Source organism: Leucopleurus acutus (genome assembly GCF_964270905.1).
Source record: "Leucopleurus acutus genome assembly, chromosome: 10".
Classification (NCBI taxonomy): Eukaryota; Metazoa; Chordata; class Mammalia; order Artiodactyla; family Delphinidae; genus Leucopleurus; species Leucopleurus acutus.
In genome coordinates this window covers 16,213,384-16,285,472 of record NC_139153.1, presented here as the reverse complement: position 1 = coordinate 16,285,472, position 72,089 = coordinate 16,213,384, and positions in this window count along the sequence as shown.

Sequence of the window (72,089 nt, the reverse complement as noted above, 5' to 3'; positions counted from 1 at the left end):
TCTGTTTTACTTTATTTCTGTATTTTCTCTGCATATAGAATTCTAGGTTTGTAGTTACTTTTAGCACTTTAATGGCGTCATTCTTTGTCTTCTGGTTTCCAACTTTCTCCATTTCTTCTTCTCTTTTTCTGTTGAAAAATTAGCAGCCTTATTGTTGCCACTCTGAAAATACTGTCCTTTTTTTTTTTTTTTTTAACCCCCTCTGGCTTCATTTAAGATTTTTTTCTTTGTCTCTTGTCTTTTCAGCCATTAGGATGAGCGTGGGTGTGGATTTCTTTTATATATTCTATTGTGGTTTGTAGTGCTTCTTGATGTCTTTAGATTTGAAAAAGTCTTGGTCATTGTAGTTTGTTTCATTATCTCTTTTCCCTTAGATTGGATATTTTCAATGTCAGTTATACTTATGTATGTCACCTTTTATGTGTTTTTATGCTCCTTTCTGTATTTTTCCTTTTTTTTTTTTTTTAACTCTGTACTTCAGTCTGGAATATATTGGTGAAAGTCTGTGTCTTGTCATTTTGTTTTTTTCAGCATAATAATCAATTACTTTAAAATCCCTAACTTGTAATTCTAATATCTGGATAGTATATAATTTAGTTGATATTGTATAATTTTTTTGTTTTTTCTTGGTCTTTTTTCTTGGTTCAGTTAATCATTTTATTTAATGCCAGACCTGGTGAATGAAAAAATTTTAAAACTATGGCAGGCAGCCAGAGTAAGAGCAGATTACCTCAAATTCAATCAGGGTCTGAGGTGACTTGATGACCTGCAATCTTTGTCAGCTCTACAGAGTTACAGCTGAACACTTGAGGTGTTTACTAAAATATTACCTACTTGGTTGTCTATCTACAGCTATCAATAGATTTTCCTCACCACAATTATTTTAGATGTATACTGTCAGAGGAAGTTATTTCTTGTTCCCAGTAATATAATAGGAACATTGACCTAAAGAAACACCTTTCTGATTCAACATGTACATCAACAGTAACTTTAATACTGCAGTGAGAAAAATATATATTTAGAACTGTACAAATTTTGCAGGAGATTAATAAGTAACACTTAAAACTAATTTTCTTTCCTATAATGTCTATCACAGTAGCATCTAATAGAATTCCTCATTTAATGGTGAAGTGTGAAAATATTGCTATGCTCTATTTATGATAGTTTTTGACCTGCCCTATATAGACTCTGCATTTAAATTATATGCATAGATTTCTTTTTTAATATTCATTCATGTCTATATAAATATTGGTATCAAGGGCGTTATTGATTTTTGTTCCACCTTATGGTTGGGTCTTTAGCTTATTGACTTTAGCGTGACTTCCCAAGTAGACCACTACACGAATTCCCAGAGCCCTACACCTTTCTCCTGGATTTTCTAGTAATTTGGACATGGGGAGAGTTAATCAGAGCCCAAGCAAAGTCTGTGGCCAGTTAGGCATTCCTCTTACCAGTCAGTGAGGGAGACTCTAGCTGCGGATACAATAGTCTGCACAAGACACCCTGGGGAAATTTGGCTTATGCCCCAAAACAAGAGGTAGGAGTGTTACTGACCAGGGGTTTTGGCCTCCTTAATCAATAGAAATTGTTCAGAGGCCAGACAAGAAATTCAGGCAAGCCTTTATCGGGGCCTCTGCTGCAGCAGCGGGGAGTGGGAACAAACAGCAGGTTCCCTTGCTTGTTCGCTCGCCGGGGGGAGGCGGGGGCGGGGGGTGGTGAGCTTATTCCTTATATGGGGTGAGGGTAGGGGTGTGTCCAGGGGTCCAGCCAGAGGGGTGGCTTAGGTGGTTTGCCCATCCCTTAGCTGGTGGTGTGTGCCAGGCGCTTGTACAGTACCTGCTTTTGCTCCCTACCCCCTGCTTTTGCTCTGGGCTCTTCAAAAGTAGCAGTTGGATTTTCTTGGTCTTTGTATCTTTTGTCCAGAATTTGCCCTAACTGCATATGCATGCAGTTATTTTTAGCCCCATCTAGTTTCTTTGTATTTTGTTGCTCCAGGAGAGGTGTGTCCAGGTGCAAGCACTGTAGCACTGCAGCAAAGAGTCCCAGGTCTCAGCCCATCTCAGGAGGTGGACAGTCAGTGAGCAGAGGGGGTGGTTATGCAATGACTCAGCTCTCACAGGACTGTTGCACACACAGAACATTTTTTACAGGTCCCTTTGTCAGATTTCACACTCAGCTCTTTTAGGGCAGTGGACCCGCTTCCTTCTTTGGCAAACTCCTTACTAGACACTATCCATTTTATCCTTCTGTTTTTTAGTTTAAAAAAAAAAAAAAAAGATCCCAGCTTTATGTGGGTACAAGGCTGCCCACTGAAACTACATTTCCCAGCCTTCCTTGCAGTTGGATATGGCCATGTGACCAAATTTGGACCAATGGAATGTGAACAGAAGACATGAAGCAACTTGCTTCAAAGTCCTCTTCTAAATGAAGATGTTTGTCTCTGTCTTTCTCAGTTGTCAACTTCCTGAGGGCTGAGACATGGATGTGGCCGTGACCCAGGTTTGACCATAGAGATAAGAACAGCCCTCTAGGGGATGACAGAACGAAAAGATGCAATAGATCAACCTTACTAGCCTGGAAAACTCAACCCTGTAGTGATATGAGAAAGGCTGTGTGATTTAATTCACTGTATTTTGAGATCTCACAGCCTTAAGTAGCATGACTGGAGTGGGTTCCAGGACCCGGGGGTATCCTTCATCTAAGTTCTCTTCTGGATCCTCCCACTACTATTTTATTTTTAACTTTATAATTTTTTTCCATTTTTTAAAGATTTATTTTATAATTAATTTTTATTGGAGTACGGTTGCTTTACAATGTTGTGTTAGCCTCCACTGCACAACAAAATGAAATGAATCAGCTGTACACATACACTACTACTATTTGATTCTATTTCAATAACAAAGAGATTCTACTTCTTACTTTCTTCTCCTTTAGTCTCTTCTTTCCTTTTATGTTCTCACCACTCCCCAACAGTATTACCATTTTCGTTATAACATTTCAAATCCGATTCATACGATTTTTCTGTTTTCCTCTCAGGAAAATAAAAATTCTTTTTTTGTTCTTTCAAAATGAACTTTGATAACCTTTTAAACTGTGAATCAAATTTTTCAGTAACTCCAAAATTAGTTTCTATTTCTACTGAGGGCCAGGAGAGTTTAATTTTCAGATCATTTCAGATACTAAGGGGAGCTATTTGTAGTTTTTCTTCTGATATATGAAAGAAAAGAAAGATGCCAAACAGCACATTTCCATATTCAATCTATAATCCTCTGCATATCTAAAGAGCATATATTACTTACATAATTTATAAAATGCAATAGCATGAATCTTCCACCATTGACTGTAAGAGTGCCTTTTCTTTCACAAAACACTTCTTCTTCTAATTTCCACAGCGTATATAGATAGGTTTAATAAAATTCTAAAATATTAGTACAGAGAGAGATTTAATGGAGTATTTGTTTTGGTTTCTGTATTTCCAGGTAAGGACCTGAGAACAAGACTAGCTGGGCAGCTTACTCAAGCTGATAGGGTGGGGGCAAAGGGCAGGTGGGAAGTGAACCCCAGCTGGGTGGCTTTCATAAAATGCCTTCTACTTCTCTGCATGTTTATTGTTCTTGAAGGGTAAGCTTGTCATTGACTGTCAGTGTAAAAACAATAGTGTTATGATAGCAACTGACAGTTTTCTGAATTTTATAATAGCCAGTATATAAATTAACAGAGTTCAAAAGTTCCAGTTTAAAATCACTGAGGCGTTCAGCACTCTGGATCCTTCTCGTATCTCGTTAATACTGTACTTTGATACAAGCACAACAGTGATTCAGAGTGTTTTAATTAATGTGTTCTTCACAATTCACAACCTAACTTCTTTTCTCCTTTGCTTCTATCTGTCAGCAGAATACGTACTTGTTGGAAAAACTTCTTTTCCTTTATCTAAACTATGCACTGTATGCTTCTCATCCTTGTCACTTTCATTTTCTATAAAAAAATGGAGTACAGTTTCTTTTGATCTCCTTTTAAGAAACTTGTCAGTAAGGGTAGCATAGTAAATGTCCTGTGGGCTATGTGCTATGGATGCTTTTTTTGTTGTTTTATAGTTTAAGACTACTGATTGATGGCTTACATATTCAGTGCACTGACTCTTACATTCAGACAGCTGTTATCTGTAATAACCAGACCAGGGAGGCAGCTTGTTTGCCTCTCCACTCTCTAGTCTCAGCAACAGCAAACATCATTTTGCCAATTTTATTCCTTTCTTTCCATAGTAATTGCTTTCCTTTTATTTTCCAAGCCATTCATTTTACAGTACTCATAAGCCTCTCTAAATACCTCAAGATTGTCATGACTTTCCCTAAAGGTAACATGAGGGGCATGCATGTATAGACCTATGTATAGACGTCCTATGTATAGACGTCTCTGACTTGACGTCCTTTTACTCCCACAGGTAGGGTTTGATGCTGTCCTTTGTGTGATCCTGTGGCCTTTCTCTTTTCATTTCCTGGCTGCATCTCCAAAACTCTGAGAGCATTTTTTGGTACCCATGGTTTGTTTATCCTGTCTTTTAGAGGGGAGATATAAAAGACATAGGTAAATATATAATCTGAACAAGCAGTGCATACATTTCCATCACCAGTGCTATACTTCAATTTATGTTTTAAGTAAAGATGTTAAAATGCCATAAAGAAAATGAAGGTCTCTTTGACTACTTCCCAAATCTCATCACTTATACTCCTTCCCAGAGGCATCCTCTATCAAGGGGTCATTTAATATCATTCCATCCCATTTCTGTATTTTCAAACATAAATGCATTTGTATAAACCATATATATTGTATTGGTTTGTGAGGTTTCTATTTACACAAATGGTAGCATGGGGTAATTATCATCTTGCGATTTGTGTTTTTCTAATCATCATTATGTTTTTTAAGATCTATCTACTTCAAGATGTTAACTGTTATATATATCATTCTGTTGTATGATTATACCCAATTTTTATTTAGTCATTTTCATCTTGATATGCATTAATGCTGTTTCTAATTTTTACTATTACACCAAAGGCTGTAGTTGAGCACACTTAAGTATGTCACTTAAGTAATTCATATGTGTTTGTGTGTGTGTGTGTGTATATATATATATATATATATATATATATATATATAGAGAGAGAGAGAGAGAGAGAGAAATAAAATTGTAAAATGAATGTGTTAAAGGATGTGTGAATTTCCATTTACTTACTTACCACATATCTTTCCAAATAGGACAAGTAAATTTTAACTCTCAAGAGTAGCATATGAGGGGACTTCCCTGGTGGTCCAGTGGTAAAGTATCCGCCTTCCAATGCAGGGGACGCGGGTTCAATCCCTGGTCGGGGAACTAAGATCCCACATGCCAAGGGGCAACTATACCCGTGCACCACAACTACTGAGCTTGCGCCCCTCAACAAGAGAGCCCTTGTGCTGCAACTAAGACCCAACTCAGACAAAAAAAATAAAGAAAATAAAAATAATAAAATAAAATGAATAAATCTTAAAATAAAAGAGTAGTGTATGAGAATATCCATTTCTCCACATCCTTCCCAATAATGAATGTAGATAGACTTCTAAAAATGATATATCAATGCTATGGTTTTAACGTGCATTGTTCTTATTAGTTCCTATTAGGATTAGAAAATATTTTCTATTATTTTGAAATATTGTTAATAGATGAACAAATGAAATGGCAGACATAACCTTAATCTGAATCCTGAAATACCTCAATTTTCCCTTAAATGTAAGAAAGTCTCATTCATTCATTCATTCCTCTACTTCTGTTTATTGAATGCTTTCTAAGTTCCAGAGATTATACCAGTTTCTAGGGTTAGAATGTTGCACAATGGCCCTGTTCTCTGAAGGAATGTACAATCTAGGGGGAGAAACAGTTGTGTAAACACACAATCACAATAAAGTCAGATGAGTGCCATTTTAGAGGGAAGTTGTAAGTGATGCAGGAAAATGCCTAGGACTCCTAAAGGAAAGAGAAGGTCAGTGATGGTACATAGATAGGAATTAGTCATGAAAGATGTGGGGTGAAGGGAGGTGAGATTTACAAAGGCTAGATAAAAAGCAACTCATGCAAAAGAACAACATATGGACAGACTTGGAGACCAGGAAGCATAGCAGTTTCTCAGTTCTATCAAAGAAATATGCAGCCTATTTGGGAGCAAAGCTAGATATTATCTGGTATTGGACCATGGAGAGCCTTTAATACATTATACTTAAATAGCTTCGATTTTTTTCTTTCTATGGAATATAGGGAACTATCAAAAGACTTCAGATAGGGCTTCCCTGGTGGCGCAGTGGTTGAGAGTCTGCCTGCCGATGCAGGGGACGTGGGTTCGTGCCCTGGTCTGGGAAGATCCCACATGCCACGGAGCGGCTGGGCCCGTGAGCCATGGCCGCTGAGCCTGCGTGTCCGGATCCTGTGCTCCACAACGGGAGAGGCCACAACAGTGAGAGGCCCGCGTACCGCAAAAAAAAAAAAAAAAAAAAGTAAAATATCTAGGAATAAACCTACCTAAGGAGACAAAAGACCTGTATGGAGAAAATTATAAGACACTGATTAAAGAAATTAAGGATGATACAAATAGATGGAGAGATATACCATGTTCTTGGATTGGAAGACTCAACATTGTGAAAGTGACTCTACTACCCAAAGCAATCTACAGATTCAGTGCAATCCCTATCAAATTACCAATGGCATTTTTTTTCACAGAACTAGAACAAAAAAATTTCACAATTTGTATGGAAACATAAAAGACCCTGAATAGCCAAAGCAATCCTGAGAACAAAAAACGGAGCTGGAGGAATCAGGCTCCCTGACTTCAGACTATACTACAAAGCTACAGTAATCAAGACAGTATGGTACTGGCACAAAAACAGAAAGATAGATCAATGGAACAGGATAGAAAGCCCAGAGATAAACCCACGCACCTATGGTCACCTTATCTTTGATAAAAGAGGCAGGAATGTACAGTGGAGAAAGGACAGCCTCTTCAATAAGTGGTGCTGGGAAAACTGGACAGGTACATGTAAAAGTATGAGATTAGATCACTCCCTAACACCATACACAAAAATAAGCTCAAAATGGATTAAAGACCTAAATGTAAGGCCAGAAACTATCAAATTCTTAGAGGAATACATAGGCAGAACATTCTATGACATAAATCACCACAAGATCCTTTTTGACCCACCTCCTAGAGAAATGGAAATAAAAATAAACAAATGGGACCTAATGAAACTGCAAAGCTTTTGCACAGCAAAGGAAACCATAAACAAGACCAAAAGACAACCCTCAGAATGGGAGAAAATATTTGCAATGAAGCAACTGACAAAGGATTAATCTCCAAAATTTACAACCAGCTCATGCAGCTCAATGACAAAAAAACAAACAACCCAATCCAAAAATGGGCAGAAGACCTAGATAGACATTTCTCCAAAGAAGATATACAGACTGCCAACAAACACATGAAAGAATGCTCAACATCATTAATCATTAGAGAAATGCAAATCAAAACTACAATGAGATATCATCTCACACTGGTCAGAATGGCCATCATCAAAATATCTAGAAACAATAAATGCTGGAGAGGGTGTGGAGAAAAGGGAACACTCTTGCACTGCTGGTGTGAATGTGAATTTGTACAGCCACTATGGAGAACAGTATGGAGGTTCCTTAAAAACCTACAAGTAGAACTACCATATGACCCAGCAATCCCACTCTTGGGCATGTACCCTGAGAAAAGCATAATTCAAAAAGAGTCATGTACCAAAATATTCATTGCAGCTCTATTTACAATAGCCAGGAGATGGAAACAACCTAAGTGTCCATCATCGGATGAATGGATAAAGAAGATGTGGCACATATATACAATGGAATATTACTCAGCCAGAAAAAGAAACAAAATTGAGCTATTTGTATTGAGGTGGATGGACCTAGAGTCTGTCATACAGAGTGAAGTAAGTCAGAAAGAGAAAGACAAATACTGTATGCTAACACATATATATGGAATCTAAGGGGGAAAAAATGTCATGAAGAACCTAGATGTAAGAAAGAAATAAAGACACAGACCTACTAGAGAATGGACTTGAGGATATGGGGAGGGGGAAGGGTAAGCTGTGACAAAGTGAGAGAGTGGCATGGACATATATACACTACCAAACGTAAGATAGATAGCTAGTGGGAAGCAGCCGCATAGCACTGAGATCAGCTCAGTGCTTTGTGACCACCTAGAGGGGTGGGATAGGGAGGGTGGGAGGGAGGGAGACGCAAGAGGGAAGGGATATGGGAACATATGTATATGTATAACTGATTCACTTTGTTATAAAGCAGAAACTAACACATCATTATAAAGCAATTATACTCCAATAAAGATATTAAAAAAAAATTAGAGGGCATGGGGCACCACTTAGAGGCATGGTGCCTTATAATACATTTATCCATGTATTTCCTAGTGTGTTTCTTCCTAATGAGACATTGTGGTAACCAGGGTCCCAAGTCTAGGGAAGTTTAGACTGTTTATCTTCATTATCACAAGTCCTGGGGAACTTAATAAGCCTCAAGACAGATGCTGAATTGTTTCTGTCCTACATAATCGAGTGTGCTATACTTCCAACCAAGATAAAAAACCTCTGGATATATTTTTAAGATACCATACTTTCAGAGGGTTGATTAAGCTTGGTAATATCACTCTTCTCTGAAAATGTAACATCGTTTCTGATAAGAGTTCAGTTTGTCCAATCCAAAAAGGAAGAATCCATTTTATTTTTAATTGAGCAATGACTTATGAAATCATGTTTTACAAGCTGAAACTAAGTTCATTATTTTTATCTTAATAATCATGAGCTGTCCTTCTTTGAACTGTGAAGATGGTAAGACCAAGGTATGATCAGTCACTAGTACCATTTGAATGTGTTTTTCCTCTAATGATGGTGAGTTCATTGAGATCCACGCCTCAGTATTTGCTCGTTTCTTTTTGTGTACAACTGTACATGTGTTAGATTGCTGACTCTGGTGAAGTTGAAATCTGAGACTTGAACTGAAGTTAAATGAGCTTCAGCCTGTAACCCCTTCATGGTGGGTATCACAGACAGATGTTTGCCACATGCTAAAACCCATTTAGTAATTTCATTATTCATAAACATTCTTCTGAGGTGAGCAAAGAGGATGGGTTGACTGGTGCTACCAGTGAGTATGTCGATTTTGAGATGATCGTTGTGTCTCAGTATTCCAGGCTAAATAAAATTGTCAAGTTGTTGCTGATAAATGCTGTGGCAAAAATCCTTAAAAATGGGGGCATCTGCTTTTTTATCCATACATCCAAGACATCTCTCCATCCACCTACCTACACACCCACTCATCCATACATTCATTCATTAATAGAGCACACATGAATTGAGTCTTCATTGTTATGCCAACCATATGTCAAGCACAGGTTTAAGTACTGAGGCTAAAATAGCACATAAGCATAGGGCTCTTGCCTTCCTGGAACTTGCAGATTTGTGCGGGAGACAGATTGGTATATGTAAATAAGCAATTAAAATACATTATTGTATGCAGAGAGATAAAGGTAGTCAAAAGATGCTATGAGAGGACTTGTAGGGGCAAAAAACACAAATGTAAAAGGGAGGGAGATCAGATAACTTTCTGGAGAAGGTGGCATATGAGCTAAGATCTGAAGGGAGGGGAGGATAAAGAGAGTACCAGAGGAAATAGCTAATACAAAGGCCAGGACATGTGCAAAAGTAATACATTTTAAGGACCTGAAAGAAGTTTGGAAAAGGTGGGCTATGATGTGCAAACTAGGAACTATTGAAAGAGTAGGCATTATAAGGCTGTTTGGGGGTGAAATCATCTCCCAGGTGCATTGGGGTGCGGTCTGCTGGAAGTACTGATCAGAGAGTGTGGGTGATTACAACTGGCCTTCTGGTTTAGTTTTTGTGGTCACATTATTTTCAATTCATTATAAGAATATATTCTCTCTTTCTCCATTAATCAATGTGTTTAATTTGTATAATCTTCCTTTTTGCAAAAGGGATTTAGAGTAGTTTCTAAGCCTAGAAAATATAACAAAACTGAATGAATTTAAAGCAGAGTGCAAGGAGCCAAAGGAAAACCACAATTGGGATACATTAAATATTCCTACAGAGACATATTCTACTGATCTACAGTCAGCTCCATTGGAATAATGACGACAGTTGGAGTCAAGGATTTTGGATTTTTGTGATGTGGCAGGCAGTATCCTGAATGCATTGTACCTATTAACTCATTTAATCTTCTGAGACCTTGCTACTCAAAGTGTGGTCTGCAGAACAACAGCATCAGCATCACCTGGAGCTTGTGAGGAATGCAGAATCTCTGGCCTCATCCTAGATCAGCTGAATCAATCTATATTTTAACAAAGGCCCAGGTGATTCCTCAGTACATGAACGATTACCAAGAACTGGAGTAAGAGACATTTAGTGTTATTAGATGTTCATTCTACAGATCAGGAAACCAGGGTTCTGAGACAATAATTAACTTGCCCAAGACCAACACTTAGCAAATGCAGGGGAAGAATTTGACTATATTTGGAGACAGGGTCTTTAAGAAGGTTATTAAGGTTAAATGAGGTCATAATGATGGAACCCTAATCCAACAGGACTGGTTGCTTATAAGAGGAAGAGGTGTGTTTGCAGCGGAAGGGTCATGTAAGAACACAGTCAGAAGGTGGCATTTGCAAGACAAGGAGAGAGGCCTCAGAAGAAAGCAAACCTGCCAACACCTTGATCTTGGACTTCCAGCCTCCAGTGCTCTGAGACAGTACATTTCTGTGGTTTTAGCCACCCAGTCTGTGATCTTTTGTTATGGCAGCCCTAGCTGACTAATCCAAGATCTAATAGAGGAACTGGCAAGTGATTTAAGCAAGGGAGACAGGAATTAAATGTAAGTGCATGCAGTTGGGGAACAATGGAGACTGGGGGAGCCATTGTTGGTGTACAGAATTGTAGGAGCAGTGTTGCCCAACTTCCTAATCTTTAAAGAAAAAAAACAATGAGCTTTTAAGTAAGATCTGTTTTTTTTTTTTTAATATTTATTTATTTATTTGGCTGCACCAGGTCTAGTTGCGGCACGTGGGAACTTCGTTGCGGCATGTGGGATCTAGTTCCCTTACTAGGGATCGAACCTGGTCCCCCTGAATTAGGAGCACAGCGTCTTAACCACTGAACTGCCAGGGAAGTCCCAGATCTGTTCTTTTTAAAAATAATATTTGTATTTATTTTAAAATTCATAAGCATTTCATGGTCCATGCAAAACACATGTGGGGGTTAGATCTGGCCCATGTGGTCACCAGTTTGTCACCTCTTTGGCCAGGCTGTTAACAACTCTGTATAGTATACACAGGGAAAGAGCATTTGGCCAGAGAATCATCTTGCTTTTACAACACATCATCCAAGTGATGCAACTATAATATAAGCATTTTTACTCAGGTAAGCTCCATAGATACTATACTCAAGAAAACTGCCTTAAAATATGCAAGATATAATTGTAAGACCTTGACATTACATGTATAATATATTGAAGGAAGCCAGAATAGCTATTGCTAAAAATGCATTTCATTGACTATTCCATCTGCAAATGTTGTGCCATGATGATAATCAATCAGGATAAATCACACAGCTACTCAACTAATTAATCCATAAAGAAAAGTGGTAATTAGAGTATTGAAGTCAGCAAGGCTGAAATCAGTTGCCCACGGCATCTGTATTTGTGGGATATGAGGCCTTAATGGTAGTCCGGCAGAAATTTTAAAAACACCCAAATCAGCATTTTCCAGAACTATCCTTTTCAATAGCATTCTCCATGATCTCCAAGGTCATATGAGTAGTTAAGAATGTATTTCCTTATGCATTTATAAATTGTTGCAGCCTTCTGGAGGAAGTTTTAAATAACTACTTTGTTGCTACTTGCAATTCTGTAAACTTTAAACTTGAAATGCCAACTTGTTTGCTAGAAAGTAGTTTAATGTTGTTGCTGGTCAGTAAGATTTCCCTACTTGAATTTATTACTTGATTACATTTTACTAATCTATTACTTTTATCATTTTTGTTGCTTGGTTGCAGGACTCGCTCCATAAACCATCTTTGGTAAAAGCATTTACCTCTTACCATAGACGCTGTTCTTTCTTTTAATTTATTTTTTATTTTCTTTATTGAAATGTAATTGATTTACAATGTTGTGTTACTTTCTGATGTACAGCAGAGTGATTCATATATATACATGTATATATATATATCTCATATTCTTTTCCATTATGGTTTATTACACAATATTAAATATAGTTCCCTGTGCTATACAATATGACCTTGTTGTTTATCCATTCTATATATAATAGTTTACATCTGCTAGTCCCAAACTCCCAATCCAACCCTCCTCCGCCCACCCTGCCCTTGGCAACCACAAGTCTGTTCTCTACGTCTGTTCCTGTTTCGTAAATAAGTTCATTTGTGTCATATTTTAGATTCCACATATACGTGATATCATGTGGTATTTGTCTTTCTCTTTCTGACTTACTTTGCTTAGTATGATAATCTCTAGTCCATCCGTGTTGCTGCAAATGGCATTATTTCATTTTTTATCACTGAATAGCATTCCATTGTGTGTGTGTATATATATATATATATATATACCACACCTTCTTTATCCATTCATCAGTCGATGGACATTTTGGTCATTTCCCTATCTTGTCTATTGTAAATAGTGCTGCTCTTAACATAGGGGTGCATGTATCTTTTCAAATTATAGTTTTGTCCAGATATATGCCCGGGAGTGGGATTGCTGGATCATATGGCAACTCTATTTTTAGTTTTAAAATATTTATTTATTTTATTTAATTATTTTCTTTTTTTAAAATTTGACTGAGTCAGGTCTTAGTTGCAGCACGTGGGATCTTTGTTGAGGCACGCGGGCTTCTCTCAGGTTGTGTTGCGTGGGCTTCTCTCTAGTTGTGGCGCATGGTCTCCAGAGCTCATGGGCTCTGTAGCTTATGGCTCGCTGGCTCAGTAGTTGTGGTGCGTGGGCTTAGTTGCCCCCCGGCATGTGGGATCTTAGTTCTCCGACGAGGGATGGAACCCGTGTCCCCTACATTGGAAGGTGGATTCTTTACCACTGGACCACCAGGGAAGTCCCTATTTTCAGTTTTTTGAGGAACTTCCATGCTGTTGCCCATAGTGACTGCACCAATGTACATTTCCACCAACAGCCTAGGAGGGTTCCTTTTTCTCCACACCCTTTCCAGCATTTGTTATTTGTAGACTCTTTTTTTTTAACATCTTTATTGGGGTATAATTGCTTTACAATGGTGTGCTAGTTTCTGCTTTATAACAAAGTGGATCAGTTATACATATACATATGTTCCCATATCTCTTCCCTCTTGCGTCTCCCTCCCTCCCACCCTCCCTATCCCACTCCTCCAGGCAGTCACAAAGCACCGAGCCAATATCCCTGTGCCATGCGGCTGCTTCCCACTAGCTATCTACCTTACATTTGTTAGTGTATATATGTCCATGCCTCTCTCTCGCCCTGTCACAGCTCACCTTTACCCCTCCCCACATCCTCAAGTTATTTGTAGACTTTTTGATGATGGCCATTCTGACCTGTGTGAGCTGATACCTCGTTGCAGTTTTGATTTGCATTTCTCTAATAATGAGCCATGTTGAGCATCTTTTCATGTGCCTGTTGGACATCTGTATGTCTTCTTTGGAGAAATGTCTCTTTAGGTCTTCTGCACATTATTTTATTGTGTTGTTTTTTGTTGTTGTTGTTAATTGAGTTGTATGGGCTGTTTGTATATTTTGGAAATTAAGCCCTTGTCAAAGACACTGTTCTTATTACCTGTTTCCTGGATTTTTTCAGTAACAACTAATGGTCTTAAGGCTTTCCAGTCTTGCCTTACTCTAAAACATGTTATTACTATTTCTTTCTAAGGAAAAGTTTATCACAGATTTTTGATTGAGGTACAAACAACATAGGCTAGTATTCATGGTCTTCCATGCTCTCACCCCAACTTGCCACCCCAATATTAACTTCCTAGGCTCCTTTTCTGTTACCTTGTGCTGCAGTGAAAGTGACTCATCACTCATGGAATTACGGGCTTTTCTCCATCAATTCCAGTGCCCATATAGTCACCTGTCAATTTTGGAAAAATTTTGGTAGATGCTTTGCTTGGTGGTATATATAGAATTGTAAATTTTGTTTAGTTTTTTCTTGCTTCAAATATTTCTACTGCTCTGTTTCTCACTTTTCCTTTTGTTATTTTGATATCATGTGTGTTAAAACTTGTAATTGCCCCACAGTTCTTGAATGGTCTGATTTTTTAAAATTCTTTTTATTTTTCTTGGCATTTTATTTTAGGAAGTTTCTATTGTTGTATCTTCAGGATCACTGATTCTTTCCTCAACTATGTCCAGTCTTCTGATGAGCCCATCAAAGGCATTCTTCATTCTGTTAACAGTTCTTTTGATTTCTGAAATTTCCTTTTGTTTCCTAGAGTTTCCATTGCTCTGCTTACATTACCCATCTGTTCTTACATGTTATTTCCATTAGAGCCCTTAACTTATTAATCATATTTATTTTAAATTCCCCATCGGATAATTCTAGTATCTGGGTCATATCTGAGTCTTATTCTGGTGATTATTTTGTCTCTTTGGATTTTGTTTTCTTACTCTCTTTTGTCATGCCTTACAGTATTTTGTAGAAAGCCAAACATGTTGTACTAGGTAGTAGGAACTGAGGCAAATAGGCCCTTCATGTGAGGATTTATGGTAATCTCACTAGGAGCGAGGCTGTATTTAATATTTGCTGTAGCTGTATGTGTCAGAAGCTTCAAATTCCTCTAACGATCTTGGTTTTGTCTCCTCTTGACTTTGGCTTCCCTAAGAACTTCTGTTCAGAGAAAGGCTCTTGCAGCTCTTTCTTGCAGCACTGTTATCATATTGGAGCTTGATATGGAGTGAAAGTGTAGGGGAAGGAAAGCATTATGTAATCCTCCAATTAAATCTCAGTGTTCTAATGGCCCTGTATCCTAGGACTGTGGCATTCTTGGTACAGATTTTCCCCCCACTGCTCTGTACTCCCTTCCCTGACTGTGGCATTCCCAATCTATTTCCTTGAAGTCGTAATCCCTATTGACTATGTTTTCCCCCTTAGGTGAGATAGGAAAGCTAAACAGAGCATAAGTAGGAGGAATACTGAGATAAACTTTTAGCAAAATCTTTCCCCCTGGACAGACAGTCTTTATTATGGAGAAGGCTCCGGGCTCTTTCTAGATGGTTATTCTTCCCTTCCTCCTGCCAGAGTCATGAAGGGTCCTTTCCAGATCTTCCATAAGAACCAGGTAGTGTTTCTAAATATAGTGCCCTATAGTGTGAGGCCCCCACTAGTACAGTCCCCAAGGGTTCCTCACTCTCACACTAGTTCATACTCAGCCTCCAGCAATTTGTCAAAATTAGAATCTAAGTGTTCCTGCCAGTAGAGGGCTCCAGCAGCTTCTGCTCCAGGTAAACAGATCTCAGGTATTCCTCTCTGAATGCACAGGTGAATCCAAGAAAAGTCATCAATTTTCAGCTTGTTCAGGTTTCTCTTGTCATAAGCCAAGTTGATGTCTGAGCTCTCTACATGTGGGAGCAGAAACCAGAAGGCTAAGGTTTCTTTAAAATCAGAATTTTTTTATGACTAGGAGATGTAAAAGTATTCTAACGTATGCCGAGAGTACCCTGGGTGAGAAGATGTCAGCTACTGAAGGCGGTCTCCAGTCTTTCCAATTCTACTGAAGTTCTTGGAGATAAAATGACTTCCTCAAGCAATCACAGCCTTGAATGAAATCTGTGTCCCATTGATGCTTGCTGAAGTTAATAGGGACACAGTTGCGATTGAACCTGAAGGCTGCAGTGTGGTTTCTATTAACATATGCATAGTTCACATGAGCCCAGCATCAATGGGTTTTGTGTAACAGTGATATCTTCTTTGAGCTGATAATCTAGCTAGAGGTACTCCATTGGTTATCTATTCTGAGTCTCGACAATTCCGTCCTCCATTATAAATTCTTCAAGAGCAGCAGCGTCTGTATGATACAAAACAGGTATATTTGGATAAAGAGAGAGACATTTTACTAAATGAGACACAAAAGGCTTAGAACTTAAAACTTTGTATATTTAATATTCAAACAAGCCTATGAGGATGAAACCTTATGAATCCTCCTTACTCTCCTTGTGAGGGAGCGAGGTGAGTCTTAGCGAGGCTCAGAATTGAACAACATTTCAAGAATTGAATGAGTAGTAGAGTCAGTAGAAGCCAGGTCTGTCTAATGTCAAATATCAGAGCAACCCTTGAAAAATGGTAACTTTCACCTTTTTGTGTGTCTCCATTGCCTCCCACTACCAGTATGATCCCCTCCAGTGGAGCCAATATAGAGCTGTAGATACACAGTCAGTTTCTCAGTGCTACTGTAACAAATTACTGTAAATTTAGGGGCTTATACAATACAAATTTTTTATCTTACAGTTCTGAAGGTCAGAGTCCAAAATGGGTCTTTCTGGTTAAAATCAAGGTATCCGTAAGACTACATTCCTTCTGAAGGCTTTAAGGGACAATCCCTTTGGTTGTTTTCTCCAGCTTCTAGAGGCTGTGCACATGGCTTGGCTGTTAGTCTCCTTCCTCCTTCAAAGCCAGCAAGGCTGGGCTGAATACTTCTCATGCTGCATCTCTCTGTTCTCCCTCTTCTGCCTCCTTCTATACTTTTAAGGACCCCTGTAATTACACTGAACCAATCTGATAATCAAGGATAATCTCTATTTTAAGGTCAGCTGATTAGCACCCTTAATTTTCATTTGCCATATAACAAAACATATTCACTGTTCTGGGGATTAGGCCATGGACATTTTGGGGGGACCATTATTCTGCCTACCATAGATAGATAGATAGAGAGAGAGGTGACAGACAGATATTCTTCCTTCAGTACATAGCTGCCAGGGGCAGGGGGCAGTGGTTCAAGAGTGGGACACCATTAGAGATTAAGGCAGTATAGAGCAATTAATTTATTAGGTTCACATTTTGGCCATGAAAATAGAAGACCCAGATTCATGGAAGTCGGATACATCCAAGAAAGTTATATTGAGTTGGGCAATAAAGAACTGGATAGATACTGGATGAGCAAGGAAGGGACACTCATGAAATGAGGAACAAAGAAGAAGTCATGTGTGCAGTGCAGGACTGGAACCAGCTCTAATGGACCAGAATGTCATGTTGGTAAATACTGATAAAAATGTGGTTAGAAAGAGTATGATACAATTCTGGTCACCCTAGACAGGGAGTTCTAATGGAATGATAATTTAAAACAAATCCAAGAATGTGGTGTATGAATTGTCCTGGAGTTCAGAAAACATGTTGGCAATCAGGAGGGGTTTCGTTACAACCATAATGCATGACATTACCATGTTTGTAGAACAAAAATTGTCAAATATAAGCATTTTTCTGTGGTTCACCTAAAAGCCTCTAGAGGCCCATTATTAGAAACGGCGGTAGGAGGTGGGGAGGAGGTAGAGGATATTCAGTGATGAGAAAATTGTTCTTTACAATCACCACAAGAGGGTGGTAAGGAATCATGCTTTATGTCTGCACGCCAACAGAATCGTTGTTTTTCTTCACACACAAAAATAATTATTAAAATGTGTTATAAGATGGAGTGTTGAAAAATATTTTCTTTCTCATTTACGTTTATTAATCATATTTAAAATAGCATTGTTTGCATCCTCAGAGTGTGTTGGGTGCTGCTAGCTGGACATCGTTCATGCAGAGACACCACATAAAAGCACATATCTCCATTTTTCATGTGCACCTGGACACACTTAAAATGCAACAGATTCATACATAAATTATGAGCAGCTCATCACTGTCAAACTTCTCATCTATGATGAGGAATTAAATAGAATTTTAAATGGAGAAATCTCTATGTTAAATCCATTTCCCCTTCCTGTTTATGAAATGAAATATTGAAGTGAACTTAAGGGAGTGGACTTGTGGTTCATGCTCAAACATAAGTCAAGCTCGTACTGTTTACTGTTCCCAGTGACCTTGATCAAATTACTCAGCTTAGCTGGGAACTGAACTGTGTATCTAGAGGATTAAGCAGTGCCGCCTGGAATTTTGGAGTAAAACACACCTATCATGACTTGCTATGGCATTGATACTGTGTTCTTTTTAATTAAAATGGTAATCTCCATTCTGCAAAGGGAAGCCTCAGAGGCTTGAAAACTTGTTTATTCTATCCTTCTTGTATTGATTTCCCTTTTTTTCCCATTTCTCTCTTTATGACTTAAAAATTGCCAAACTTTTTAATAGAGATATATTTAATTTCTCTAGAGTCTTCTTTCTTATTGTTTGTGCACCTGTGTGAGTGTATTCGTATGGGCATTTGTGATGTGGGTGTGGCCTCTTGCCTAAGGCATGTGTGTGCTTCTGTGTTAGCGTTGTGTTTCATGTTATCTACATGTGTGCATGTGTATGTTGCACATGTGAGTGTGTGGATGTGTGGATGTATGAAGTATGTGTGTTGCATGTGCACATGCATGAACATGAATTGGGTGGTATGCACCACATTCCTTACATTCATGTGTGTGAAGGTAGGTGTGCATTATGGTCAGTTCATGTGTGATATGTGTGACATGCATGTGATGGTATGTGTATTTGTGTACATGTGTATGTTCTTGATGTGTGTGTGTATTTGTGACATTTTGGTGGGTAGGCAGGGAGACTTCAAACTGTGTTTTTGTGTGTATATGTGTGTGTGTGTATGTGTACATGTGCACAGGAGGATAAGGAACTAGACATTGTCATTAGAAGCCTGTTCATAGTTAGGCACCTTTCTCTGTGCGAAGAAAAGGCAGTATGCTGTTTGCACCCATCTTTGAATTCAACAGGAAATGCTTTGAAATCTAGTGGCTGGAACTACTACTGATTTGGCCTTTCCTCTCTTCCCACCATAAAAACTTCTTTTTACTTCATTGTGTAAGAACCCTTTTTAAGCCCCACCAACACTCCCCTTAATTGTCATTTCTGCTGTGTGAAATTTGTACTCAAATTTAAGAGCACGTGAGAGTAAGAGCACAGGTGATTCATCAGTATGTGAAGACAATGTAATTGTTCTATTGCTCCACAGTCTTACTTCCTTTGGTATTTTACAGGTTTTGCTCTTAGGTAATATCATGAAGGACTTTGAGTTTCTTGAGAAAAGAAAGGTGTAAGCTAGCCTTTGAATTGATCATTTCACTAATACGATATTTAATTAACCTCAGCAGATTCTTGAAAGGAAACATTTTCACCTAATTTTTTTAAGGCTCAGTTTATGCCTCCCTTTGTATTCTTTGGCAAAAATGCCAGAGTAGACCTTGCAAGTCCTTTTTCTTAGAAAGAATTTTCTTTTTTTCCTGGTTAAGCTAGCTTTCCAAACTAACTTTCACTAGTTTTAGAATATTGTAAAAAGAGCAATGACTTTGCAGTCAGAGAGGCCCAAGATCAAATCCTGGAAAAACCACATATCAGGTTAAACTCCTGGCCTTTGAAACTATTTATGACATCGTATGAATACCTACAATATTTTGATCAATCCTGTAGAATAAGGGGCCAGATTATATACTGTTTTGTGTTTCGCTCTCTGTTTCTCTTTTTTTTTTTTTTAACAGGAATAGGTTTAGCTTCCTTTTTTACTGTATCCTGCATACCAGTAAGTTATGTAGTAGGTTTGCCATAAACTTGTTGCCATTGAAATTTTACAAAGAAAACTTTCAAAACACTGGTAGTATTCAGACAGGTTATATTTGAAAGATGTTGATGTAGTTGATTTTCTGCAAAGAACCAGGACACTTCAACACCACATTGTCCAAATTAGTGAATTTTCTGCTTCATAACAAGAACACTGAAGCTACTGAGAGACAGGATTTGGGTGAGATATTGCTTAACTATCAGAAGTTTCTAGAAATGGACAAGATTTTCAAACAAATACTCCAAAGGAGCACAGAAGTTTAGGTCATCTTTTAATTCATATTCAATAGGAATATGAACTATCTCTTTGAAGGAAATGCAGGCAGATTGTTAGCTGACAGTACCAAAACCGAAAGTCAGGGCTTCCCTGGTGGCACAGTGGTTGAGAGCCCACCTGCCGATGCAGGGGACACGGGTTCGTGCCCCGGTCCAGGAGAATTCCACGTGCCGCGGAGTGGCTGGGCCCGTGAGCCATGGCTGCTGAGCCTGCGCGTCCAGAGCCTGTGCTCCGCAACGGGAGAGGCCACAACAGTGAGAGGCCCGCGTACCGCAAAAAAAAAAAAAAAACACACAAAAGACAACAACAACAAAAAACCAAAAGTCAGAAATGTGAATAATGTGAAAAACAATAGATCAACAGGACACTTCCGTTATGAACTTGATTGGTTCTTCTTGATCCATGGCTACTCTCTCTATTCTTCTGATCCCGATTCTTGATTTATCAGTTCACGTTTCTTCCACTTCAGATTAGTTCATCCTTGATCCCATATTCTTCTTACCCCATTTGTGCCTATAGCTAATCTGATAGGGTGATGTCTACTACCTACATGGTTTAAAGGACATCTTTCAGATCTATATGCATTTTCCAAACTCGGTTCAAGTCAACTGATGTTTGATCAATTTCCAGTATGCAAAACATAGTTTTAGACTCTGAAGATACACAATGACAATTTTCTTCCCTATACATAATTTAGCTATAGCCCCTTAGGTATAACCAACAAAACTAGAAGATGTATGGCTTCCAGTTAATTGTCTCACCATAAGACTCAGCTGCTCAGTGGAGTGGTCAAATGCAAAAATAAAAAACAAAATATTTTTAATAAAAGAAAAAAGTCTCCTTTTACTTCACTGCTCTTGAGGTAGCCTGCTCTTATGATTTCATCTACATGTTTACACAGATTAGCTGATGAAAAGAAGAGTGATAGTAAATTAGAAAATGTGATTAAATGTGATTTTTGTGTTCTTCCAGTCATAGCTAATTCTACGATAATCATTACTGAGTCCACATGGGACCGTGACCTTGTGTCACATTGAGTCCATTTCTTTAAGAGCCATGCAATCTTCCCTAACTCAAACTCACTCTTCTACTTTAGGAACAGAAGGGACAATGGGAAATTATACTAAAAGATGTAACAATACAGTTGGATATCATTCCTGATTGCAGATATGTCTGGGTGATGACAGTCACATTCAGTGTCACTAATAAGATGCAGAGAAATGTGTGGAGTAAAGCATGGCTGATTTTTACATACATGAGCACCTTGCCTGGGTACTTTTTCCAGACCTACTTCAGTCTTATTCACTTTATGCCATTGATCTTCAACCAATTCTATTTAATCAACAGCTATTGAATAACTACCCAATGCTGAAAACTATGAGTTCTAGGCAGATGCTATACAATCTGGTGAATAGTAATACACAATAAATAGTTATGATCAACCACTGAATGAAAAGCTGAATGAAGGAATGCAGAGTTTCTCAGACATGGAGGTACTCTCCTATTTACCTTCCACTAATTCCTGTGTGTAGCTGACATTTATGGGCCCATAGTTGGACCTTTTGTTGATGGTGCCTTTCTTCTTGGCCCTCTGGGCCCTCTCTGCCTGTGTAGTACTCTGGTGCCTGCCTACTCTCCTCCTGGAATCTTCTACACCTCTGCCTAGACCTTTGTTATTTGCTAGCTCATTTCTGCTTGGCTGGAATCCCGTGCCAGGACCTTCTTGACTAAAGGATTCTGTGTTGTCTGTTACCAGCTTCAAATATAGGGCACTACATATAAAAGCCTGCACCACTCATTTATTCAACCACTCCATTTTTCAAGTAAAGTAATGAGCCTCTATTAAGTTCTAGGCCATGCTACACAAAGGGTATCCCACATTCAGTAGAAAGCACTTCCTACTTGGAAAAATGGACAAAAGGACAAGGAAACTGTTAGTTTCCAAATTTCCAAAAGACAACCTGGCTTGAGCACTAAAAACCTATACCATATATAAAAACCCATTCTTAAAATCTCTGAAAAGTATCCAATGCATGATTTCTGATGATGTCAGTGGATATTTGCCAAAGAACATTCTATTTTTTTAGATGGACAAAATCTATTCTATTAAGTCAATATGGAATAAATTGCATCAGACAGAGGCATGGTGGTGATTGGAATTACAAGAATTAAAACACAGTGGTATTTTAAGGCATAAATTAACTCAAACTAAACTAGTAATACTGATAACACTTTGTAGAAGACCTGCTTAAATGGTAGCTAGTAAGTATTTTAATTTATCAGCGTTTAAAGTGGTGCCTCTAAAGTGATAACAGATGCTTTTTTTTTTTTTCTGCGGTACGTGGGCCCCTCACTGCTGTAGCCTCTTCTGTTGCGGAGCACAGGCTCCGGACGCGCAAGCTCACGGGCCATGGCTCACGGGCCCAGTCGCTCCGCAGCATGTGGGATCCTCCCAGACCGGGGCACGAACCCGTGTGCCCCGCATTGGCAGGCGGACTCCCAACCACTGCGCCACCAGGGAAGCCCGATAACAAATGCTTTAAAAGAGTTTGCTTTCCTCAATTGGTTTCATATAACTCCATTGAGTAGGCAGTGCCCTGTTAAAGGTCACTGCAGCTATTGCCACATGATCGTAAACTCCCAATGAGTGCCTTCTAAATGAATGAGAGTTTACTGCAGAATAATTCTGCTCATTTCTGCCAGGCTCCACGAATGCTTTAAAAAATGTCAGAAACCCAATCCTAATAAGCTGCTAAGAACTCAACCTCATTATGCAGTTATGGTCATCAATTTTTCCTGGGAATGACATATAAAACCTCTCATCTGAGCAAAACGAGGCAGATTAATGTTGCATAAAGCATATACAGTCTGGATTATAAAATCACAAAAGCTGTCTCTTGGTTAGAAAAGTCATCCCTCTTTCAATGCCTATAATCGCAAGAAAAATTTCCCTGGGGCCTGATATCTCTTACTCTCACAAAAAGAAAATTCCGCATAGTAGAAGTAAACCTTGGTATAGGGAAGTTTTAGTCAACTTTGTTTGCTGGCTAGGAAATATAAGTATAAATTACTATTTGGATGAACCCAATTGCATATGCACATTTTATCTTCAAAACTAAAGTACAATTTTTCATATGGTTTTCAAAATAAATTGTTAAGGGATTCATTGGAGTTGAAAAATTAAAATAAAATCAAATTTAGCAAATAATTATTTCAAGTAAAATGCTGAAAATGGTTGACATGTTTGCAGTGTAAGTGTCCACATAGGAAGCTGGCTGCAGTGGAATCCCAGCTAGCCTGTTACTGATCTCCTTGTCTTCCATTTCTTCCTCTTCTGCAATCCCTCTCCTAACCGTCTCCAAATATAGTTTTTATCCTGTCACTCTCTTACTAAAAATCTTTCAACTCTACTTAAGGTGCATATTCTGAGCTTCCACTTGTGTACTTAACACATCTCTCCAACGAGAGTATTGGTCTGGATGATCAACCCTTAAGGGGTGAATAGGGTAGGTACAGATAATTAGGAGCTGTGTCCTATTTGGAATCCACACATACCGACAAGCTACTGCAACCTTAGCTTTCCCAGTTGCCAGTAGCATAGATACCTGGAGAGTGTGCAGGATAATGGCAGTAATAACCTCCCTGTTCTGGCCTTCATCTCTGGGGAGGTTCTAACAAGCATGTAAATGCTCCCTGCAGGCAAGAAGCTGTAGGGGGGTGAAAAGTCTTCAAAAATCCACAAATTGGATTATCAATTCTTAAATGATCAGGAGCTGGTCATTGTACAAACAATGCCTTGAGGCGTAGAGTTCAAATGCCACTCAGAATAGGAGTGAAGAAAGCATCCTCCCTATACTCATGCCTTCTGAGAAGCAGTACTGCTTAGTGTTAAGAAAGTGGACTTCATTAGCACACGGTGTGCGTTTGAATCTTAGCTCCAACTTGAACTAGTTGTTTGGCTTGGGACAAGTTCTTTAAACTCTACTTCTTAGTTTCCTCGTCTGTTTCATGTTGATAATAATCGTAGCTATGTCATAGTGAATATACGTAAAATGCTTAGAACAGGGCCTGGCACGTAGGAAGCAGTACACAATTATTTGCTGTTATTGTAAAAGATTAACTCACTGCATAGTATGTTTGAGGAACTGTGCTAGAAACAGGGGATAAAATGGGGAGGGATTCAGATATCCTGTCCTAAAGATTCCTACTGTAATGAAGCATTTACAGTACAAGGTGGTAAATGCTATGATGATGGTGGATACGGGATGCTATGGAAGCCCAGGATAGGGATGCTGAAAGCAGGCTTTTAGGGAAGACTTACAGGAAAGGACTGAGTGTGACTTAAAGGTAGATTTGCCATGATGCTAAGGAAACACCAGCTTTTGGCCCCTCCCTTGGGAAGGTCCCAAGGAGGTCTGGGGGTGTTCCAGCTGGGGAGGAAAATCCAAGAGACAATCAGGTATCATTTCTGCTTAAGCATTTCTAGTATCTTGTCTAAAGAGGTCCTGGAGGAGAGTGGCCTGAATCTCGAGTCTGCAGTAATTCCTGAATTTTCTTATTCTCAATCAATAGTCACTTCCAGTATACCTTTTGTATTTATAATTTTTTTTATAAATTTATTTATTTATTTTTGGCTGTGTTGGGTCTTTGTTGCTGCGTGCGGGCTTTCTCTAGTTGTGGGGAGTGGGCTTCTCATTGCGGTGGCTTCTCTTGTTGCGGAGCACGGGCTCTAGACGTGCGGGCTTCAGTAGTTGTGGTGCGCAGGCTCAGTAGTTGTGGTGCGCAGGCTTAGTGGCTCCACGGCATGTGAGATCTTTCCGGACCAGTGATCGAACCTGTGTCCCCTTCATTGGCAGACGGATTATTAACCACTGTGCCACCAGGGAAGTCCCTGTATTTATAATTTTATATATATATATTTTTTTCTTAAAATAAGCCCCTCCAATCTATATAAGCTTCAGGTCCCACAAAATCTCTATCTACTTCTACCCAAAAAACAAATAGGGTTTAGTTTAGGTGAGAGTCCCAGGGGTTAACATTAGTAAACAAGCATTACAGGGAGAGATACCATCTTGGGCAAAAGCTCCAAGGTGAAATAGCTCAGAACCTTGGATAATCCTAAAGAAATCTGCAGGTGTGTCTGCAATAGCACATCTAAATGTTGCTCCCATCCCTACTCAAGAACTTAATTGTACAGAGATTTGTATCCTTGCTTTATTTAATGCTTGATTCACCTTATCTTTTTCCTTTCATTTTTGGAAGAGTCAAACAGAAATAGCAGGCTCAAGGTATGTGGTTCTGTGTTTTACATAAAGCGGTATCTTGTATAAGCAGCACAGAAATTTAAAGAAAGAGATCATAAGGTGGTTGTCTCCTCAGATATCAGTTGAATCAAAAATCTTCCCCAGCTTTTAATATTGAACACCACGATAACTAATAAAAGGATCTATTTATGTATATATAATAATATACAATATATAGAATAGTGTATGTACAGTAATATTTCTATGCCTCAGTAGTTCTTAAAATAGGCCAGAGTGAAATATTAGAAAAGCCCATTGTTCACATGGATCATTATTTTCATTTACGCTCATCATGGCTTTTCAAATACGGGAAATTTGGATGCATACAGTTTAATCAGTAGACTACCTAATGTATAAAATTACTTTTTTAAAGGGAACAAGGAAAAATGATATGCAAATACTAAAATCCTTGTAATGGGGTAAACTTCAAATGAAGAAATCCAGCATATTAAGTTTGAACCCTTTCAGAACAGTATGTTCTGGCCAGATGTTATGCATCTCATTTTCCTAAGAGGGAAAAAGGGAAGGAATGAAAACAACACACTAACAAATGCCATGGAATTATAAATCAAATAAGCATTATTATGTTCTGTGCTTTTAAACCTTTATTTATTCCACTGGAATATAACATACCACTTCTTGCACTAGTGTAGGTTGAGAGAAGCCACAGAGTTAGGTACATGCAGAGGCCATACACATTCTCAATCAATTACTCTTCCCTTTCAAATGAGCTTGAGAAAAGTTGGGTTGTTTTCCCAAAATGTAGGAAGTAGATGAGAACTGCTCTTTCTCTGAAAAGGAATCATGTTAATGAAATGACAAAGAGAGCTTTGTTCATTTAAATACCATAAGGTCCATCAGAATTGGTAATAGACCACATAATTGTCTCTTTTATATCTCTGTTCAATCTTTTCTAAGGGGCTGGTCTCTCCAGTCCTCCTAATGAGAAAGAAAACTGGAAGGAACTCAGTTTCATGATATTTAAAATCCTCCCCAAGGCACATGGGCTCCCTAACAACCACCAAAATCAATTACCACAGTAATATGATTCTTTGAATCGTTAAGAAAACAAACAAATAAAACATATCAGATAAAATATTGTGCTACTCTAAAAAAAAGTGAGGCTTGTATTTTACTTAATTGTGGTTTTCCAATTAGTTTACAATGACTATGTATATTACTTGGTTAATTACTTTTTTAATGAATGTGCTATCGATTAATAAGTCTCCCATATAATGTTTGACTACATTTACATCAATATATATGCAAAAATAGAATGGAAATAAATCATACTCATGTCTCTGTGTATTGAAATTTGTCTTTATTCTTCTCTATATTTTGTACATTTTCCAGAATAACCTTATATTCTTTTTGTTTTAGAGGATAGCTCTGATTTAATTTTAATATCTAGAATATCAGTAATATTATTCATTAAAATGTATTCCAGAATAAAGATTAATCATTTTTAGTGGAATATTCCTAAGTGCATTTCATTACATCAAATGTGCTAGCTATACTGACATGAGAGGTTTCACCCAGGCTATTTTTTTAATTATCTAACCACAGGGTGAATGTGGCTCATGGAAATTAATTGGGAGCACCTGTTCCAAGGTAGCTTTCTGACAGAGGAACATCAATCTTCCCATTGCACGTAGTCCTTCTTCTATAGAGACAGGAGATATCTCTTTTTGGTAAAGTCAACATATTTGCCTGTGGCAGCAGATTTTTTATTCCAGCATCCTCCTCTCGTGCTTCTAGCTCATGTGACAGGGATGGGTCGATCAAAGTATTTTTAAATGTGAGTCAATTGGGCAGCATTGTTGAGGAAACCCATTCACAACCCGCAGGTGTATCCCCTGCATTTGAAGTGGGCCTGCGGGATTTAGATGTGGTAATGGCAAGTAGCTAAATGACAGCTCTGGGCATCAGTTTCAAGGAAGTGCTTAGCTTAATATAGAAATCAAATGGAAGAAAACAAATAGTACTTTGTGGATCCTCTTCTCCCAAGCTTGAACAGTTCCTTGCTCTTCTGTGCTTCCTGAAAGAAGGCAAAGGTCGACTGCTAACCTTCTACTGCTATTGGTTGAGTGATTTTCTTCTGTTTATACAAGCTCTCTCATGCTATATACACACAGCTCTGAAGGTGTGGTTATGAGTACAAAAGTTCCTGGTTATTTCACTAATGCAGATTGATTCTCTGCCGCCTTCACCAATGAACAGAATTTTTGAAAAATACAGCTCAGTTCTTTGGACTGATTTGAAATCACAGTCCAACTGATGAGCATTGCAACTTCAGGTTCAGTTTCCTCACTTGTAAAATGTAAGCCAGCAGGACTAGAATATTTCTAAAGCCCTCCTAGCTCTTCCTTTAATAAGGTATGCTTTTGACTTATATGGTGTGATTATGTAGCAAATTGTGCTACATAGAGGTATGTGCTGCACAACTAGGAGGCAAGATAATGGAGCTCAAATCCTGACTTTTCCACTTAGTAGCTGTGTGGCTGGGCAACTTCAGTTCCCTCATCTGTTAATGAAGATAGCAATTCTCATCTTATAGGATTGTTGTGTGAATCAAGTAAGATATTATTGATAAATCTCAGCATAAAAGAACAGCTGAACAGATAACTTCTGGCTTTTTTTTTTTTTTTTTTTTTTGCGGTACACGGGCCTCCCAATGCCGTGGCCTCTCCCGTTGCGGAGCACAGGCTCCGGACGCGCAGGCTCAGCGGCCATGGCTCACGGGCCCAGCCGCTCCGCAGCATGTGGGATCCTCCCGGACCGGGGCACGAACCCGTGTCCCCTGCACCGGCAGGCAGACTCTCAACCACTGCGCCACCAGGGAAGCCCTGGCTTATTTTTATTATAAGTTTTATCATATCATTAATCTCGATTTTGCTTAGTATCAATTTCCTTGTCTCTAATGTGAGAAAAACAATGATGTTCTCCTAAGGTTATTATGAGGATCAAATTAAATGAGGTAACTCTGTATATACAAAGTACTTAAATGATAGCTGCTTTATATTATTATTATGACTATTAATTGAGGATATTCAAACTTCAGCATCTCCCAAGTTTAGTCTATGTGCTGTCATTTTTATATGGAAAGGAAAAGCCAGTGAATCTAAATATTCATAGTGCCATATTTGTGTACATACATATTATGAATAATGACTCTCAAAAGATACCTGTGTTATCAAATTTTCTTTTGTAACACATTAATTGAAAGAGGTGAGTCATGCTGGACAAAAATATTAAGGAAATAATGGTTCCAGTGGTATAGGGGAATGGTAAAATTTTTTCATTCTCTCATCCATCGCCCTAAGTGCCAGTGATGTGCTAAGCACTGTACCATTGCTGTGGAACAAGGACTTGCCTGCCTGACGATAATACTTAGCACCTCACAACTGCATGTAGCAGATTTAACATAATGGCGTGAGATTGTCTGGATCTTCAAGCTGAGCTGCTTACTTTATGCCACAACACACACCCTAGTAATGAGGCTGAAATTGCCAGTAAGTAGATTCCCAACATCACATACTAATAAAGATCAAAACGAGAGAACATGCCAATTATTCCTCACTTTTCTGCATCCTGGTGTGACAGGGAAATACAGAGTTATTTCAACACAAAGAAATCAAATCCAGTCAATGTACCAGAACTGCAGACCTCACTTCCTCACAAGGGAAGCTTTAGGAGATTACGGCATTTGAGCAGGGGGACCCTCATCATCTTTATCACCACTGAGCTTGGTTTACTATCTAGAGGAAAAGAACGAGTTAAGATAAATGAAATGCTATCCCAATAGTAGATGAAATGAGTGAGTTTTACTAAGGAAAACAAAACACGGGGTAGTTATAATGGCTTTTTGCTTCAGGAGAAGGTAGATCATAGCATATTTTTCATTAAAGAAGTGAGTTATGACTGCCTATCACTACAAAGGTAAGCATGGTTTTGCACACTAGTTGTGACTAGATAGACAAGAAAGAGCAGAGTCTCATAGCCTTTCCCTTGCCAGCTCCTTTGTCTGAAACAGCACAGTACAGCTTGTCTTATACACGGTGACAAAGAAGCAGAGGAAAGCTCTCACCAAAAATGTGGGCTTCAGTTGCAATGTCATTTGATTTTGCTCTAGTCATATCCTTTTTTGAAAATGTCCCTGTGGTTTGACACCACATCCATAAAAGGAAATCCATAGAATACAAAAACTAAATCTGTATCTATGCAGCTCTACGTGTAGCTGTGAAAAATTGCTAAATGTGTTCAAGAAGCATCTTGATGTAAATTAACCTAAACTTTCTCTATGGATATTATCAATAATTCATGACCTAAATTATGCAACAGAGCCTGACAGTATTTGATAGAGTATACAGAATGAAATATGTATATGGATGTATATATACAGATATCCATGCATATATATACATATTTCTGCATAAACGTCCATATACATTTTCATGTATATATACATATACGTGAATATATATGCATGTTCATGCATAGACACACGCATATATTCTTGCACACACATACATACATAAACGAGGTAAGTGAAAGAGCACTGAACTTCGAGTCTGAATACCTGGATTGGAATCACTTTGTGTGAGTCATTCACTTCTGCTTTTAGGGCCTCCATTACCTTAGTACTTGGTCAATGGCCCTTTTAATTATAAAATTATTTCATCGGTATCCCCCAGGTCCTGTCTTACCAGATGTGGTACAGATGTCTTATTGTATTTAGGACGAGCCACGGTCATTAAGCTTGCGGACTTGTATGTGTTGATTTGGAGGAGTGAGAAGGGTACTCCCCTCAACTCACTAGCCCCTATTCACATTTCAGACCTTCTATGGGCCACGCCTGTGGCCTTTTTTACATCTCATTAGTGTTGTTCTTCTAAAAGCTGGAAAAGTGATTCCAGTTCTTTTGCATGCCCTGAGCTTGTTTTAAGGCCCACCCAGCACAGAGCTGAGAGCTCACTTGATTTCAGACAGAGTAGAAGACTAAAGTAAGTTAATTATTTTATGAAGTATAAAAGAGTCAAATGTTAGATAGAGGGCTTCCCTGGTGGCGCAGTGGTTGAGAGTCCGCCTGCCGATGCAGGGCACACGGGTTCGTGCCCCTGTCCGGGAAGATACCACGTGCCGCGTAGCGGCTGGGCCCGTGAGCCTTGGCCGCTGAGCGTGCGCGTCCGGAGCCTGTGCTCCGCAACAGGAGAGGCCGCAACCGTGAGAGGCCCGCGTACGGCAAAAAAAAAAAAAAAAAAAGTTAGATAGAGTCAAATGTTAGATGGTTATTATGTTTCTATAGTATTTTCACTATTTTCTAAATGTTAATGGAAGAAGCCCTAACTGGAATTTTCCAACAAAAATCTCCTCCTTTCTTACAGCTCAATCCAAGAGAAAAATGCCTCCATTTATCTGTTATTTTTTATTTGATATTTTTGTCATTAGTTTTATTATCTCTATGGATATTAGTTAACAGTTACTGAAGCCTTATTATAAGAGAACATTTAAATTTTGTTATTTACTTATATAATTTTTGTAACTAACCTATTATTATCTCAAATTTACAGATGAGAAAATTTGCAGAGATATGTTAAATAACTTGTCAAATATCACAGAGCTAGTATGTGCCAGAGATGAGATTTGAATTGGAACCATCTGGTTGTAGAGCTTATATTGTTACCCAATACACTGCAGTGCCATCATTGAAATATTTGCCAGTGGGACTAAGAGAAATGTCAGGGAGTTCTAACTCAAGATCTCCAAGTAAAAGTCGTCTTTCCATATCATGTTTCCACACACTGGGACTTCTTGACAAATATGATAACTAGCTATGTGACCTTGCACTAATTATTCAATTCTCTCTATTTCTGTTTCTTCAACTCTAAAATAGTTATAACAGTTGTTTACCTCACAGAGTTGTCGTTGTAAGAGTTGTACGAGTCATATAAAATACTTAGTACTTTATCTAACATATAGTTAATGCTCAATTAAGGTAAATTAGTAGTAGCAGCAGCAGAAGTATGGTCTTATAGGAGAGAATTTAAATCTTGATGCTAGACAGGACTGAGATTGAATCCTGGATTTGCCATGTATGTATTTTAACTACCTCTCTAGCCTTGCTGGTATATTGTTATCTGTTTTGTAGGGTTATTTCATATGTATATATGGAGTATTATACATATAATAATCCTTCAAAACCAATATAAAACCCTATATATAATATAAGCCATTGTATGTAATATATAATGTATGTTATTATATGTGTAATAATCTTACAAAATGCTATATGTAATAACCCTTTGTATCATATTAATATAACATTCTCTATATAAAATAATCCTATAAAACATATATATTTGTATATGTGTATATGTCTACATAGTAGATATATACATATGTTTGGGGGAGTGTGTACAACACACACAGATAGATACATAAGAGGGAGGAAAAAAAGAGAGAGAGAATATTAACGTTGAATCACTGCTGGGACTCCCTTGCTTCTCATTTGAAACCGATGAATCCTACTGATATGCATAAAAGTTATAGGTACAAATATGTTGGTCAGATCAGTAGTTATAAAAGGGTAAAATAAGATATGAGTTAAATACTCAGAATTAGGGAATTATTAAATGAATAACAATATACCAATGTGATCGATGTACAGCTCTTAAAATCATGTTTTGGAGGAATATTTAATTACCTGAAAAATCTTTACATCAGGTTTCTAAGTGAAGAAATCAGTCACCAGGGCAGACTGTGCATCAAAATCTCAATATAGAAAAAAAGTATACAGATATGGATAAATGTATACAACAGGAGGGACTCAGAATAAAATATTAACAGTGGTTATTTATGCAAGGTGTCATTACCTGTGATCGTTATTGTCTGTGTGTTCACTAATGTGTTTGTGTGATTTATGCAATATTTACATAAACATAGATTGTTTGTCTTAATAATACTAAAAACGATCAGTGTTATTTTATAAAGTAAAAAATGACTCAGAGTTTTGGGGAAAATCTCCTAATTACCTTCCTCTCCAGTCCAGTCCTTGGATTCTGCTCCAATCACAAAAATATGTACAGCATTGTCAGCATTGCCATCACCTACGTCTGTTTCTTCTTTTCTGTCTGCCTAGCTGCATGCTTCTATGCAAGGTTCTGTCTTTGTTGACTTTTCAAAGTAGCTTCTTCCGTCTCAGGTCATTGCTGATACTTGACCTTCTACTTTCCAGTGTGTCTTTTCCAGCGCCATAATTTTTCTAGCATGTACGTTTAATGAACATGAGCTTCCACTGTTTTCTTTTAGGACAGGACTGCCTCATCTTCCCTTTGTCTCTCCCCATAGTTCCTCATAGAGAGACTGAGACCAAGTTGTTTTTGTTTAATGGACGTGGATGCTGACAGTTGACCACACTCGTTTCTTCATGTGTCTAGATTCCTAGCTCTAAATCTTTCACCAGATTGGAAACAGGTAGCAAAGCAGTGCTTTGAGTCACACAGTATGCACCCTCCTCATTGCTTGAATTTAATACAGCCATCAGGCAGCAATGAATGTTTCACGTGGGGCAGAGAATGAGAACGAATGGACATTTGTAATCCAAGAATCACTGCGACCCCCATAATATGTCCGCCTGCAGTTGAGTCATTCCATTTACTGGTTATTCTTAAAGTGTACTGGATTCACAGTAAAGGGGAGCAGGCTTGGAGTATGATGAAATCTGTAACTATTTTAGGTATATGTATCTTTTTAAAAAATTTTTTTCATTAACATGTAAACTGAAGCACAGTAGCCACATAGAGGTGGTAGAGCAGTATGAATAAGGTCTTTGTACCTTCAGTGGCACAAATCCACTGTGAGACTGGAAATATTTTACTGTCTCTGATTTTAATGTATTCATCTTTAAAATGGAGATAATAATACATTCTTTAAAGCATATTTTTAAGGACTAAATGAAATAAGAGTTTAAAATGTTTATCACAGTGTCTGACACATAGTAAGATATCATTGGATTGTTAACTGTTGTATATGCCAAATATGCTCCCCCGAAAAAAGATATGTCCATGCCCTAATCCCTAGAACTTTTGAATATTACCTCGTATGGCAAAGGATTAAATATTATTTTATAGGGCAAACGATATGATTAAGGATCTTGAAAGGAGGCATTTACCCTAGTTTATCCAGGTAAATCTAAATGTAATCACATGTATCCTTATAAGAGAGAGGCAGAGGGAGTTTGGACATAGACACATAGAAAAAAAAAAAAGGGACAGAAGAAAAGAAGGTGATTTGAAGATGGAGACGGAGATTGGAGTGATTTGTCCACAAGCCAAGGAATCCCTGCAGCCACCAGAGCTGAAGAGGCAAGAAACAGATTATCCCCTAAAGCCACCAGAATGAGCTCAGCCCTGCTGACACCTTGATTTCAGCTCAGTGAAACTGATTTTGGATTTCGGAGAGAATACATTTCTATTGTTTTACGCCACCAAATGTGTGGTAATTTGTTACAGTGGCAATAAGAAACTAAAACAGATTTTTTTTATAACCTGCTGTAATAAATTCCTAAAAATGAGGAAATGACTTTGAAATTGGACAGTGGATAAGAGGCTAGAAGAATTTGGAGAAGCTTGATAGCAAATGCCTAGATTTCCTTGAACAAACTGTTGGCAGAACTGTGGACACTAAAGGAAATTCCTGTGAGAGCTCAGAAGGAAGTGAGGAGTGTGGTAGAGAAACCTTCTATAGTTTTAGAGACTACATATATCTTGTCATAAATAGAATGTTGTCAGAAACATGAATGCTAAAGGCACTGCTGGTATGGGTTCAGGAGGAAATGAAGAACTTGTTATTGGAAAATGAAAGAAAGGGTAGCCTTGTTATATAGTGACAGAAAATTTGGCTGAATTGTGTCCAATAGTTATGTCAAAAGCAGGACTTCCAAGCAACAAGCTTGGATAGTTAGCTGAGGAGATTTCTGAGCAAAATGTTGAAGGTGCAGCCTGATTTCTTCTTGCCGCTGATGGTAAAAATCCAAAAGGAAGGAAATAAGTTGAGAAAGGAACTGTTAAGTAGAAATGAACCAGAATTTAATAATGTCAGAGATTCATAGCCTATCCAAATTGAGAAAAAAAAAAAAGGCCGACATTGGGAGATTCACTGTTAGGAAATCATGGTTTTGAAAGAAAGCCAAGGATGTGATTGAACAACAATTTGATAAAGCCATTATAGGTGTGTGATTCATGGCTGCCCTCAACCATCTCAGTAGAAGCTGGGAATAGAGATAGTGTTATCCAAGAAAGATCTGTGGAAGACATTCTTGCCTAATGGTTTGACAGTCCATGACATACATGGAAGACGCACAGGGTTTTTGAAAATATTATATTGGCAGAAGCAGAAACACAGCCTGACTGGAAAGAAACAGATAGAGATGAGACAAAATGAAGGAAGAATTATTAGACTGGGACTTTACAGGAGCAAACACCTACAACCCATCAAGGAAAAGGAGTAATGATTCTAAGGACAGAGTGTTGGGAGCAGGTTGGGTGCAGAATGCAGAGCTGCAGGCCCAGAGGGTGTAGCTTCAAGCAACAGAGAATTATTATCAGGCCTTGAAACCCAAAGAAATTTGCCTGCTGGATTTTATACTTTCTTGGGATCAATGATCCCTTTATTCCTTTCATTTTCTCCCTTCTAGAATGGGAACATCTATGATTGTTATCGTATTCCTGTATTTTGGAGGCAGATAACTTTTTTCCTAGGTTTCACAGGTCCACAGAGGGAAAGGAATTTTGCCCCAGGATGAATCATACCCAGAGTTGCATTCATACCTGATTCAGATGATTTAAATGATGAGATTTGGAACTTTGGGCTGATATGTTTAGACATTTAGATGACATTTTGGACTTCAGCTGGTGCTGTAATGAGTTGAGACTTTTGGGAATGGGGAGAGGATATTTTGCACGTGGATGGACACTAATCTTCAGAGGCCAGAGAGATAATAACTCTGCTAGACTGAAAAATGACCGCCCCCCCCCCAAAAGATGTGACATGCCCATATCCTAATCCACAGAACCTAAGGTTATCACTTTCTATGGCAAAACAGTGAATCTTACCTGATGGGGTAATTTATGTGATTAAGTTAGAAATATCAAGAAGAGGAGCTTATCCTGGATTATCTGAGTGGAATTTAAATGCAATCACACATACTCATAAAAGAAAGGAAGAGGGAGTTGGAGATAGACACACCAAAAAGAAGATATACTCAGAAAAGAAGGCCATGTAAATAAGGAGTCAGAAACTGGAGAAATGCAACTACGAGCCAAGGAATGTCGAGGGTCGATTGATGGCAGCTCTCAGAAGCTAGGAGATAGCTTGCAATAGATTCTCCCCAAGAGCCTCTGGAGGGAGTTTAGCCCTGTCAACACCTTGAATTCGGACTTCTGGCTCCAGAATTGTGAGAGAATACATTTGTGTTGTTTTGAGCCATCAAGTTTGTGGCAATTTGTTACATCAGCCTAGAAAACAAATACAACTCTTTTACTCCTTTGCAATCAAAAGAGAATAGAAAAGGTATTAGCCCAAGATAAGCATAAAGTCTTATTGATAATGTCCTTATAATTCATTTCGGATGATATTGTATATGCTCAGTAAGCACTTTTTGACTGAAATGAATATCCCCAAAACGTGCAAACAGGTTTCATGGAGCTTTCCAAAATAGTCTCAAAGGCCACATTTCAAAAGGTTACATACACTCTTCCCAAATACTCTTTTTGAAACACTCAAGTAAACAATACTCCAAAAGCGAGCTTAAAAATGCAACTTGATCGATGGCTCAGCAGCAGCAAAGAACCACTTTCAAAACCACATATTTACATGTACACAAATCAGTACACAAATTAGACATGAGATTTCCCTGAAGTCATTCTGTGAACTTGTTAAGGCGAACACCAGTTTCACATTCCATTTCGGGGAAAGAGATTACCCAACCCCCAAAACACACCTCAGGTTATTCAAGGCATGAAAAATATTCTTTGTTTTGCTCGGTTAGACTTGGTTCAGAATTGCTGTAAACCCCGTGCCGAGTAGCAGAATGTTGACTGAAGCTCTCTGCCTTCCATCAGGAGGGGGAGGAGGAAGCCCCGCCAAAACCCACAAGGAATCTTTTTCTCGTTTTTAATCATCTCAAACACTGCTGAATAGTTTATCTCTCACAGGAGCAGGCTTCTTTGTTCTCACTGTTATGAAGTGAAGGGGCGGGGGAGGGCAGTCTGCTCTCAGCCAGAAGCAAACGCAGTTTTGCAAGATAACCAGCGGAGCTGAGCCTTCTTCCTACACCTGGTGAAACACTGTGTCTGGGGAGCTGCTCCACCTCAGGCATGTTGCCTTCGACTGACTTTGTGCCAAGACCCGAATGAGCCTTAATGGGTGACCCAAAAACCAAGCTGAGAAATTGAAATCCAGGAGGAGTTGATTTATGAGCCCCAGTTAGGTAACCTAAAGATTGCATCCAAATGGTGATTAAGCTGAGACTTGAAAAGCATCGGCATGAATTAGGAGGTTGTAAATGGTAAACCTGACAAGGAATAGACAGAATGCAAAGTGAACAGTCAAAATATTAAGAACATATTTTAAAGGAGATTGAATGGCAGTGACAGGCAACTTGACTTGGATAATTATATATTATTATGGAGGATGCACAACCAAATTTTTAGCAAGTACTCCACGCCAGGTACTGCCTTAATGTTTTATATTCATTTCTAATATCCTACAAAATGAAGTCAGATGTAGATACTGAAAAATAAATATTAAAAGATTTGCTTCAAATCACACAGCTCATAATTGTTGAAGCTAAGGTTGATTTCGGGTCTACCATCTTTCCATTAGATTCGCTAGTGGCTCCTTAGTCAAATTCCCTAAATTCTACTCTTCACCAAAAACTAACACTCCCTCTTTAATGTTACAGGTGTCATCATGAGACTTCCTAGCAGCATGCTTTTCAGATGTAGGTGGGCTAAAATAATAGAGCAATTTAACTAAGCAAGGCAATGCAATATTTTAAGAGCAATCCTCTCAGCACATATTATATCTAGTTACTCCTTCAGCTTTTTAAGGATTATTCTGTTTTGCACAGGTCTGAAGAATGTGACATTTTATGAATTGAAGGCACTTTTTCAATTTATTGAGAACCTGCAATATGCTTAGTTCTTTGCTCGTATACCTTGATGGTTGCAAAAGGAACAAAGGAATTAATAAAAGCTCTGTTCTCAAGTAGCTTATAAATCAAAAGGCAAAGAGTAGCACTTCATGAAATGATTAGGGAGTACACACAAAGCTCAGTTTGGGACAGAGATGTCCCTCATTCTGATCTCACTTTCTATTGCTTTGTAACGCGTTCATTGTCTCTATCTGGAGAATAAACATGAACATTTCCTCATCTAATATCCGTCCCCTAGCGTTGCACCAGCTCATTTCTCTTTAGCTGCTGCAGTAGCACCCTCTCTTTCATTAGCACTTGCAGAATGTGAGTGAATATCATAAATTAGTTATTTACAATTAAGGAAAGTTGAAAGAATGCATTTCAAAATGAACATGGTCCAGGACTTGCTGGATATAGGGAGTGAGGAAGACTAACAGGCAAAGAGGACTACAAGAGGTGGTGGGACCTGGCCAATGGCATTCATTCATTTATTCATTCAAACCATAGGTGACATAGAGGCAAAATCCATTAATGCATGCACAGCCATTCTTCCCCTACTCCCCTTGCCAGCTAAAAAGAATCCTGTCCTTGGCCTTCTGGAGCTCTTCTTCTGCTCGCTGCTAGTTCCTCTACTTCTGCACAATATGAGTAATGAGAGAAAAAGAGGCAGGAGGGGTGGGGCAGTGAAAAAGAATGAGTGTTTACAGAGAAGTTTAAGGTACATTTTTGAGAAAGAAATGGGAGCCATGAGAAGATGACAGATTAGGAGGAAGAGAATTTTATAAAGTGTTGATTTGAATTAACAGTTTTTCTTCTCTGAGAAATGGAAATTAATGGATATACTATAGCTTGCACTGCTTCTGGCTCCCAGCATGGTAAGTTTGATTAGAATACTACCCAGAAGCTGTACCAGGTGGTACAGGTGGTACCAATGAAGCACAAGTTGCAATTATATCTTTTTAGTTGACTTGTTACCCAATTTATTTTTTAAATTACAATGCATTCAGTCGACATTTACTTTACACTTTCTACATAGCGACAGCAGACTCTAGACACTGAGGATACAATAGTGATCAAGACTGGAATAATCTCCAGGCCCCGAAGAACTTACACTCCAGTGAAAAGGCAATAACATAGAAATTATTGCAATAGGACTATAATTTGTGAGGACATATGGTGCTTTTTACACATGACAATATTTATTCCTCAGATTAGTTCTATGAGATAGTATAATCAGTCTTGTCTGATAATGACAGAACAGAGCTCAGAGAGTCCAAGGTCTGTTCAGAGAAGATATACATAATCAATAGCAGAGCTGGGATTCAAAACATAGGTCTTTCTGATTCCCAAGGACTTCACCTTGGCAGTGGAAGATATTCATTGGTTAAGATGGGAAAGAACTGAGAGCCTAGAACTGAACTTTGGGAGATACCAACACTGATGCGTTGGAAGAGTAAAGAAAAGCTGTTGGAGAACAAACAGCTTTTCAGAATGTCAAGAAAATGCAAGAAAGATGATACAAGTTTGTATAATATTTCTGAGAGCCAAAGAACATAAATAGACAATATCAAATATCAGGGAAAAATTAAGGACAATATATGGTCAAAAATCCATTACTTTTGCCAAGGCTAATATGAAGAACAGTAGATTTCATTATGGTTTTGAAGCCCCTTGCTTCCCCCCACAATGCAGAGCTATGCAAAGGCAATGTGTTTTGAGGAAAGGGTATGTAGCACAGACCCCTTTATTCAGTTTAAAATAATAAGATGTTGCAAGGGTAATCACTAACATGAACAGAAATTTCTAAATACTCAGACAATGAGCTTATTGATAAGTATGTGAAAGAGGAAAGAAAAAAACAGTTGAGATGAAGCTATTAAACAATGTCACTTGGCAACACAACTCTGAGGGCCCCATTTATTTTGAGTTTCAAGCTGTGCTTCAGGGCATGCCTCGCTTGTATTTCACAATATGAATGGTGCCCTCTAGAGTTGTGCAATAAGGCCTCCTGTAAATATGCTGCTTTGGGAGCAATGTCCCATAAAAGTTGGCATGAGAGAGCTGGCGTGTTGTTTAGAAGTGTCACTTTGTGTCCCTACATAATTCTTTTAATTATCTGGGCCGCTGTGTATGTAAAATTGAGAGATTGGATCAGGTGAATTTTGTGATAATCTCTAGGAGCATTAATTCACATTTGTGTTTACAAACCTCTTTTCACTAACATAACCTCGTTCATTATTAATAAAATATATAAAGAAGTGATATATTAATCGCATTATTATCATTATCTTTTATTCAAATGGAGAAACTGAAGTTCAGCAAATTTAACCAACTTGTCTCTGATCAGACTAGTAACAACTGACGGCCAAAAAAAAATTCCCGACATCACACCGTACGCAGAAGGGGACAGAGGATTGATGAAGCATTCATATTTCTTTCCATGACCTATTTTCAGGTAGATTCTAACAATGTTCCTCTTACCCAGTGCAGAGAACTTAACTACTCCTTAATCAGGGAGGAAGTTTTTAAAGGCCCATGAGTTACTGCTATTTAAATGTTTGAAAGAAAATTTATAATTGGATTTCTGGTAACCACACATCCATTAGGACTTTATAGTGATTGCATAAACAGCAAATACATGAAGCCTAATGTAAAGCCTTAGTAAAAATATCAAAGCAATTTAAATAGAAAAAACAGACCTTAAGTTGTAGCTTTCACTTTACTCTAAATAAGGCCACCTTGCCTTTTGATAGCTCAGCCTATGAATGCTAAGATTTGGAAGCCTTATGAAACAGAGGCCAAGTGCTTGCAAAGGTAGGCAATCTCGTTTAGTTGAAAGAACATAAGCACTTACAGTCCCCATACCTTAATTTAAATGGCTGCGCACCCTTTAACATCTGTGGGTTTTTGAACAAGTGATTAGCCCCTATGTGGCTCAGTTTCTTCAGCCTTGAATTGAAGATAGTACCTATCTCATACGACTGTGGTGATGATTAAGTAGAATAAGTGTGCGCAGTGCTGATGGAGCATGACAAGTGGTTGTCTCTAAATTAAGAGTAGTCATTTTTATTAATACTTAAAGTTCTGCATGGAGATCTTTAAATTGCATGTTTTCAAGTGATGGTTAATTTAAAACATTTCAATTTGGCATTTATTACAATATAGGCATGTTTCCCATGGGACCACATATAATGCTGACGAAGGTTTACATGTTGCAGATTGTTCTTGTAAAAATATGCGACAGCTAATCTAAATTTATACTATTGATTAGGGATGTGGAGACAAGGTTTATTAAAATTAGGCGATTGATTTGATAATGTCAATTTGTGTTTAGGGACCGGTGGTCAATAAATTAGATCTGCTGTTTCTTTTCTTCCATTGTTAGTTTTATAGACTTTGATCAATAATTCGGAAGCAGCTTTCCTTTAACACACGGACACTCAACATAAACTGAACTGAATGACATGGATGTTAATAAAACTTTCCTGGCTTTCCAAGCTGTGGTTTTATTTAAAAATGAATGAACATAAATACCACTTCATTGGGCAGATATAATTTAACCATGCAGGATATTATGGTTATTGAAAGATATGCCTTCAAGTGAGAATGATCTGGGCTTAAATCCTAGTTTTGCTATTTACTGGTTGTGTGTCCCTACACAAGTTACCTAGCCTCTTATAGCCTGCTCATCGGCATAACAGTTAGTAATAACACCTAACTCAAAACTTGTTTGGAGGGTTAAATGAAATAAATAATATTTTCATTAAAAAAAATTAACACAGTGAGAGAGTGGCATGGACTAATATATACACTAGCAAATGTAAAATAGATAGCTAGTGGGAAGCAGCCATATAGCACAGGGAGATCAGCTGGGTGCTTTGTGACCACCTAGAGGGGTGGGATAGGGAGGGTGGGAGGGAGATGCAAGAGGGAGGGGATATGGGGATATATGTATATGTATAACTGATTCACTTTGTTATACAGCAGCAACTAACACACCATTGTAAAGCAATTATACTCCAGTAAAGATGTTTGAAATTTTTTTTTTTTTCGGTACGCGGGCCTCACTGCTGTGGCCTCTCCCGTTGCGGAGCACAGGCTCCGGACGCGCAGGCCCAGCGGCCATGGCTCACAGGCCCAGCCACTCCGCGGCATGGGGGATCCTCCCGGACCGGGGCACGAACCCGTGTCCCCTGCATTGGCAGGCGGACTCTCAACCACTGCGCCACCAGGGAAGCCCCGAAAAAAAATTTTTTAATAAAAAAATTAACACAATATCTGGCATGTAGTAATGCCTCAGGCATTGTTAGTTTTGTTATGGTTATTATTATTTACATGATTCCATGATTTTGAAATACCTAGCAAATGTCTTTAGAAAATTTCTTTAAAAAGTCTTCCATTTAAGAATTTTTATATTCTAGGTTAATAAACGTTTATGTTTGACGAAATTTTTAGAGTACATAAAATTAAAGCAGTCATTTTTAGTTTCTTCTTTTTAGGTTAGAACACCACAAAAAACAACAACAAACAAAATAATCAAAGCCAGAGTAGTGCCATAAATTCAGAAAAATTGTCACATTTTTAAGACATTTTATTGAAGTAAAATATTTGTTGAAAACTGTTTTGAAGACATTGGTAAAGCCATCACACAGAAAGAAAAGATTAAAAAGCTTTGCAAACTGTTGCTTCCCCAATCAATAGTTAGAGAAAAGCTAGAGGTTGGTAAGAGTAGAAAGAAGAGGCATTTAATGTTTCCAACACAACTCAGGTTGGCAGCTTCTGGGTCTCAAAATACTTCTCATTTCCTGGGCAGAGATGAGAATATTATGGGGTAAGAGTGCATTGAAATTATGAAATATTTTCTTGCAAATATAAGGAATTCGCTGAGGGCAAGTAAGGAGAAAGTGAATTCCAATTGTGCAAACCCTCTGGCGACCCAGCTTTAACAAATAGGAGCAAGTGAAAGCAGAGGAAGTCATTTCCTTCGCACAAGGGTAATTGTCCTGAAAGGGAACTTGTGTTTTCAGTAGCTCATGCCCAGTGGTTCTGAGGGTAAATAGAATCAATAATACTAGCAACATAGTAAGTGCTAAATGAGCACTTAATGAATTGAAAACAGACTAGAAAGCCAGCTATCAAGAAGTATTTGAAAACCAGAGAGGAGAGGGAAAAATCAGATCACCAATGAACCACAAGTTGCAATTATATCTTTTTAGTTGACTTGTTACCCAATTTATTTTTTAAATTACAATGCAGTTTATTTCCACAGTGTAAAGCTGGAAAACACAGAAAAGAAAAAGATAAGTTAAAAGATAGTACTATCTGATTTCTCATCTTAAAAATGATTTAGAATATAGTAGTACATAATTTTTCACCTGACTCAGCATCTTTCTAGCCTTGTGACCTCAAGTGACTCATTAAACCTTCTTAAGCCTCAGTTTACTCGTGTGTTCAGTCATAATGCCTCCTTCTTAGGTTTTTTTTTTTTTTTTTTTTTTTTGCGGTAGGTGGGCCTCTCACTGTTGTGGTCTCTCCCGCTTCGGAGCACAGGCTCCGGACACGCAGGCTCAGTGGCCATGGCTTACGGGCCAAGCCGCTCCGTGGCATGTGGGATCTTCCCGGACCGGGGCACGAACCCGTGTCCCCTGCATCGGCAGGCAGACTCTCAACCACTGCGCCACCAGGGAAGCCCTCTTCTTAGTTTTTGATGGGGATTAATAAGATAATACATGGGCTTAACACAACTGGAACATAATAATTGAGTATCAAAACAGGTAGAATAGTAAAATATTATATTTTACAAATGTATGTCTAGTCTTTTTTACATTGTATGGGTGACAACACATTTCATAATTTATATCTATATTTTTATATCCTGCTTTTCTCATTTTTATCATAAGCAGTTTCAACCATCAGCAAAACCTCTTCACAAATAACACATTGAATGGCCACAAAATATCCCATCCTAAGAATTTACCTACTTTTCTTGATTTATCTCCTATTGATGGAAATGTAGGTTGTTTCCTTTCACTCTCTTGTAACCAAAGCTACATGAAGATTTGTCCATCAGCTTTCCGTTAATGATTCTTCTAATACCCTGAACCGTAGCCTCCCACTTCCTCTGCTCTGTTCACCTCTGTACATTCCATTTTAGCCACATATCTTAGCCACACACCCTAAAATACTTTACTGGGGTGGGGAGAGGCATGGTTGATTTAATTTTCAGTCCTGCCTCCGTCGTTTGACATCACTCAGCCTCAATTTTTCCCTTGTAACCTAAGGGAACAGATGATGTCTGGGTTACTCCCAAGTCTAACATTCTACTCTTTGCTGTTTTGAAATTTTTCTGTAAAGGAACAGGTACAATAAAAAGATCAGTAGCTTTTAAGTCACCAAATCCACTCAGTACTGTCTTAATATATGTGGCTAGATGCCAGTATTTTGACCATGTAGCCATAAGAGTGTCACTCATCCCCTTACTCCCATCAGTGTGCCCTGTTGAGTCATTGGAACCCTCCCCGCCCCCTCGCCCACCCCACCCCCCCGCATATGTCATTCTGAAACTCCAAGGCTGATACTCATCCAGATGTCCATCCTATTGAATCACAGCCTACAGCATAGACTAATCTGGTCTCTACTTTTGTCTCTATCCTCTCAAGCTATTTATCTCTAGCCCGCTATGCGCTGGCCGTATTTGTGTGGGTTTTGGTTTCGTTGGTTGTGGGGTTTTTTGGTTTTTTTTTCTTGCATTTTTGTATTTTGTTATGAACTTTTTTCTTGTTTCAGGACCTTTCCACATCTCTTCTTTGTCTGGTATATTATTCTCTCCAACACTTTGCAGGACTACCTCTGTGTTCTTTCTTTGATAGCCATGAAAGGATTGCCTTCTTAAAAAACCCTTCCTTGCCCATAGCATATGTCACATTTCCCCCTCCCCATTCTATAACTCAGCCCCTAACTGGATCAGTGACTTCTTAACAGTGATCACAGTTTGAATTCATTCATTCATTCATGTGTTTGTGCTTGTTTTTGTCTCTCCCACTAGAATGCAAGCTCCATGAGGACAGGTCCTATAGCTGTCTTTTTTTTATCGAGGTATAATTGACATATAACATATTAACTTCAGGTATACAACATGATTCAATATTTGTATGTATCGTGAAATGATCACCACATTAAGTCTAGTTAATGTCAGTCACCATACACAGTTACAAATTTTTTTCTTGTGATAAGAACTTTTAAGATTTACTCTCTTAATAACTTTCAAATATAGAATACTATTAACTATAGTTGCTATACTGTACATCCTCATTGCTTATTTTATAACTGAAAGTTTATCCAACCTTATATTAATATTAGCAGCCTCTACTATGCTATGTGCCTGGTATATGTTTTTGTACTCAATAAATATCTTTTTAAGTAAATGGAGAAATATCGGTTGGCTGGATTTATACAGAAATTCTTCAAACAAACCAGTAGACAAGAAAACAAACAAAAAAACCTTATCTCAGCTTTGTTCAAAGCTGAATGAAAGAGGAAGTACCAGGAGTGTTTTAATATTCATAAAATTCTAGTTTTCTTCCTACACGACCCTCACCATCTTTCGAATGCCAGAGTACCTACTAAATCAGCCTTCAGCTTGATAGAGGATGAACTATAGAGAATGGATTTCAACAGAGATGAAGTGAGGATGATCGTAGCAATCTTCAGAGTACTGAGGTGATTTATAGGTACAGACTTCTATATTACCTGCCACTGAATTTCCTCTAGCCCCCTTATAATATTGTTGCCTGACAAAGACACCACAGTTCTGGATGCACTGTCAATATTCAGTTTCACTCAGAAATGTGGCTTTGAAAAATGTACACATCTTCAACATTAATGATTCAAGTGGCTGTATCAAGAGAATAGCCTTTCTGCACGGAGCCCTGCTTTTCTTGAATAAGGCACATGTATTTTATGTTTATATTTGGGCTCTCTCTTTTTTCTTTTTTTCCCAAAAAAATTAGGTTTAGCTTAGCTTTTCCAAAGAATTACTTTCTAGAGGTTGTAATGTTGTATTGGTTTTGATTTGTCATTTTGTTATTAATAGTAACTTAAAAGGGACAAAAAATCAATATTGAACGTTGGCCGTTGTCAAACCACCATATATTGTCCGTCAGACATCAGAGACTATAATGGACTCTAGTTTCTGGAGTTAACCACTGGGCAAGGAAGCATTTTTTCTGAGGTCAAAAAAATTCATTCATACTGCAAAGCACTTTGCTCCCAGCCACTGTGCGAAAGGCTGTGTATGCTTATCAAGGATTTTTGGACGGCTCCTGCTATCTGTTTATGTGCCAGAATCTTTGAAGAGAGCATTGTGCTTGTGCAGTGAATTCCAGTTCATGACAGAGAAGAACATTCCTTCTCAAAACAACCCCTTTAGAACGAAGCCTTCTGTGCAGTATTCCTGCCCTGGGTATTTGGTTGTACTTCGCTATGTATTGTGTGTGTGTGTGGGTGTGTTCTTCATGTACTTTTGCCACTTAGCCCCAGTGGGTAACCTGTTTCATTGCTCATGGGCAAAATGTATTAAAGGCTGTTGTGCTTTTAAAACTTCCATATCTTTTTAAAACAGGTTTTCTTCCAGTTCCCCTTCTCTGTTCTTTTCATCCAGATAGCCTCAAGTTGGGTGCCCATTAAAACCAAGAGGATATTACAAGATTCAGAGAGGCAGCCATTTTCACCACCTTTGTAAACACATGTTATTTTGAAAGAGAAGCTCAGAGAGCATTTCCCACAGGACCATCCGGAAGGGGGCGGTCTGGCTTCTTCGGCCTCAGGTTTTACCAGTTGTTACCAATAAGGAATCGTTTTGTGATGTCTCCAGAATTTGAAACCCTCTGCCACTTTGAATCCGGCTTTTAAATGTCCTTTTGCAAAGCCTGCCAAGAAGGAACTTGTGTTTAGAGAGCTAGGGTTCATTTGCAATTGAAAGGGACAGCCCTATCATTGAATGTTGTCTTTAAAGGGATGGGAAAGAGCGAAAGGAAAGGGAAAGGAAAGGGCAAAAGTTGGAAAGGAAGGAGACTCAAGAAAGAGTCCCCTTTAGCTTTGCATAGATTTTGTGAGTAGCATTATTCTTGGATTGCTATTGTTTCTTAAACACTGTGCTTAGTGCCTGCCACGGCCAGCTTGGCTTGTGACTGGGTGGCTGGAAGTCAAAGTTGTAAACCAGGTCACTTAAACCCAGTATTTAGCCAGTGGCTGTTTTACATTTGTAAGCAAGAATATCGCTAGCCTCCCCACCGAGCAAGTATGAGGACTGACCGACCTTTCATGGATCACAGGAAGGAAGTCCGGCTTCTCAAAAGAGAAGTCAGACTAGTTTTGACATTAAAGACTTTGCCAACAGAGCTCTGGGCAGAGACGGGACTACTCAACGTGGGAGAAAGCAGAGTGCATGCCAATGGTAGGAATATGAGGAATTTGCAGGTAGGAAAAGGGATTATGGGGGGGGGGCTATGTATATGAGGTGGGTAGAGGAATATAAGAAGCCAGATTAAGGAAATCAAATGGATCGCACTTTATCAGGAGCAGTGACATGTTGTCCTTTTCCAAATGAGTAGCTGGGAAGAGCAGAACCTTACCAACAATTTCTAAGGTTTTATATTTCTAAGGCTTTAACTATCATAAAAGGACATTACAGGAAGGAGGAAAATAAGACGTATAGAGAAGGTACTCACAAGGAGGCACATTTTTTGAAAAGCAATTTAATTGTCACTAACCAGAGAAGCAGACACAGGTTTGGCCTGCCCCTAATTACCCAGCCCTTAGAACCTAGTTGTTAACCAAGGTGGTTCGTTCGGGTAACGTGCAAATGAAGAGCACTGGAATAAGGAGGAGGTGGAGACTTGAGGAGGGTGACTGCCTGTCATCAACCAGCTGCAAGGCTTGGCCCCAGATGCTTTGCCCGCTGGGCCTCAGGATCTTTGCCTCCTGAGAAATGTGCTTTAGTGGAAGGAAAGCTTTGTGCTTCTTCCCAACTGTAAGCCAGACCAACTGGATTAACATCCTGACTCGACAGCTGTGTGATTGCGGGTGGATATTTCAACTCTCTGAGTCCAATTTTCTCTTCTTTGGAGGAAGATAATAAGACCTGCTTTACAGGAATGGGTGGCACTGATTTAAAAAGAATGTATAGTGTCTGGCATAGAGTAGGTGCTAAGTAAATGTTAGCTACTCTCTGTCCAGTGAGGGGCTGAATGACTTTTGTTCTTCTTTCCAGCCCCTAGAAATTTCTCAGCCCATGGATCACTGTTAATGATTTTAAATTTTTGAAAATGTGCACGTTCACTACAATTACACAGCACATACGTATTGCTTAATATCTTTACTAAGACTGTTTTTCTTTTGCTGTTTTCACCAGTTTATTTCAAAGAGAAAGAAAGGACAATCACTGAGCCACATTAAAACAACTCCACGAAAGAAATTATTTCCATAATGGGGACTCTTCAAAATATTTTCACTGTGTGTTTACACCTTTGCAAATGATCCAAGATAAAGTGCCTTCTATCTCTCTTGGGATGTGATTTTATAATCCAGTTACTTTACCGCCAGGAAGCATTTTCTTCATTTCTAGTCCAAATTTACCTTAATTTCCACTTGTGCCATGCTAAATAATCCACTCTTCTCTTTGATCTGCCAGATGTACATATACCAAACATTTTTTCATTTTTGTCTCTCTCTCCTTCTCTTGGTTTCTGTGTATGTGATGAGATTAATGGCCTTTAATCAATAGCTTCCTTAGCAAAAATATATAGGTGCTTTTGCTTTTAGCATTTGCTATGCTCCTTTGCCGCTGAGAATGTATGAGTTAACTAGATGCAGCCAACACAATTCTAAGCTGAAATCCTTGGATTTTAAGCTTTAAGGAACAGGAAATATATAATGATAAAAATCAAAGATATAAGGAAATAATTTAGAAGGAAAAGGTTCACCCAGGTATTGGTAAAACCACAGTACATTATATAGTCCCTGGTGGCTTAAGTGTCACCAGGATCACCTATTTCCACATTTATAAAAGATACTCTAAGGCCCTGCAATATCTGGGTAAATAAATAAATAAATAAATAATACATAAATTGAGAGTAAATCATATTAACTCCGCTGTGCCTCCCAGTATGAGGAAGCTAATACAATTTAGAACTAATTATTAGAACCAGAGTGAAAATTAATTATTTAGTTGGTTTGATTTTCTGGTTGATTTCCAGTTACCCAAAATTATTTTTTCCCTGAATACTTGATTTTTACCATTTTGGTTTTTCTAGACATATCAATTAAGAATCTTCAGATTACAATGATAATTCAAAGAGGAATTAAAAATAAGAAAAGTTATGTTTTCATATAGTTGGAAGTTGAAGGTAAGACAGACTTTAGGTTTGCAGGCGTGAATGACTCAACATTGCCATCAAAGACTTTTTTTTTCCCCATCTTCCTGTGTTGGTTAGATCTCCTGACTCATTAAAAGATGATTGAAGCGGTTTCAGGGAGCCCCCGTCCCCAGAAAGGCAATGTCAAGAAGACAAAGGGAGATTATCTTTCTTAGCAGCAAGAGGATTTTCACAGAAACATTCTGAAGCCTCATTGGCCTAAGTTGAGTCCTACACCTGAACCAGTAACTGGTGAGGGACAGAGAATTACCTTGAAATTAACCAGGCTCCAAACTGAGTATGTGGCTAACTGAACAATGCTGTAGTTATGTCAAGAGAAAAAAAATTAAGGAATGTGTACTGGGTGAACATCCAGCAGTGTCTGATACTATAGGATTCGTTGAATTTCAACTTGATACCTCACCCAAAACATAAAAATAAATAATGTTTTGCATATTCCAAACCAATACCCATGTAGTGTAGAGGCCCTACAGTTTCAGGGGTGTATTCCTGCAGTAATTCAGAACACCTGGAATGTAGGCTTGGCCACAATTTTTATAAGAAGGAATTCCTTTAGGAAGTGATGTGGGAAGCACAGGGAACAGACACAGAAACCTACAGAATGCCCTACGTTCCATGCTCCAGAATTAGGCTTACAACAGTTATGATTTTCCTTCATTCCCTGAAGTAAGATATTTCGGTATGGTTTGGGAGAGGAGTGTAGATACAGGAAATCACAGTGTATACCTAGGGGAGGAGTACGGGTGGGTATGTTCTACTTTATTGGAGGGAAGCCTCTTTAATTTTCTTCTAATTGAAAAATCAGGGGTTATTCACTGCTGCATTACCACTGCCTTTTCCTAGGTCCAGTATATGTATATATTGATTGATATTGGCCATTTGCTGTATGTTTTCTAAACTTACTGAACCCATGGTTCTACATCATTACCCACTGTTTACTGTTGAACTGTCAACTTTTATTTCACATGTTCAGCCAGTAAGATAGAAAGTACATCAAAGCTGTTGATGTCTTTGTGAAAAGATCAGAAATGATTCTTGGCAATGAAAAACTAGATCTACTACTATATAACAACTCTAGGTATCTGAAATATTATATTGTGCTATTTTTGTGTGCTTCCATGAAAAAGGGAAAGAAACATTTATTAAAACAGTTAATATGGGCTAAGCCCTGTGTTAAGCATTTTAAAAATAGCATCGTATATAATTCTTTTCATTGACTCTCAGAGTTACTATCAGACACTGCTTGTGGCCCATGAAATAGTTATTCTTCCCTTTTTCTTTTCTAATAAAATCTGTGTGCCCAGCTAAAAGCACTTACTTTCCAGATTCCTTTGCCTCTATGGCCAGGGTGGTAGAATTCTTACCCATGAGATACCATGAGAAATCTGCTGGGGGCATGGGGGTGGTCAGAAAAACTATTGCTTTCCTGGTACAAAGCCCACCTCTTATAGATCTCTTTATGTCAATGTTTTCTCCCCCATTTATGATATACTTGTCTAAATATTTCCTCTACATATATTTAGAACCGAATCAGCAGTCATAATTTTTCTTTCAACCATCAAATGTACTTTAGAAAACCCAAGAGGAGAACAAAACTCTAATGTATTTATCCATATTTTTACTGACCATGTTTTTACTTCCTTCCTGATGTACAAGTTTCATTCTTTCTTTATTTCCTTTCTTTTTAGAGAACTCCCTTTAGCCATTCTTTTTTTTTAAACATCTTTATTGGAGTATAATTGCTTTACAATGGCGTGTTAGTTTCTGCTTTATAACAAAGTAAATCAGCTATACATATACATATATCCCCATATCTCTTCCCTCTTGTGTCTCCCTCCCTCCCACTCTCCCTATCCCACCCCTCTAGGTGCTCACAAAGCACCGAGCTGATCTCCTTGTGCTATGTGGCTGCTTCCCACTAGCTATCTATTTTACGTTTGGTAGTGTATATATATCCATGCCACTCTCTCACTTTGTCCCAGCTTACCCTTCCTCCTCCCCATGTCCTCAAGTCCATTCTCTAGTAGGTCTGTGTCTTTATTCCCGTCTTGCCCCTAGGTTCTTCATGACCATTTTTTTTTTTTTTTTAGATTCCATATATATGTGTTAGCATATGGTATTTGATTTTCTCTTTCTGACTTACTTCACTCTGTATGACAGACTCTAGGTCCATCCACCTCACTACAAATAACTCAATTTCGTTTCTTTTTATGGCTGAGTAATATTCCATTGTATATATGTGCCGCATCTTCTTTATCCATTCGTCTGTTGATGGACACTTAGGTTGCTTCCATGTCCTGGCTGTTTTAAATAGAGCTGCAATAAATATTGTGGTACATGAATCTTTTTGAATTATGGTTTTCTCAGTGTATGCCCACTAGGGGACTGCTGGGTCGTATGGTAGTTCTTTTATTTATTTATTTTTCAGTTTTTTGGTTTGTTTCTTTGTTTTAATTTTTGAATTTTATTTTATTTACTTTTTTATACTGTAGGTTCTTATTAGTCATCAATTTTATACACATCAGTGTATACATGTCCATCACAATCGCCCAATTCAGCACACCAACCCCCCGTGGCTTGCCCCGCTTGGTGTCCATACGTTTGTTCTCTACATCTGTGTCTCAACTTCTGCCTGCAAATTGGGTCATCTATACCATTTTTCTAGGTTCCACATACATGCATTAATATACGATATTTGTTTTTCTCTTTCTGACTTACTTCACTCTGGATGACAGTCTCTAGATCCATCCACATCTCAACAAATGACCCAATTTCGTTCCTTTTTATGGCTGAGTAATATTCCATTGTATGTATGTACCACAACTTCTTTATCCATTTGTCTGTCGATGGGCATTTAGGTTGCTTCCATGACCTGGCTATTGTAAATAGTGCTGCAATGAACATTGGGGTGCATGTGTCGTTTGAATTATGGTTTTCTCTGGGTATATGCCCAGTAGTGGGATTGCTGGATCATATGGTAATTCTATTTTTAGTTTTTTAAGGAACCTCCATACTGTTCTCCATAGTGACTGTATCAGTTTACATTCCCACCAACAGTGCAAGAGGGTTCCCTTTTCTCCACACCCTCTCCAGCATTTGTTGTTTGTAGATTTTCTGATGATGCCCATTCTAACTGGTGTGAGGTGATACCTCATTGTAGTTTTGATTTGCATTTCTCTAATACTTAGTGATGCTGAGCATTCTTTCATGTGTTTGTTGCCAATCTGTATATCTTCTTTGGAGAAATGTCAATTTAGGTCTTCTGCCCATTTTTGGATTGGGTTGTTTGTTTTTTTGATATTGAGCTGCATGAGCTGCTTGCAAATTTTGGAGATTAATCCTTTGTCAGTTCCTTCATTTGCAACTATTTTCTCCCATTCTGAGGGTTGTCTTTTTGTCTTGTTTATGGTTTCCTTTGCTGTGCAAAAGCTTTGAAGTTTCATTAGGTCCCATTTGTTTATTTTTAGTTTTATTTCCATTACTCTACAAGGTGGATCAAAAAAGATCTTGCTGTGATTTATGTCAAAGAGTGTTCTTCCTATGTTTTCCCCCAGGAGTTTTATAGTGTTCAGCCTTATATTTAGGTCTTTAATCCATTTTGAGTTTATTTTTGTGTATGGTGTTAGGGAGTGTTCTAATTTCATTCTTTTACATGTAGCTGTCCACTTTTCCCAGCACCACTTATTGAAGAGGCTGTCTTGTCTCCATTGTATATTCTTGCCTCCTTTATCAAAGTTAAGGTGACCATAGGTGCGTGGGTTTATCTCTGGGCTTTCTATCTATATTTCTGTTTTTGTGCCAGTACCATATTGTCTTGACTACTGTAGCTTTGTAGTATGGTCTGACATCAGGGAGCCTGATTCCTCCAGCTCCGTTTTTCTTTCTCAAGGTTGCTTTGGCTATTCAGGGTCTTTTGTGTTTCCATACAAATTGTGAAATTTTTTGTTCTAGTTCTGTGAAAATGACCTGTCCATTGGTGAAAGTGGGGTGTTAAAGTTCCCTACTATGATTGTGTTACTGTCGATTTCCCCTTTTATGGCTGTTAGTACTTGCCTTATGTATTGAAGTGCTCCTATGTTGAGTGCATAAATATTTACAATTGCTATAACTCATTCTTGGATTGATCCCTTGATCATTATGTAGTGTCCTTCTCTGTCTCTCATAATAGTCTTTATTTTAAAGTGTATTTTGTCTGATAGGAGAATTGCTACTCCAGCTTTCTTTTGATTTCCGTTTGCATGGAATATCTTTTTCCATCCCCTCACTTTCAGTCTGTATGTGTCCCTAGGTCTGAAGTGGGTCTCTTGTAGACAGCATATATACAGGTCTTGTTTTTGTATCCATTCAGCCAGTCTTTGTCTTTTGGTTGGAGCATTTAATCCATTTACATTTAAGGTAATTATCAATATGTAAGTTCCTGTTACCATTTTCTTAACTGGTTTGGGTTTGTTATTGTAGGTCTTTTCCTTCTCTTGTGCTTCCTGCCTAGAGAAGTTCCTTTAGCATTTGTTGTAAAGTTGCTTTGGTGGTGCTGAATTCTCTTACCTTTTGCTTGTCTCTAAAGTTTTTAATTTCTCCGTCAAATCTGAATGAGATCCTTGCTGGGTAGAGTAATCTTGGTTGTAGGTTTTTCCCTTTCCTCACTTTAAATATGCCCTTCCACTCCCTCTGGCTTGCAGAGTGTCTGCTGAAAAACCAGCTGTTAACCTTATGAGGATTCCCTTGTATGTTATTTGTTGTCTTTCCCTTGCTGCTTTTAATATTTTTTCTTTGTATTTAATTTTTGAGAGTTCAATTAATATGTGTCTTGGTGTGTTTCTCCTTGGATTTATCCTCTATGGGACTCTCTGTGCTTCCTGGACTTGTTTAACTATTTCCTTTTCCATATTAGGGAAATTTTCAACTATAATCTCTTCAAATATTTTCTCAGTCCCTTTCTTTTTCTCTTCTTCTTCTGGGACCCCTATAATTCCAATGTTGGTGTATTTAATGTTGTCCCAGAGGTCACTGAGACTGTTCTCAATTGTTTTCATTGTTTTTTCTTTATTCTGCTCTGCAGTAGTTATTTCCACTATTTTATCTTCCAGGTCACTTACCCGTTCTTCTGCGTCAGTTATTCTGCTATTGATTCCTTCTAGAGAATTTTTAATTTCATTTATTGTGTTGTTCATCATTGTTTGTTTGCTCTTTAGTTCTTCTAGGTCCTTGTTAAACGTTTGTTATGTTTTCTCCATTCTATTTCCAAGATTTTGCATCATCTTTACTATCATTATTCTGAATTCTTTTTCAGGTACACTGCCTATTTACTCTTCATTTGTTAGGTGTTGTGGGTTTTTACGTTGCTCCTTCATCTGCTGTGTGTTTCTCTGTCTTCTCATTTTGCTTAACTTACTGTGTTTGGGGGTCTCCTTTTCACAGGCTGCAGGTTCTTAGTTCCCGTTGTTTTTGGTGTCTGCCCCCAGTGGCTAAGTTTGGTTCAGTGGGTTGTGTAGGCTTCCTGGTGGAGGGGACTAGTGCCTGTGTTCTGGTGGATGAGGCTGGCTCATGTCTTTCTGGTGGGCAGGTCCACGTCTGGTGGTGTGTTTTGGGGTGTCTGTGACCTTATTATGATTTTAGGTAGCTTCTCTGCTAATGGGTGGGGTTGTATTCCTGTCTTGCTTGTTGCTTGGCATAGGGTATCCAGCACTGTAGCTTGCTGGTCGTTGAGTGGAGCTGCATCTTGGTGTTGAGATGGAGATCTCTGGGAGATTTTCGCCAGTTGGTATTATGTGAAGCTGGGAGGCCTCTGGTGGACCAATTTCCTGAACTTGGCTCTCCCACCTCAGAGGCACAGTCCTGATGCACAGCCAGAGCACAAAAAGCCTGTCATCCACACGGGTCAGAATAAAAGGGAGAAAAAAAGAAAGAAAGAAAGAAAAAATAAATAAATTGAAATAAAATAAAGTTATTAAAATAAAAAATAATTATTAAAAAATTTTTAAAGTAATTAAAAAAAAAGAAAGAAAGAGGAGAGCAACCAAAGCAAAAAACAATTCCACCAATGATAACAATTGCTAAAAACTATACTAACAAAAAAAAAGATGGACAGGCTGAATGCTAGGACAAATGGTAAAAGCAAAGCTATACAGACAAAATCACACACAGAAGCAGACACATACACATTCACAAAAAGAGAAAACGTGAAAAAAAAAAATATCATTGCTACCAAAGTCCACGTCCTCAATTTGGGATGATTCATTGTCTATTCAGGTGTTCCAGAGATGCAGGGTACATCAAGTTGATTGTGGAGATTTAATCCACTGCTCCTGAGGCTGCTGGGAGGGATTTCCCTTTCTTTTCTTTGTTCGTACAGCTCCTGGGGTTCAGCTTTGGATTTGGCTCCGCCTCTGTGTGTAGGTCACCTGAGGGTGTCTGTTCCCCACCCAGACAGGATGGGGTTAAAGGAGCAGCTGATTCGGGGGCTCTGGCTCACTCAGGCTGGTGGGAGGGAGAGGTACGGAGTGCGGGGCGAGCCTGCGGTGGCAGAGGCCAGCGTGACGTTGCACCAGCCTGAGGTGCTCCGTGCGTTCTTCCAGGGAAGTTGTCCCTGGATCACGGGACCCTGGCTGTGGCGGGCTGCACAGGCTCCAGGAGGGGAGGTGCGGATAGTGACCTGTACTCGCCCACAGGCTCCTTGGTGGCTGCAGCAGCCTTAGCGTCTCATGCCAGTCTCTGTTGTCTGCGCTGATAGCCACGGCTCACGCCCGTCTCTGGAGCTCCTTTAAGCTGCACTCTGAATCCTCTCTCCTCATGCACCCCGAAACAAAGAGGTAAGAAAAAGTCTCTTGCCTCTTAGGCAGCTCCAGACTTTTTCCCGGACTCCCTCCCGGCTTACTGTGGTGCACTAACCCCTTCAGGTTGTGTTCACGCAGCCAACCCCAGTTCTCTCCCTGGGATCCGACCTCCAAAGCCTGAGCCTCAGCTCCCAGCCCCCGCCCACCCCGGCAGGGGAGCAGACAAGCCTCTCGGGCTGGTGAGTGCTGGTCGGCAGGGATCCTCTGTGCGGCAATCTCTCCGCTTTGCCCTCCGCACCCCTGTTGCTGCTCTCTCCTCCGCCCCCCGCAGTTTCTGACCGCGAAGGGGCTTCCTAGTATTTGGAAACCTTTCCTCCTTCACAGTTGCCTCCCACTGGTGCAAGTCTCATCCCTATTCTTTTGTCTCTGTTTTTTTTTTTTTTTCTTTTGCCATACCCAGGTACGTGGGGAGTTTCTTGCCTTTTGGGAGGTGTGAGGTCTTCTGCCAGCGTCCACTAGGTGTTCTGTAGGAGTTGTTCCACATGTAGATGTATTTCTGATGTATTTGTGGAGCAGAAGGTGATCTCCACGTCTTACTCTTCCACCATCTTGAAGCTCCCCTCTCCCCTTAGCCATTCTTTTAGGGTAGGTCTGATGGTGGCAAATTTTCTTAGTTTTCCTTCATCTCAATATGTCCTGATTTCTCCTTCCTTCCTAAAGGATATTTTAACCGGTTAAAGGAATTTGGGTTGACATTGCTTTTCTTTAAGAACCAGAAAAATATTTTGTCATTTTTTCTGGCATCCATAACATCTGATAAGAAACTGTCATTCCAGTTGTTTTGTTCTGTAAGTAATTGTGCCATTTTCCCCCTGGCCGCATTCAAAATTTTTTTCTTTGTCTTAAGTTTTCAGAAGTTTATATTATATCTTGGCATGGATTTCTATTGGCTCATCCTATTCAGCATCCAATTAGCTTTTTGAATCTGTAGGATTATGTCTTTTGCCAGATTTGGAAAGTCTTCAGCCATTATTTCTGTGAGTGCTTTTTTTCAATTTTACTTTCCTTTTCATCTCTTTCTGGTACTTGGATGGAATAAATGTTCAATGTTTAGTTATAGTCCAACAGGTCTAGGAGGCTGTTCATTTTCATTGTCTTTTTTTCCCTGTTGTTCAAACTGGTTAATTTCTGTTTTTCCATCATTCAGTTCACTGATTTTATCCTCTATCCCCTCCTTTCTGCAACTGAGCCAATCCACTGAGCATTTTATTTCAGTTATTGTTTTCTTCAATTCTAAAATTTCGATTGGGTTCTTCTTTATAACTTTCATTTCTTTGCTTAGGCTTTCTAATTTTCATTTGTTTCATGCATGTTTTTGATAGCTCACCGAAGCATTTTTATCATGGCAGCTTTAAAAATCTTTGATAATTCTAACAGTTCATCTTGGTATTGGCATCTGTTGGTTTTCTATTTTTTTTTTCATTTTGTTTGAGATCTTCCTGGTTCTTGGCATGATGAATGATTTTTTTTTTTAATAGAAACCTGAACATTTTCATAGTATAAGTCTCTGGATCTTATTTAAACCTTGTGTTTTAGTGGACTTGCTGTGACAGCCCTCTGACATGTCTGGGAAGAAAAGGATGTTATCTCCTTACTGCCGAGTAGAAGTCCAAGTGCCCCACTCTGGTTCTGTTGATACCGTAGAAGTAGAGCTCCTCATTACTGCTGGGTTGGGGTGAAAGATCTGGTTTCCCATGTAGTCTGCACTGACACTGTGGAGGCTGGAGCCCTATTATTTGACTGTGGGGATGAAAGTCCCAGCTCTGGAGTTTGCCTTTTTGACACTACCCAACAGGAGGGTTGCCGTTCCTCATTACAGCCTTGTGAGGCCTTTGCTGTTAGGGATGGGGCCACAGTTCTTTTTGTGATGTTTGGCTGGAGTACAGGGGTGATTGTACGAAGTTTTTTATCTTGCTAGGCTTCTTCTTTTCTCAAACTTTGGCTAGCACAAATAAGCTTTGATTGGGCCTTTTTTTTTTTTTTTTTGTCTACATTCATTGGCATTCCCAGTTTGCCAGCTTCTTCAGCTCCAGGTGGGGTGTGTGAGAAAACCCAAGAAACTCACTGCCATGTCACTCCTTGGGTCTTTTTTTTTTTTTTTTTTTAATTGGACTTCTTGGGTCTTGAAATCCCTAGTCAATCTGCATTCTTCTCTCCACCTTTCTTATGTTTGCTTTATGTATACTGTCCATGGTTTTTAGTTATGTTTAGTGGAAGGAATAGGGAAAAGTATTTCTACTCGATATTCCTGGAAGCAGAAGTCACTCAAGAATATACCTTTTAACTTATCAACCCAGGTGATTCTGAGGCAAGGATCTATGGGTTACACTTTGAGGAACGTTTTATAGAAAATGAAACTGAGCCCCAGAGAAACTAACTCAAAATACAGATGTCAAATACTCAGGTTGTATAACGCAAAGTTTAAACTAGGACCCAGGTCTCCTGGCTTCCCTTTCAATGCCAGTTCTTCCTCGTGACACTAAATAAAGCTGCTGAGAATACCAAAAAGAATTAATGTACCAATTTCACTGGTATTTATAGAGGTCAAATCATTTGCCTACAGGTTTATTCATGGGCTTAAAAAAACAGAGGCACAATCTTTCTAATACATTTGCTTCCCACAAGTTGCAACGTAATTTCTACTGAGGAGGATTCCAGGCAGTTGCTTCAAGATGGGGCATTGTCTGCACATAAAATAATTGCTCTTGGAAATAAAAGTCTACGCAGTCTATTGAGGATGCTACACACTGCCTGCATAGTCTGACTCATACACAGGGAAGCTTTTCCAGTTATGTTAATACTCATTTGGCAGCTGCCTCTATAATTGCCTACGTCAGTTGGTAGACATGCAGGAAATGTTAATTCTCTGCAAATATAGTTATTCATAAGTTGGTGTCAATTGTATCACCCTCAATAGAGACATCTCTTCAGATGCCACTGGAATTGGGGGCAGGAGGTCTGTATTCAGTCATCTCTGGGGAGCCCTTGAAATCTGGAGGGACAGGAAATGGTATGAGAGCAAAGGCAGCATACAAATGCATCTGATGAAATATGGGCATCCTTCAGTGGCTGCCTTTCATTTGACTGGCCCCATGCACAGGTTGTACCAGATGGCACTCTCATGGTTTCCGTCAACGTGGAAATGTGATGAAGAAGGGGAGGAGAATAATGGATGAAAAAAAAAAAACAATCTGCACAGATGAAAATAATTATGATTATGTAGCTAATGACCCAGGGAATTAGAGAAAGCCAAACTCGTTGGATCTCAGGCCGCATGCAGGCAGATGTCACAACTTAATGACAAAAGATGAATTGCTTTATCTCCTGCATAGTAACACATGACGGAGGAGTTGTGATTCCTTTTTTCCAAATCCCTTTCTTGAATAAAGTTATAAGGAGAATTATACTCTGAGTATCTTCCCATTTTGAAAACGAATTGAGCTAGTAGCAGTCTTGGATTATTAAAAATGTCAAAATAACTTCAGTAAATATTAGATTGATATTCATTTTGAGCTGTAGGAGTAGCGGGAAGCAACCCACAGGGTGTTGGAGATAGCCCTTCTGCCACTGAAATATAGATTATGCCTTCCCAGGAGGGGAAGGGTTAAATCTTACACTTCTTTTGTGGTCATTTAAAAGCACTTATTGAGATTCTGCCATGTATGTGGCCCTACTTAACAACCTGTGTTGGAAAGATGAAAGAGACACTGCCCACCCTGGAGGAGCTCACGTTGGTGTACACTTTGTAAATATTGATTTGGGGTGGATAACCAATTCTGTTCCCTACACAGACCCTGTTGAGGTTCCTGAAATTCCCATTGCCTCCTATCAAAGCCATGAAAGCTGATATTCAGATGCTGGTGGTTCAAGTATTCATTCTTTTATTCATTCACTCAGTCATTCAGCAAATCTCTCTTGAATATCTATTATGTTCTAGGCATTGTGCTTGGCACTAGGTTTAAACTGGTGAACACCATTGTTTAATAGTAACAATATTAAATTATTATTATTAAGTATTAACAATATTAAATTAACATAGAATTAATGTAAAAATATACTATATGAATATATTATGTCTTAAGCTAAGATTTGTTTAAAAAATAAGTGGTAAAAAGGAGTCACAGTCTCAATTTTTGGAAATCAATGGTGGAATTACTATTATAAAGCTTTATGAGAAAGGGTTGGAAGTATGAGTGTCTCAACTAATGTATTAGCCAGTTAGGGGAAAAATGGAAAGTGGATGCCATTACTATTTTGAGTCTTAAAAAAACATGGTTATGAAAAACACATTAGGGGAGTGGATAGCTCACAAGTTTGGCAATGAAAGACCAAACATTTTAAGTCCATATAATTGGTTGAAATCCAGCCAAAATTGATAACAAATGCAACTCTCCCCCATCTGCTAGTTTATGCAAATGAGTTGGTGATCTCGTTTAATTTTCTAGGAGACAGGTGTCTCTATTCCTAAAGCAGCTACTCAGTTGGCATCTAGCCCCAGTTTCAGGAAAAGTCTTGAATTTAGCTGTGGGGTAGGGCTTAGCTTCCAGCATGGTCCTAAGAATCCCAGGACAAGAGAGGAAAGCCAGAGCTGAAAATCACTGCATGTTTGTGTCCAGTCTCTCAGGGACAGGATCAGCCATGGCAGATAAGACTCCGACCTGCTATGCACACATTCTCTACCTGATTCCTTCAGAGCTGAAGGAAGAGAGCTCTGAAAGAAGTTTTTGCTGGAGACTATCAAACTCAAATACCAATACCAAGGCTGATTGGATGGGACCTTATTTCTTTCTGGAACTTTCTCCATATTCCAGATACCAAGAGAACACAAATATTTTTTAAAACTCTTGTTTTAAGGGACAAGATAGCACAGATACAATATTACAGTTGAAAGAAACCGGTATTTTTAGTGTGCATCTATTATTGGTGAATAGAGAAGTGAAGAGCAGACTATGAAATTAACTGCTTGGGTTCAGATCCTCTCATTGTGTCTTATTAGCTGTGTAACTCTGGGAAAGTTACTTAACCTTTCTGGTCCTCATTCCATCCATCTATAAAATGGAGATAATAGTATTACCAAGGTCATAGAGTTGTTAAGAGAATTAAATGAGTTAATGCCTGTAATATATTTAGAACTGTGCCTGGCATATAATGAGTCTTCTGTACAAGTTACCTCATACTACTGCGTGCCAAGAACTATGCTAATTCAATGAAAAAAACTCCTCCCATTATTTGATTCTGACATCAATTCTTTGACATAAGTATTATGCACTACCATTTTACAGATGAGGATACTAAGCTTCAGAACGGCAAATGGCAGGGAAGAATTAAGTTGTCTTATAGCATCTATTTAATGCCAAACCAAGATCTCTCTACCGCAATTAGTTGCTTGAGATCACACAGCAAAGTAGGAGAACAGAGACTGTAACCCAAGATTCCTGGTTCTCAGTTCAACATACCTTTCAGTAATTTCCTGTTCCTGGTCTTGTTAATGCAAAGGAAAAATATGTACAAGTTAGTAAAAAAATACTAATTTTATGACCTCTACCAAAAATAATGAATTGAGGTCCAGGAAAATTTAATTTTTCTTTAAAAATTATTAATAGTTACTATGTAGCAAGTATTATGCTAAATCCTGGGGTCATAGTGGTAAATAATGTAGACAAGGTGATTACTGGAAATTTTATAATAAATTCTAATTACTCAGATTATTTTTTTCTTTCACCAATTCCTTTCACAGTTTTTTACTGAATTGTGAAACTAGTTCTGATTTTGTAGACTTTTACTTATAGACCAAAAAATTATACTTGCCCCTAACTATTTGATAGCAGCTAGGAGCATAATCTTTAAAACAAATTTATCGTTCAAGGCATTTGAAGGAAGAGATTGTTTTAATTATTCTTCTATTGGACATTGCTCATTAAGATCTGTGCATGGGGCTTCCCTGATGGCGCAGTGGTTGAGAGTCCACCTGCCGATGCAGGGGACACGGGTTCGTGCCCCGGTCCGGGAAGATCCCACATGCCGCGGAGCGGCTGGGCCCATGAGCCATGGCTGCTGAGCCTGCGCGTCCGGAGCCTGTGCTCCGCAACGGGAGAGGCCACAACAGTGAGAGGCCAGCGTACCGCAAAAAAAAAAAAAAAAAAAAAAAAAAGATCTGTGCATGTTCTTGATCCACTCACAGATGAGTGAACTAACTAGTGGCTCTAGGATGACATTTCCATGACTTTACGAGCTTCCAAAAGAGGTAGACCATAATGAAGGCATTCATTAGAGGTCTATGAACCAGAGAGGTGGCACACATTGAAGTTCTCACATCATCATTCATACTGATCTGATTAACTCTCCCAGTCTCATTTCCAGAGTGCAGGGATCAGGAATTTTGGCAACCATCTGGGTAACAGAAGTCCCTCCCCAAGGATCTTGTAAATTTCTGCCCATATGTTCCCTGTAAAATTGCATTGCCTACGGCTTTCTTCCCGCAGCTCATGTCTGCAAAGATGACCAACCAACCAGATCTTGTGACAGAGCCCTTCAGCCTTCCAGTAACATGCCAATGTAGTCATTCCTCACTTGGACTTATGTATGATGTTTATTGATAATATGAGTGCTGAGAATAACAACAAATACATTAGACATGAGAGGACATTGTCTGACTCTAAACTTGCCATACACAAAGCCATTAAAAAAGGACTTTGTATCATAAGACACACCAAAAAATATTGCCCCCTTCTATCTTATAGTACAACACCTGGGAAGCGGGCTTTGGGAACATGAAGTCTGATGTAATTCTCTCCAGCTGAGGAAATTCCAGGGAAAAAGAAAGATACAAAATTGATTTATTTGTATTATCCTACAGATGCCATTTTTCACAACTTCAGACTGAGGCTTGATTTGTAGAATTATGATTATTAAGATGTTAGCAGTCCGGGGCAGGGCATTGCCAAATCTAATTTCTCTAAATCCCAAGACAGACCTTGGTAGGATTGTCTTAAACTTGTCAGCAGCTTTCAGTAGCTGAATAATAAATGCAATTTTCCCTCTTTCAAATAACTCAAAGGAGCATGTGCTTAGAGATTCTGCATGTTCCCCTTTTCCCTAGTTTTTGGCCTAGATAGAATATTTATCTCCCTGTGTTCATTAGAAAATATGTATGAAGGATGTTCCACCATGGGGGTAAACACTGAATATTTAGTTCACTTTTGCGAGTTACAGACTTCTCTCTAACAATATTCGTATTCTCCTAAAGTTTACATTCACAGCCTTGCTATTGAAAGGGAGAGCCACACAGATATTACGTGTAGAGCCATTACAGTCTACCTCCTGTGTTCAGATAATCAGAAGCCATGTATGACAAGGTGAGAATGGGCAAAACTTGACCTCACAACACTTTGATTCGTTGATGAAGAAACATGTTATGCAAACTAGATTGTGTCTGCTGCAGCTCAAAGTGGCCTAAACTACCGAAATTCCCTTCTTGTATTTAAAACTACTTTGGGATATGAATAGATGTCAGATTGTGTGATTTTCTCACGGAGGCCATTGGCCAGATGACACCCTTACAGGGGTGGGTGGCACGTTCTCAGGAGGAGAGAGTTGGCTCCACTGGCAATCATCCTTTAGAGACGTGGGTCATGGAGCAGGGCAGAAACTCATTCGACTTTGGAGTTGCATGAGTTACAATCTTCTCTACTTTGTGGGAGTATGGGTTATTTTGGCCTAGCCTCCAAAGCTCAGGGAAAACTACAGTGATTCCAGTGGTGTGTATAAACTACCTCTTGTCAAGTAGACATGTTGGGATAAAACAAGAACATGGCTGGATAAGGGATCCTGAGATTATATACGAGTCTGTGCACAAACTCTGTTAATCAAACTCCACCTGATTAATTTGCCAGACTTACCAGTGATCTACTTCTCATCTATGAAGCATAGTCACTGACACCCATAGCTGGGGTGAGCAACCAGTGTGGTTTGCCTAAAACTGTCTTGGTTTTAACACTGAAAGTCCTGAAGCCCAGGAAACCATCAGTACTGGGGAAATCCCAGGTAGTTGGTCACCCTACTCGTAACACACCGAATTTATCTAGTAAGAAACTGTAGTGACTCATGCACTTTTGTTCCCACCAGTTGAAATGAATGTTTACCAAGAATCTGTTATGCCATTTGTTCCCAAACCTGCTTAAGTCACTTACTTGTTGTTATAATTACATAATTTAATTAAATATAATATAAACGGAGGATATGTCTGTGTGAAAATAAAGAGTAGTGTCTCTGTGGAAACTAATTTGAATGTTTTGGAAAAACCCAGTAATGTAAAGTTGCTAAAAAAAATGTTAAATCTAATGTGAAAAAACAACGGTAAATGATTCAGAAAAAAATATATATCACAAATATCTTTAAGTTCTCATTCCTTGTTATAAACATTGAAAATGGAAATTACAGACAATCCATTATGAGGGTTGTTTATGCAGCAGAAATGATAGGAAACACTGATCAGATGATCCATGCATAAAGAAAAGACCTTGGCCTTACATCAAATAATTGGTATTGCATTTTTTATGTTTCAAACTAATAATAAAATGTGTAAGGCGTGTATAATTCAATTTTTTATTCCGTGGTCTAACAAACTTCTTCTAGCATTAGCTGACTGCTAGTCTAATAGGTTTTTCTTAAAAGGTTTTCATTGCATTTGTAATTATTCCCTGTATTCGTGTGTTGTGCTTTCTTCTATTGTGTCCAAACTTGCAGTAAGATCCTATGAACTTATTAATCTCCATCAGTCACTGTATGTTGGTGCCTAGCATCATATACAGAGAGGAACAAAGAGTGTGAACACAGGTTGTAAGCTCTGGCTGCCAAGGACAAGATCTATTTTATTCCCTATTTCCTAGTAACTGGCATGCTTCCAGGCAAATGCTGAGAGCTCCCTATGTGAAGAATATTTGGTAAATAATCAGTGAATGAATGAATGAACATCTCTCAAGAACCCTATAGTCAACCTTGGAGAGTTAAATGCTGAATTATTAAAAATTTAAATATATATTATTTATTTAATTATTCATTTTTTTTTCCTTAGAAAAATAATAGGCAGATCAGGGGACTGTTATAAGCATTGGAAAGATTATAAAGATGAATAATATACGTCATACAAAAAGTACAAGCACGAGTATATTCAAAATTTAATGATGAATTCAGCATTGGCATAGCCCAATCAGAACAGAGGACTGGACAATTAGATGGGATATCATTGTTATGCAGTACTGGGTGCATGCAGACTGAATAATTGGACCTGAGTTTAGGGAAGAAAGTAAAGAATGCTCACTTGGCTTAGAGTTCAGTCACTACGAGCACAGACCTGAATTAAAGTCAGAAGTCTGACAGAACTTTTGACCTTGAGTAAGTTATTTAACCTCTCTCAGCTCCAATGTTCACATCTGTAAAATGGGGATAATGATGCTTAATTAGTTACCCAGGATCAAATGCAGTAACATATTTGCAGACTTTACACTTATGCACGGTTTCTGATCCACAAGCACTTGGCATCTATAAGCTATGTTTAAGGAAAATAGGCTGTAAAAATTAGAAACAATTTCAAGAAGAAAATAGCATTGGAGCTTCTAAAGTGATGGTAAGTTTGGATATGGGTAGATAGGATTGTAGGATAGACAGAGGAAAGAAGAGAAAGAGTTTTCAGGCACAAGAACAGCAAGAGCTATACACATACAGGGGACGTTGGTAAATATACAATGAAGAACAACACAGTTTGGACATCAGAAGAAAGGGGAGTGGTTACCTCATGTGGAAACAAGGGAATTGCTTTAGAAGCTCTGAGAAGAAAAACGTTCATTGTAGCTTGGAACATTTAGCCACTGTAGTTCAGAGGATAAACACCTAAATTAAAGAGAAAGGGACCAGATATCAGGCATTCTGTCAGTTGCAAAAGTAAGAGCACGTTGAAAACTGCTCGTGCAAACATGGGATGACTGGGAAAAGGAAGAGAGAGAGAGAAGAGAAAGGGAAACCAAGGAAGCTATACAATATCCACATCTTTCCACTTGCAGAAGCACTAGGGGACTGTCTGCAAAAGCCTATGCTAGCCTATCTCTATTTCGGAGATAGAAAATTTCCTCATCTCCTTGTTTGATTCTGGTGTAGAGTTTGCAGTACCTAAGTAATTTGACTCACAATAGTCTTGTGCGATATGCTTTCAGCTACCTCATTAATTTTTATTTTGTGGTCAATAAAGTTTCTGTTATTTCTGCAAATTTCATATCTGGTTAGTCTCCAGGAGTTCTTCTCTTTTTACCTTGTTTTCACAAGTACTGGTACTTGTCTCGATGTTCACCCGCTCCCTCCTTCAACTGGAATCTTATTTCTCTTCCAAAAGATCTTTTCCACCCATGCTAACCTATGTGTTTTTCATTCCCTGATCTCCTATGGACGTTATTAAACACGTTTCTCATTGACCTTTACATTACACATATAATTTTTAGATTTTGAGTAAGTAAAAATGTCACGTATCTTTCTATTCCATTAAATCATAATCTTAATCCCCATAGTATTTATTCAACAAATACAAACTGAGCACATACTATGTACAAGAGACGACACTAGGAGTGCAGCAGTAAACTCAACAGCCATACTCTCTGCTCTCATAGACTTTAAATGTAACAATAAAGAGAAATGAGAAATGAGAAATAACTAAGTTAGATGTTTTCTGAAAATGATAACTCCTTAAGGAAAATAACCAGGTAATGTAAATACTTGTAAGGGATTGTAAGGATAAAGCAGGGCATGTAAAACAGAGGATTCAAGAAAATCTTTTTGTTGAGATTACATTTGGAATGAGACCTGAGCAATGAGAAGTAGACCATGCAGTGATCCAGGAGCAGATTATTTTGGGTAGAGCAAACAAGTGCAAAGGCCCTGAGGCAAGGCCATGTTGACCTGTTTGAAGAAAACTAAGAAGGTACACATGGCTGGAGCCCAGTAAGCAAGTAGGCAGTGATGCACAGGCAGAAAGGAGCCAGACCATGTAGGCCCAGATGGTGCAGACAGTTTGGATTTTACTCTAAGCGAAATGGAACAGGGCAGGCTTTTAAGCAGAAGACTTGACACATAATCAGACTTAAGTTTTAAAAAGATCCCATCAGCTGTTAGATAACTAATAATTTGGAGTAGGGTCAAAAAATAAATGTGTTAAGTTGCTATTGCTGAAGTCCGGGTGAGAAATGACTAGGATTGCAGCAGTGGAATTAGAGGAAGCACATGGATTAGGGAGACGTGTTGAAGGCAGTCCATGACAGGATTTGCTGATAAAGTGAATGTCAAGAGACAAATTAAGGATAGAAGAAACAAATTAAGGATAAATCCTCACTTTTTGTCCCCAGAATTTTAGTGGATGGTGGTGCCATTACTGAAAAGCTAAAATCATTTTTTAATGCATTGATTAGTTCTCATAAAAAAAAGTTTTTCTCAGTGAAACTAATGATAGCTCTGTTTAAAGGAAATGCAACCTTACAAGATATGCCAATGGCTATCAAATAGCTCCCCAACTTTTTTTTTTAACAGTTCCTAATAATGTATATCAGGAGTTGGCATACTTTTTCTGCAAAAGACCAGATAGTAGATATTTTAGTCCTTGTGGGCCACACTGTCTTCAGCCACAGGCAGTTCATAAGTGAATGACTGTGGCTCTGTTCAAATAAAGTTTTATTTAGCGAAAAAACAGGAGTGAGCTGTAGTTGGCCTGCCCCTGATATACGTGATCAAGAATGGCTTCCTGAACAAAACTCATAGATGCTCCTAATTCATACAAATCTTTAAAAACATATTCAGTTTAGGAAAGGAGGATTCACAAGAGGATGCAATCAGATTTCTGCGCTTTTTTATTTTTTAGAGTCATTTTATTTTCCTTGTCAAGAATTCCAGTAAGTACCTGATTGTGTTCAAATACATATCTCCAAATGTGCAAGGTATAGAATCTGGAAATCTGATATAAGCCCTTTGATTAAAAGATCTTTCTGTCTTCAAACCTCAAAAGAAAATGGAGGTTAAAAGCCCTTTTAAAATTGAGTGGCAGAAGTGGAATATTTATTGTTATTTTAAATTTGGTTCAATTATTCCAAGTGACATTTCATTCTTCTAATTTATTTTTTAAATTACCCATCTTTGAAAGGTGTCATCTGAATTTGACAATTACTTCCCCTTTGCAGGGGTCAGAGCTAGTTACTCTCTGTATCTCACAGAAAAATACAGCCCCTATGTATTAAAGGTTATTCACATTTACTCCAAATTGTGATATCTTGAAGTCACAGCTTTTATCTAGACTTTGAGGTCCTGATAACAAAAAGGACAGGAAGATCAATAACCACATGATGGGTAACTAATTGCTTTTGCTTCTACCAGCAACCTTCTGTCCCTCTCAGAGCTCATTCCAAAGTCCATTTGACAATCTCAGATATTGTTTTCAACCTTGGCTCTCAACAGTCTGGAATCCAAACTGAGTAGAAAAAATACGTTAAAACCTTTTCTACTGACAATGTTTTACACATACATAGTCCTCAATACTATCCATATAGGAGACTTATTAGAGATCATTACTCAGGTGACTATCAATAAATGGAATTTCTCTTTGCTAAAAGTCATGGTCTACTAAATGGTAGTTAATTAATTTTTGTTATGCTTGTAATGATTTCATTCAATATTGCAAAGTGAAATTTCTCACTCAAAAACATTTATTAAGTGCTTATGTAGTACCACTACTTTTAGCTAACACATTTTTGTCAGTGACCAGAAGCAATGTTCTGGTCTAAGGCTTGACAAAATTAACATGTTGAATCTTTATCCGTGCATAAAGTAGGTTATCTTATTTTCTACACTGAGACACAGAAATGTCTATAGCTTCAATAGATGTTTCTGTAGGTAAAGGATTCTGGATTTCCTACTTGCCAATGTTGTAACCTTGGGCAAGTTCATTAGTCTGTTTGTGCCTCAGGTTTCGCATCTGTAGATTAGGAATAATAATAATAATACCTACATCATTGCATTATTAAAAAGAAAAGGTAAGTTAATATTTTAAAGCACTGAGATGCGTGGCTAGCATATGTTAAAGATTTTTACCTAATAAGATAAAGATAACCTGTCCATAGGCACAAAATTAACAATGGCAGGGCCCGTATGCACAAGATGCTCTGAAGAATACAGAGAAGAACCAACAAACTGGGAGATCTGGCATACATATATCCCAGTTAACAAGAACATCACGGCACTCAGTGTGGTTTTTCCTTTTAGGTTCATCATTTTAATTTTACTGAGTGGGAAATAAATCTCCACCCACCCACTTTTTCTTTTCCACTCTTTCACTCTCTGCAAAGTGAGAGAGAAAATGTGTCTTTGCCCATTAGTTTCTCTCTACAGGTGGGCAGCAACTCATCTTTGAGCTAAGAGGCCAACAATTAAACTCAATATATGAGTTCACTCTTGTTTATATTGTTCTCAGTGTTGGCACTGAATTACAACTGCATTCACATCTTCCTCTTGAGAATTTGCTGGATGGAAGCAACTGTAGGGGGTAGTTTTTCCAGCAAATCAAATATTTATAACTTTCCTATTGAAGCACTGATAAAATTTTTTTGTTATTAACTTTTAAAATAATATTTTTTTTACCAAACATTGAGCATTGCTGGTATGGTTATTCATAATTAAGAGGTTTTGAAGGTCAGTTTTATTCCTGTGGTTGTAATTATATCTCTTTACGAGCCACATCCTCAAACATGGTATTTCTTTTGCGTTTTGATGAGTGATTAATTTTAAACGTGATTGAGATAATTTTTGCATGACCATACACTCATTATTTTCTGCTTATCTTGCCCAGTGACTCCCCTCAGTTTCGATCAGAGATAGCTTTTCTTGCTTTTTCTTCTTAGCTAGTGTAGTGTTTTAGTATTTCATCATCTTAATTTAAACCCTTGATCTATTCACTTCCAAGTGTGTTCCCAAAGTTATTTCTTAGCTAGATGAGAAATATTAAAAGAAAAAATGGCAAAATATTCAGCTCTCTTTCCTTCCTCTTCCTCTTGTACTGGGTGGTAATATCCCTAAGAGAGATCCCAACCAATCTGATAGAGAAGAAGTATGATTTTGAATTTCTATTAAGAATGAGTCTTCTTTGGTTAATTAGCCTTCTATGCCTAGGCTCAGTGCTGTGTCACTTGAGAATGTTTCTTGGCCAAAGTACTAATACAGAAAACCAAGCAAAAGCCTCTTAAATATTTCTCTCTTATATCTCTAAAATCCTATCCTGGAGTGTGGACAAATTAATGGGGGTGGTATTGGGAGTAGGGCCTAAGAGATCCAGTTAAGTCAGGAGATACTCTCAACATAGAATGAAGTGGTTCTGTATATTGAAAACTGAGTATTTGATATAGCCTTGCCTTAGAATCATTTCCTTGGTGTTGCAAGTCCTTTAAAAGCTTTCTCGAATAAAGCCGATTTGCTTTCTTGGAGTCTTGTACTTTTAATGGGCTTCAAGCTGTTACAGGTACTCAGACAGGACTTCCCTTTCAATTCCCTGAATCGTTAGATTGAGACAATTAAATTCCCTTTGTGAGTCTTTTGGAAGTAATCTTGGACTAAGGCAGTGGGGAAATAATTGCTATAGATCAGTGGGTCTCTAAGTGTGGTCTCCCAACCAGAAGCATTAGCACCACCTACTAATTGTTAGAAATACAAGTTTTGTAGCCTGACCCCAGCCCTACTGAATTTGAAGTGCTTGGAGGTGTGACCCAGCAATCTGATGCTCTCAGGTTTAAGAACCTATGTCATAGAGAGACGCTTAACAAAGAAATGCATGCCCTTCTATGAAGTCTGTGAAAATGCTGTTATATGTGGTTCTGATTTTTGACTCTTCAGCGTGTTTCTAGGGTGAACAATTATTTCAATAAGTACTAATGTCACCAAGCCAATCATCCTCTCAGCATAAAACCCTCCTGACACTGTCATATACTATATTCTGTGATACAGCCACTTCCTACCTTACCTACCAAATTATGCAAATGATTGTCTCTCTCGTTTCCATCACAGCATAACCCCTACTTTACATCTCCTGCAACATTTAGAAATACTCTCAATGATTCATTCTTTCTTTTGTGTTGTTATAAGTGCAGTTTCTCCCATTACGTAGGGAGATTTATGAATTGTGGGTATATTCAGTCAAGAAACATGTTTTACATGTTGAAGTTGAGTAATTGGGTTTTATTTCGTTACTATCCCTGCTCTGTATGTCAAGTGCATTAAGTTCTCTGGGCTTCAGTTTTATTACCTTTAAAATGGGGACGATAATTTTTATGGTTAAGTATTTGCCTAATGCTTATTATATGCCAGACATCAGTTTTGAGCTCCTTATATGAATTCATCAACTAATTCTCACCACTGCCCTAAAAGATAGACATCATTTTAATCCACATTTTGCAGATGAGGAAAATGAGGCAGAGAAAAATAACTTTCCCAATGTCATAGAGCTGGTACGTAATGAAACTGAGAACCCAGGCAATCTGGGCCCAATACCAGGCACCGAACACCAGTGCCTACAGCTTTGTATGCTAATGTTGTGCGGTTATCTTGAGTATCAGATGACATAATACATGTACTTAGCTCAGCGCCTGAGATGAACACCTTTATTACAGGGTAGCTATTTTTAACTAGTTGAAAAAGCATACAGTCCTGTGGAGGGAGAAAGACATGGGAACACAAAATCGCTAAAATGTTATGGGTGTGTATTAGTTTCCTATTGCTGATGTAACAAATTACCACACAGTTAGTAGCTTAAAGCAACACAGATTTATTATCTTGCCGTTGTGGAGGTTAGAAGTCTGAAATGCGTCTCAAGAAGTCTGAAATGCGTCTCAATGCATTAAACTCGAGGTTTTATCAGGGTTGCATTCCTTCTGGAAGCTCTAGGGGGAAACCTATTTTCTTCCCTTTTCCAACTTCCAGATGCAACCTCCACTGCTTGTCTTTAGACCCCTCCATCTTCAAAGCCAGCAACGACATCACAGCATCTTCTGCTTCCATCATCCCACCTTCTCTAATCTAATGGACACTCCTGCCTCCTCCCTCTTCCATTTTAAGGACGCTTGTGATTACCGTAAATATTCTAGGATAGTTTCCTCATCTCAACATGTGGAAATTAATCTCATCTACAAAGATCCTTTTGCCATGTA